This window comes from Entelurus aequoreus, linkage group LG17 (genome assembly GCF_033978785.1).
Source record: "Entelurus aequoreus isolate RoL-2023_Sb linkage group LG17, RoL_Eaeq_v1.1, whole genome shotgun sequence".
Classification (NCBI taxonomy): domain Eukaryota; kingdom Metazoa; phylum Chordata; class Actinopteri; order Syngnathiformes; family Syngnathidae; genus Entelurus; species Entelurus aequoreus.
The window spans coordinates 8905752-8977840 of NC_084747.1; the positions used below are offsets into that span (position 1 = coordinate 8905752).

Consider the following 72089-nt stretch of genomic DNA (forward strand, 5'->3'; position numbering starts at 1 on the left):
TGAGTGGTAAAGGTTGCCGACCCCTGTACTAGAGTAATAAAGTAAACAATAACATAGTGCTCCTTTAGTATAATAAATATTGGATTTTCCTGGGGAAAAAAGCGCTATTTTTCACATTTTGGCCATACCAGCATCACACTTGTACCAAAAGCTGACACAACAAGTGACATGTTTTATTGTAATAATCAAACTACAGCAGACATTTGCATTTTATGATTTTTTTAACATAAGTGATTTGGCCCACTGACAAAAAAATTGGAAAAAAAATCGTGAGCTGCATGTTAAATGTCTGGGTGGGGGTCCTGCTGTGGAAGAATTTGAGACCTGTACCCCTTTCAGAGAACACTTTTGGCGATGTGTGCCGTAGCACAAGCATGGGCTACAGTGTACAACCTTTTGTCTGTCAAAAATATCATTTATGTAATCTTGCAACCACATTTCATGAGAATGAGATAGTTTTAAGTGTTATTTTTTTAATCCATAGTCATGTTTAAAGCAGCTAGTAATTTCCCATGTAGCGTGTCTTCTCGTGACCTCCTTGCTTTTATCTTATGTCCGCTAGTAAACTCTTTGTTTTGGAATTAGACTTCGACAAACTTTAATGATCCACGAGGGAAATTGTTCCACACAGCAGCTCAGCTACAAAGGATGGAAAGGATAAGGACAGAAAGGATAACGCACACAAGGGCACAAAAAGAGGGTGAAAACAAAAGGTATGAAATAGACTAAAAATGTACCGTAATAGCAATATAAAATACAACATATATGTAATATTTACATATTATATATACAGTATATAATATATACTGATATGTTATATCATTTATATTATATTATTATATAATATATCAAATCCCAATTACCATGTACAATATTACAGTAGATGTAACAGCTGCAGCAAAAAAAGAAAAGAAAAGGGCAGCATAAAATAGCGAGTAGATCCAGCACAAAATAGACATAATAAACAAAGAGAGGTAGCTAACATAGAAGCGGCCTGGTAATAGACAGATATCCTCTATTGCTGTATGGCGAGTGATTATACAGCTGGATGGAGTGCGGAATGAAGGAGTTGTCTTATAAGCTCCTGTTTGTCGGCTCACTTAGCTGTTTTGGCCAGTTCCTTATCTGTTTTGAAGAAGCACCTACGCTCCTTTCTGGGCGAGAGGGGCTGTTTTCGCTCTTTTTGTTTGGATTTAGACCTTTTCTTGCTGATGCTATTGTCGCATTGTAAGGGCTGGTCTCCTGAGGCCTCAGTAAAACGTGCTATTGTGCCATTCTGTGTCTGTGGTCCTTTTTACTCAACATATATGTCATCTAAAAGAACTTGGGATTGACCAGTGTGTTTTATTCCCTGAGGGGAAGACTGGTCACGCGCATCAATATCCATGAATTAACATTCATTATTGGCAACACTAAATGGGCCCTCGCAATTACAGTGACGTGTGGCGTTGGAGTTGTCCGACTGTTTTTGTGACAGTGAACGCATCACCGGCTGAGCCGAGTCTGTGCGCCGTTTGGCGCAAATGAAAGATGTTTGCCGCAAATAAAAGATCGGCTGCCTATAGTTTGTTTGTTTTGGTGCATTTAGTGGTGAGGCCGGTTTTACTAGATATTAGCTTTGTTGCTAATGTTGTTTTGGTGTGGTTACGGCCGACAGTTGTCAGTTTTGCTCAGTAAAATGATTGTTGACCGCCTCTACAATATCCGTTATTAGCACTTCTGATTAGTTTTTGTAACCTGTCACTCACATAGTTAAGATGGCTTTATTTTGAAAAATCTGACGTACGGTTGTTTTTTTGTTGTTGTTTTTTTACATTTTAAGGAGGTTTTGTGTGAAAGAGGCAACACAGCTCTATAGACCTTGAGGCCGCAGTGTCACGTAAAATAGTAACTGGGACTTTTACGTTCCTATCAGACGGCGAGACAGCACCCTTCATAATAAAAGGTCAATAAATAGTCAGATCCGCAAACTCACTCTTAAAATAACGTGGCCCTGAAGGGGCCTTTATCAGCACTACTGGTTTGGATTGGTCCTCTTCGACATCATTTGATCTGGCCCGCAAACTAAATGTTTAATTATATGTTTCAATAAAGTACTAGTAGATTTTTTTTTCATTTTGACAGAAAAAATATATGTACTGCTTGAAATTGCATGCCTTTTAAACATTATTAATATCCAATATTGCAACAAATATTACAGTATATTATCATACTTTCCAAACATGTTTTTGTCTAAATAAAAATAAACGAAAATACTTTACAGCAAACTACCCATCAAAAGAATAAAAATGACAATAAATGTTACGTTGTTCTTTACAGTAAATGGGAAAAAAACTACTACTGTTTTTTTAGTTAAAATTATGTTGTCTGAGCTGCCAGTTAACTGTGAAATCTACGGTTGTTATTTTTAACGGTGTATTACTGTAAATGGAAAGACGGAACATTTGTTTTTACGGTTTGAAAAACTGGCAGCTGAGTTGCCAGAATAAAAAAAGAACTTGTACTGTTTTTTCCATGAACAATATCATGTTGTAAAAACCAATGTCAATTTAACACAAACATTCTGGCAACCAAGCTGCCAGCTTTCAGCTTTTTCCGCAAACCCCCCCCCCCCCCCCCGCAAAAATGTGGTACTGTTTTTCCATTTACCGTAAAATGTTTTTAAAAAATACAACACTAAATTTTACAGTAGAATTTTGTGAATGTAAAGTTTTTACTGTAAAATGGACAGTTTACTTAAAACTATTTATATAATTAATAATATAAGAAGCATTTGTAGAAATGTTAACAGATTTAACAGAAATTAATAAATTAGAGATGGTTTGACAAAAACAGACGAGCTTTGAACCTCAGTAAAATAATCAAAATAATGCAATTCGGTAATAGTAGAAGAGAAAGTAGAAACAATACAAATACACTGAATAAACATTACCGGGAAGAAATAAAGAACATTTCTGGGGTCTAATAATAAATGATAAAGTGAACTGATAGTGTCATATAAAATATACGTGGCAACAAACATGTCAAGCATAATATGATGTGGACCAAAAATCACTTCTCCACCATGTTTGAGTTATTGTGCAGAAATATGCGGAAATAAGTACAAAAGTGCATGTATTCACTTAGCATATTACACAACAGAAAGATGACTTACAACAATACTTCATGAGTGATTACAAATAATTGGAGGCAGACACCACAGTTGACATACTTTACACAAAAGTCACAAGATTGTCAGTCCAAAGCTAAATAACATTTTGGCAAATTGAGGCTAAGAAGTCATTTTTTTGGTCGTTGTGTGTATTTTTTTATTTTACTGTGCCGTCGGACCGCGAAGTTATATGTTGACAAAATAAAAGCATGTTTTATTGGGAGTTTAGGATTGATTGATTGACTGAAACTTGTATTAGTAGATTGCACAGTACAGTACATATTCCGTACAATTGACCACTAAATGGTAACACCCCAATAAGTTTTTCAACTTCTTTAAGTTTAAATCAATTCATGGTAGTTGGAGTATGTTTAGAACTATATGTAGATGTTTTATTTTTGGTTTATTTCATCAGGAAAATGAAGTCAGCACGAAATGCATGCATCCAGGCTGAGCCACACACGTCCTTGGTAGCAGTAATGGCGCCTGTTTACTCTCTTTCGACACGACTCTGACTGTGCACAAACTACAGTGACCCCTGCTGGCATAATTAAGGCACTGTCTACACAACCAATAGGCTTAGTGTTGAACGCACCAAAAAAATCGAAAAGTAATAGTTATTCCCTCCACATTTGATAAAAAATAATGATTTGATTTGATTTGTTGAATAAAGGGATTTAAAATATTTTAAATGACTGCCTGCTAATTAAGCAAGATAGAAAAATAAAAACATCTGTGACCTAATTTTTTTAGTTGTTCATAGAAAACTACAATAAATAAAATAAAAATAAAAAGTTCAGTCGATTAAAGTTTGTAACAATGACAAAATATCAAGAATAGAACCATTTTAACAATTCAACATATCAGAATCAGAATAATAATATATTTAATTTGTAAAAAGCAGTTTACATTGAGCAAACAACCTCAAAGTGCGACAGTGTATTAAAAAAAGAAAAAGAAAAAAGGAATACAAATAAATAAAAATAAAAAGTAGAGGACAAATTCCACCACACCTAGTGTGTGTGTGTGTGTGACAATCTTTGGTACTTTAACTTTAACTTAATAAACTCATTTGAACGATGTTGATGGATAAAAGTTGTTTTACGTATTTTAAAGTGCAGTGTTCGACTATTTCATGTTATCCGTAAATACTTCTTGCAAAACGGTTATATAAAATAAGAATGAGTAAGATGCCTTTATTGTGAAAATAAAAATAAAACGGCTTTTAAATGGCTGATTTTTGGCGCATGCGCAAACAGATCGAGCAGGTCAAAGTACTTTGCAGGCGACCAAGATGGCGGACTGAATGTGCTGTGGCTCGCTGAAGAAGTTCCACATATACGGTCTCACACTTTTATACATTCACAAAGATTCGTTGTTTCTAAAGTCTGCACGTTGAGTTTGGAGCGATGGAGTGTTACGTGAAGTGAAGACTGAAGACGTGATAGAAGATGGACGACTACTGCTATGCTAAGATGGCGACGTCCGCTAAAAGAGAACATGAAAGAGAATCAGCGCCACCAACTTCCAGCAAATCACCAACGGAGATAAAGACGAAAGATGAAGGTGAGTGACTTGACGTTTCTAATAACGTCATTTTGCAGACTGAAATAGGTGTGGATGAGAAATGAGCCGACCTTGTTGAAGAATGTAAAGCAAGAGCCGCCATGATTGTTAGCTTGAAGAAGGCAGTGGAGTTCACATCAGAGGAGATGAAAGAATGCAAAAGTCAAATCAAAAAACAAAATATATTTTGCACCAATCAATTATAGGCTCCGCCCAAATGCGCAACCCCCCCCCCCCCCCCAAAACCGCAACCCAGAATGAGACAAGGGGTAGAAAATTGATTTTCTACCGCTTGTCCCTTTCGGGGTGGTGGTGGTGGGGGGGGGGGGGGTCGCTTGAGTCTATCTCAGCTGCATTCGGGGGAATGAATTGACCGTGGCGGTGCACCACATTCAGTTCCATCAAAGGGAGACCTTGACCTATGTCAGGGGTGGGCAATTAATTTTTACCGGGGGCCGCATGAGCAACCCGAGCACTGCTGGAGGGCCACACTGACAATATTTCAATTCAATTTTGCTCAAATTATTTTTGATATACCGTAAGATAGATAATAATAATAATAATATTTTCATTTAACCTAACTTATCTTTATACAAAAGCAGATGGCTTTTGATGGTTTTATTTTTAACACTTTCTTACACAACACTTCCTGATGTATATTACAATACAAAAATTTCAATTTCTGTCACTTTATCCTGCATCCTCTTTGTTGTAAAACCTTTATTTAACCAGATAAGAAAACGTTGTGAACGTAGCACGCCTGTAAGGTGATTGGCGAAGAAGGAGTAAGCGTTGCTGTTGCGGAAATGAGGAGTGAGGATTGGTTTTCCTTTTGGAAAGAACGAGATAAGTTGAGCTGTGTTAGTATAGCATGCTCAATAAAAGTTTAAAAAGTGCATCAGATTTGGTGTGCACTTCTTCTGGACGCTACAATTGATGTCAGAAGTGGGATGAAATGCCTCCCAGTTCGCTTTGCCATCAAACCTGGGAGTCTTCATTGAGGGCGGAATTCCCCCCGTGGCAAGCAGCGTGGCTGCACCTGTAAACGCTCTCTCTCTCTCTCTCTTTGCGGCGAGCTCCTCACGTGGCACGTACCTCCCGATGACGTAGCACACAAACAGTGCAGTATGCGCAAAGTTTTACTTCTGCCACCAATTGTAGCGTCCAGAAGAAGTGCACATCAAGTCTGACGCTCTTTTTAAACTTTTATTGAGCAAGCTATACTAACACAGCTCAACATATCTCGTTCCTTCCACACGCACGTCTCCTCACTCCTCATTTACGCAACTCAAGAAGACAACATCTACTTCAGCAGGTCGTTACACTATATTCTTTAAACACAGCAACGTGTGTACCACAAATAAGCACACAGCTTTACCTTTACTTGTCTTGTTGAAAACACGCCATTCGTCATCAACTTTTCTCTTTTTAGTCGCTGTGCGCCTTCCCTCACAGGACATACGCACATATAACACTTTTCAAAATAAAAGCAGCACAGTTGTATTGCACGCACGACAAAGATGTTTTTTTAAATTTATTTTGTAATTTGAGATTGCCGCTGCGCGCACGAGCATACGTCCACACGGAAGTAATACAAATAACGCTTTTCAAAACAAAAGCAGCACCGTTGTATTGCACACTCGAAATAGATGCTTTTTAAAATTTATTTTGTAATTTATAATTGGCCTCACGCGGGCCGGACAGGGACGTACAAAGGGCCGGATGCGGCCCGCGGGCCGCACAATGCCCAGGTCTGACCTATGTTCTAGGCAGACCCTCTTTTTATTTAATCTTCTCATACATAGCAGGGCTCAGGTTTTTGCGATTCAATTCTTGCCATGTTTTATTTATGCGCAATGTGACTTGCAAACTGTTCCACGCTTTCATAGAATGGTTAATATGTAAATGACTTACAAACCCCGTTTCCATATGAGTTGGGAAATTGTGTTAGATGTAAATATAAACGGAATACATGCCTTGGGCACTAATACACCCCCATACCATCACACATGCTGGCTTTTCAACTTTGCGTCGATAACAATCTGGATGGTTCGCTTCCCCTTTGGTCCGGATGACACGATGTCGAATATTTCCAAAAACAATTTGAAATGTGGACTCGTCAGACCACAGAACACTTTTCCACTTTGCATGAGTCCATCTTAGATGATCTCGGGCCCAGAGGAGAAGCCGGCGGCGTTTCTGGGTGTTGTTGATAAATGGCTTTCGCTTTGCATAGTAGAGCTTTAACTTGCACTTACAGATGTAGCGACCAACTGTATTTAGTGACAGTGGTTTTCTGAAGTGTTCCTGAGCCCATGTGGTGATATCCTTTAGAGATTGATGTCGGTTTTTGATACAGTGCCGTCTGAGGGATCGAAGGTCACGGTCATCCAATGTTGGTTTAGTGGAGTGATTTCTCCAGATTCTCTGAACCTTTTGATGATATTATGGACCGTAGATGTTGAAATCCCTAAATTTCTTGCAATTGCACTTTGAGAAACGTTGTTCTTAAACTGTTTGACTATTTGCTCACGCAGTTGTGGACAAAGGGGTGTACCTCGCCCCATCCTTTCTTGTGAAAGACTGAGCATTTTTTGGGAAGCTGTTTTTATACACAATCATGGCACCCACCTGTTCCCAATTAGCCTGTTCACCTGTGGGATGTTCCAAATAAGTGTTTGATGAGCATTCCTCAACTTTATCAGTATTTATTGCCACCTTTCCCAACTTCTTTGTCACGTGTTGCTGGCATCAAATTCTTGTTATCAGTTTGAACATCAAATATGTTGTCTTTGTAGCATATTCAACTGAATATGGGTTGAAAATTATTTGCAAATCATTGTATTCCGTTTATATTTACATCCAACACAATTTCCCAACTCATATGGAAACAGGGTTTGTAGAATGTTCATTGACAATGTATTTAATGCCACCAATCTTGTCCATCAGTGTGTGAATGTGTGAATGTGTGTGTGTGAATGGGTGAATGTGGAAAATAGTGTCAAAGCGCTTTGAGTTCCTTGAAAAAAAAGGTAGAAAAGCGCTATACAAGTACGACCCATTCAATCAATCAATCAATGTTTATTTATATAGCCCTAAATCACAAGTGTCTCAAAGGGCTGTACAAGCCACAACGACATCCTCGGTACAGAGCCCACATACGGGCAAGGAAAAACTCACCCCAGTGGGACGTCGGTGAATGACTATGAGAAACCTTGGAGAGGACCGCATATGTGGGTAACCCCCCCCCTCTAGGGGAGACCGAAAGCAACGGATGTCGAGTGGGTCTGACATAACATTGTGAAAGTCCAGTCCACAGTGGATCCAACACATCAGCGGGAGTCCAGTCCACAGCGGGGCCAACAGGAAACCATCCCGAGCGGAGACGGGTCAGCAGCGCAGAGATGTCCCCAACCGATGCACAGGCTAGTGGTCCACCCGGGGTCCCGGCTCTGGACAGCCAGCACTTCATCCATGGCCACCGGACCTATGCAACTCCCCCTCGCAAGGGACAGGGGAGAAGAGGAGAGAAGAAAAGAAACGGCAGATCAACTGGTCTAAAAAAGGGGGGATCTATTTAAAGGCTAGATTATACAAATGAGTTTTAAGATGGGACTTAAATGCTTCTACTGAGGTAGCATCTCTAACTGTTACCGGGAGGGCATTCCAGAGTACTGGAGCCCGAATAGAAAACGCTCTATAGCCCGCAGACTTTTTTTTGGCTCTGGGAATCACTAATAAGCCGGAGTTCTTTGAACGCAGATTTCTTGTCGGGACATATGGTACAATACAATCGGCGAGATAGGCTGGAGCTAAACCGTGTAATATTTTATACGTAAGTAGTAAAACCTTAAAGTCGCATCTTAAGTGCACAGGAAGCCAGTGCAAGTGAGCCAGTATAGGCGTTATATGATCAAACTTTCTTGTTTTTGTCAAAAGTCTAGCAGCCGCATTTTGTACCAACTGTAATCTTTTAATGCTAGACATAGGGAGGCCCGAAAATAATACGTTACAGTAATCGAGACGAGACGTAACGAACGCATGAATAATGATCTCAGCGTCGCTAGTGGACAAGATGGAACGAATTTTAGCGATATTACGGAGATGAAAGAAGGCCGTTTTAGTAACACTCTTAATGTGTGACTCAAACGAGAGAGTTGGGTCGAAGATAATACCCAGATTCTTTACCGAGTCTCCTTGTTTAATTGTTTGGTTGTCAAATGTTAAGGTGGTATTATTAAATAGATGTTGGTGTCTAGCAGGACCGATAATCAGCATTTCCGTTTTCTTAGCGTTGAGTTGCAAAAAGTTAGCGGACATCCATTGTTTAATTTCATTAAGACACGCCTCCAGCTGACTACAGTCCGGCGTGTTGGTCAGCTTTAGGGGCATGTAGAGTTGAGTGTCATCAGCATAACAGTGAAAGCTAACACCGTACTTGCGTATGATGTCACCTAGCGGCAGCATGCAAATACTAAAGAGTGCAGGGCCAAGAACCGAACCCTGGGGAACTCCGCACGTTACCTTGACATAGTCCGAGGTCACATTGTTATGGGAGACACACTGCATCCTGTCAGTAAGATAAGAGTTAAACCAAGACAAGGCTAAGTCTGACATACCAATACGTGTTTTGATACGCTCTAATAAAATATTATGATCGACGGTATCGAAAGCGGCGCTAAGATCAAGAAGCAGCAACATAGATGACGCATCAGAATCCATCGTTAGCAATAGATCATTAGTCATTTTTGCGAGGGCTGTCTCCGTAGAGTGATTTGCCCTGAAACCGGATTGAAAAGGTTCACAGAGATTGTTAGTCACTAAGTGTTCATTTAGCTGCTGTGCAACAGTTTTTTCGAGAATTTTGGAAATAAACGGAAGGTGGGAGACCGGTCGGTAGTTTACCATGAGGTCAGGATCGAGGTTAGGTCTTTTGAGCAGAGGATGAATAACCGCTTTTTTGAATGCTAGGGGAACAGTGCCGGAGGAAAGTGATAAGTTTATAATATTTAACACTGATGGACCTAATAATACAAACAGTTCCTTGATAAGTTTCCCAGGAAGTGGGTCAAGTAAACATGTTGTTTGTTTTATCCCACTTACACGCTGTAATAATTCCTCTAATGTTATTTCATCAAAAATAGAGAGACTATTTTGGAGGGCAGTGTCCGTCGTATATACAGTCGTATTTGTGTTAATAGAGCCCAGTTGTAGCTGGGATGCGTTGTCTTTAATCTCCTTTCTAATGAGTTCAATTTTCTTATTAAAGAAATTCATAAAATCATCTGCCGAGTGGGTGGAGCTACTGGGAGGAGTCCCTTGTTGGGTTAGCGATGCTACTGTACTAAACAGAAATTTAGGATCGTTTTTGTTGAGGCGGATGAGATTTGAGTAGTATTTAGCTTTAGCTAAGGTAAGCATGCGTTTATAAGTTATTAAACTATCACTCCATGCTTGATGGAAAACCTCAAGTTTAGTCGCGCGCCATTTGCGTTCCAGTTTTCTACATGATAATTTATGAGCTCTAATTTCTTCTGTAAACCATGGGGTGCGCCTTTTAGGGGCCCTTTTTTGCTTTAGCGGTGCTATACTATCAATAATTTCGCGCAAGGCATCGTCAAAGTTGTTAGTGAGTTTATCAATAGAGCCGACATAATTTGGGAATGGTGCTATTACCGAAGGCAGTAGGTCAGCAAGAGTCATCGTTGTGGCAGCATTAATGTTGCGGCCGCTATAGCAGTTATTATTATTATTAGCTTGTTGACAAAGAGTCAAAACTTCAAATTTTATAAGGTAATGATCGGACATTACTTTAGTATATGGAAGTATCATAACTTTGGAGGTGGTGACACCCCTGACAAGCACTAGATCTATTGTATTACCGTTGCGATGCGTGGGTTCATGTATTATTTGTGTAAGACCACAGCTATCAATTATGGTTTGGAGCGCCACGCACTGAGGGTCCGATGGGGTATTCATATGGATATTAAAGTCCCCCATTATGATTATATTGTCGGCGTGCGTCACTAGATCAGCAACGAACTCTGAGAATTCACTGATAAAGTCCGAATAGGGCCCAGGGGGGCGGTAGATAACAGCCAGGTCGAGAGGTAGCGGTGTGACAGACCTCATAGTAAGCACCTCAAACGATTTATATTTATTATTTAGGTTAGGGGTAAGGTTGAAATTTTCATTGTATATTAGTGCGACACCCCCTCCCCTTTTAAGAGGGCGGGCAACATGCGCATTCGTATAGTTAGGAGGAGATGCCTCATTGAGCGCAAAAAATTCGTCCGGTTTGAGCCAGGTTTCGCTAAGACCAATGACGTTAAGATTGTTGTCTCTAATGACCTCATTAACCAATAACGCCTTGGGAGACAGTGATCTTATGTTTAAAAAGCCCATATTATAGGTATTGGGCTGTTTTGACGAGTTTTTGTTAAGATTATCCGTAGTGGCAATATTAACAATGTTGCGTTTATTATGCGTAGTGCACTTTAAATAGTTTCGACCATATCTAGGAATTGATATGACGGGAATTTTCCGATTGTTTGCTTGGTGCTGCAATAGACTGGACATATCATAATTTGCCACCTCAGTAGAATGCATGTCCACCTCTGACACAGACACAACAGAAAAAACATTATGTGAATTGTGTATTATTCTAAGAGAATTGCTATGCGTACATGGATTATCCAGCCTGGCGCTGGCTAGTTCTAGCTTAACTGACTCCTCACCCGGACTAACAGACATTGTAATTGCCTGTGACCGGGCTTGCTCTAGTGTAGTCAGTCAAGTGAGACTTAAATAGTAGTCTATGTTTCTAGACAGGATGATGGCGCCTTCCTGGTTAGGGTGAAGGCCGTCTCTCATCAGCAAGCCTGGTTTGCCCCAGAAAGAGGGCCAGTTATCAATAAACGTTAGTCCCTGCGTCCTACAGTAGCTAGCCAACCACTTGTTAAGCGAGACTAATCTGCTATATCTCTCATCATTGCCTCTCGCAGGCAGGGGGCCAGAGACAATTACTCGATGCCTGGACATCTTTCTGGCGAGATCACAAGTCCTGGCTATGTTTCTCTTTGTAATCTCTGACTGTCTCATTCTAGTGTCATTGGAGCCAACGTGTACAACTATATTCGCATAATTAGTGGTGTGATTAGCCTGTCGTACGTGTTTACTAGGCCTGTTGCGAGTTAGCTCCCTAAGATTAGCTTCAATGTCAGGTGCTCTGGCCCCGGGGATACACTTTATTGTGGCTGGTTTGCTAAGCTTTATGTTTCGGGTGATGGAGTCCCCTATAACTAAGGTGTGGTGCCCGGTAGACTGGGGTGTAGGACTAGCTAAAGAGCTAAATCTATTATGCGTCTCAACCGGTACACCGTAGCTTGTAGGCCGCTTAGGACTGCTACAAGCTGGGCTAGTTAGCTCGCTACAGCTAACGCTAGCAGATGTGTCCGCAACATCTAAAGTTACGACATTACTCTGCTCTAACTGGCGGACACGGCCCTCTAGCAGAGCCAACCTCTCCGTGAGTATGGTGCAAGACGCGCAGGAAGCCATTACTCACAGTGTTTTCTGTCACCGAGTGAAGTTCCTGCTGTCCTCAGGGAAGTGGTCGCGGTCTGTGGGAGTAGCTTCTTACTGACCGGCGCTGCCTTTCTCCGCGCTAGCTTAGCAGCTAGCTAGCTGAGGAAAGGGTGGTGGGACAGAGATCGGGTGATTTGCAAGTTAAATAGTACCACTAAAAATGTTTGAGAAGTGATAAAGAAAGCTGTAGAACAATTAAAAGCACACAGATAGAGCGCTACTTAGCTTTTTCGCAACAGCGAACAGACGGCGAGCATTTACCATTTACCATCTCTACTACAGGCTATAAATTCTTGAGACAATTCTTAAGTTTTTTTTATAACAATCTGACAGCCCTAAAAGTCTACCAGCATTTTCAACTGATCAAGATGTTTTCAGATATGTATAGTTGTGTTACAACTGTTATAAAGCCCTCCATTGTGGTCAACATGTGGTGGTTTTAATTGCATATATATGCAAATTAGATATCAGAACAGAAGGAACACCATAACAATTAGGTCATTGTGCGACAATTTTGCGGATTGTTTTCTCAAAACGTATATAATGTACATCTGGACCAGATATGTTCTAAAGATATGCTTGTGATAAATACATTTCACAAAATATCCATACACATTGACATACTGTTTTTTGTTATGGATATGTTTTGTTGATTTTCATGATTCGTCGTTCGTCGGCGGCCACTCGAACGAGTATGACGATCCTCCTGGTAGGGGTGTATCCCTTCATGGAGGATGCCTGTGCGTGACTTCGTTTTACGTGGGGAGACTGGTGCACAGACAGTCACCACACGATCCTTGACAGAATCGGGTCAGGGTCCTGGGTCATGGAGTCCAAGACGACTGGGGACCCTTTTCTGCTGCAGCCTTCTTCCGCCGTCGCAGCCGTTATGGTAGTTCGTAAAACTACAGTCTTCCGCCTGCTCCGCCGTTGAGGTCTTCACCGTATCCCTGGCTAGGGGACAGTCAGGTACTAGGCCTTTGCCAAGGGCCACCTGGGGTAACAGTAGTAAAGGGGTTAACCTTCTAGTGCCCCAAGACCCCATAGAGGAGCCTCCACTGCCGGATGCATTTTAACATCATGCCCAGGACACAATATTTCATGATTACAAACATAAAAGCAAATAAACAGTGAATAATTATGCATTGTGCATGGCAAAAATCAAGTAGAAAAATATATACATTGTATGTACACTGTATAATTGTATGTACACTTGTATGTACACTTGTATCCTTGTGCAATCATGTTCACACATCTGAAAACAGTTTAGCTCGTTACAGAAGCTACAAAATTGACCTTCCTTTGAGCAGATTGAGTTTCTGGAGCATCACATTTGTGGGGTCAATTAAACGCTCAAAATGGCCAGAAAAAGATAACTTTTATCTGAAACTCGACAGTCTATTCTTGTTCTTAGAAATGAAGGCTATTCCACAAAATTGTTTGGGTGACCCCAAACTTTTGAACGGTAGTGTAAATGACATTAGTAAAGTTACAAAAAACATTGTATTATTCGCAGACGATACAACGGTTTTGTTCAGGAGAGAACACAAAGAAGCTAACAGAAATAATAACAGAAGAAATAAATGAACTCAAGAGATGGTTTGACAAAATCAGACTATCCTTAGACGTCAGTAAAACAAAAATGTAGAAGAGAACTGTAGAAGTTGCTTCCTAGCAGTTCCACTGTACACACAGTGGAATCACCAAAAATGATTCCCGGGCGCAGCACCGCTGCTGCCCACTGCTCCCCTCACTTCCCAGGGGGTGAACAAGGGGATGGGTCAAATGCAGAGGACACATTTCACCACACCTAGTGTGTGTGTGACAATCATTGGTACTTTAACTTGAACTTTAACACGTCACCGAAGCCAGGCGTGCAGTTTTTATCAAAGTTTTAATGCTTAACAATGAATCAAAATGTCTTTTCAGAAGTCCCTGACTTTTCAGTCTCTCCCAGTCCTTCTGCCCTCCCCCGCTCTCGGCCGCATACTGTTAAAGACAACAGATGGTTAGATTAACACATACCACCTGTGAAATCTAATCACCTGTCAGCTGTGTCTCGCCGTCAGCACAGGCCCCATCCCCATCCGATGGTGCTCGTCCTCAGCACCATAGACGGAGGCGGTGACCTTTGCTCCTGCAGGCGCGCTGGCCACACCTCCCCCACAAGAACGTTCAACACAAAAAAATAGATGGAGTACGCATTGAAAGAGGAGATGAAATCACATTTCTGGGTGTAGTAATTAATGATAAAATGAACGGGAAATCTTACATAAAAGTACACAACATAAAGTGGCACAAAATACATAGATAATGAATAAAGCTAAATACGTATTGGACTAAAAAAATCAAGTCCTATTCTCTACTGTTCGCTAGTGTTACCGTATCTGAGTTATTGTGTATAAATATGGGGAGATAACTAAAAAAGCAGACTTCAGTTACTAACCGTGTTACAAAAAAGATCAGTTAGAATAATGTTGAATGTAGAGAACATTCAAACCCTTTATTTATTCAATCAAAAATATTGAAAATCCACTGTGAAGTTAAAATGCAAAATGCTAAAATGATGCACCTCGCAAACTATGACCTGTTAGGATCGTACGACAATTGTTCTCAACATAAGAGGAGAGAAAAAAATACTTAAAACATTTGTATTTGTATGGTGGGGCGGTATAGCTCGGTTGGTAGAGCGGCCATGCCAGCAACTTGAGGGTTGCAGGTTCGATCCCCGCTTCCGCCATCCTAGTCACTGCCGTTGTGTCCTTGGGCAAGACACTTTACCCACCTGCTCCCAGTGCCACCCACACTGCTTTAAATGTAACTTACTGTAGATATTGGCTTTCACAATGTAAAGCGCTTTGAGTCACTTGAGAAAAAGCGCTATATAAATGTAATTCACTTCACTTGTATGCACGTACAACAACATTTTATTATATCAGTATGTGGAGTTAAATGGATTAGATAAAGACATCCATGTACTAATATGATCTAGTTTAGTAAACTGTTCTAAAGCTAAATGTTTACAAAGTACAAAGAAGATGAACCATAATAAACATTTTGAACTCATTGGTCATCTTTTTCATCTCACTCTATGAAATACAAACTCACTTCACTATTTTTTTTCATTTATTTCATTGTATTATTTATGGAGGATGTTGTAAAAAAAAAAAAATTGTGAACAAAAGTGTACAGGTGATCAAACAAAACTAAACATTGTACAGGAAGACAGAACAGGAGCGCTGATGGGTCACCACTTACGGCGCCCTGTCAAAGGTCAGACAAATGTAGACGCCGGGGGTGGATGAGTTCAAAAAATAAATGAGTCGATCACAGACTGGGCCTCTAGGGCAGTGTTTTTCAACCTTTTTTGAGCCAGGGCACATTTTTTGCATTTAAAAATTCCGGAGGCACACCACCAGCAGAAATCATTAAAAAAACGAAACTCAGTTGACAGTAAAAAGTCGTTTTTGCAGTTGTTGGATATGACTTTAAAGCATAACCAAGCATGCATCAATGTAGCTCTTGTCTCAAAGTAGGTGTACTGTCACCACCTGTCACATCACACCCTGACTTATTTGAACTTTTTTGCTGTTTTACTGTGTGTAGTAATTTAGTTCTTGTCTTGGGCTCCTATTTTATTTTTTTGGTATTTTCCTGTAGCAGTTTCATGTCTTCCTTTTGAGCGATATTTCCTGCATCTACTTTAAGTTCAAGTTAAAGTACCAATGATAGTCACACACACACTAGGTGTGGTGAAATTTGTCCTCTGCATTCGACCCATCCCCTTGTTCACCCCCTGGGAGGTGAGGGTAGCAGTGGGTAGTTGCGGTGCCGCACCCGGGAATCATTTTTGGTGATTTAACCCCCAATTCCAACCCTTGATGCTGAGTGCCAAGCAGGGAGGTAATGGGTCCCATTTTTATAGTCTTTGGTATGACTCGGCCGGGTTTTGAACTCACAACCTACCCATCTCAGGGCGGACACTCTAACCACTAGGCCACTGAGTAGGTTTGTTTTAGCAATCAAGGATATTTCAGTTGTTTTTATCCTTCTTTGTGGGGACATTGTTGATTGTCATGTCATGTCCGGATGTACATTGTGGACGCCGTCTTTGCTCCACAGTAAGTCTTTGCTGTTGTCCAGCATTCTGTTTTTGTTTACTTTGTAGCCAGTTCAGTTTTAGTTTTGTTCTGCATAGCCTTCCCTAATCTTCAATGCCTTTTCTTAGGGGCACTCACCTTTTGTTTATCTTTGGTTTAAGCATTAGACACCTTTTTACCTGCACGCTGCCTCCCGCTGTTTCCGACATCTACAAAGCAAATAGCTACCGGCTGCCACCTACTGATATGGAAGAGTATTACACGGTTACTCTGCTGAGCTCTAGACAGCACAGACACTCAACAACAACACATCATTTGCAGACTATAATTACTGGTTTGCAAAAAATATTTTTTAACCCAAATAGGTGAAATTAGATAATCTCCCACGGCACACCAGACTGTATCCACAGCACAGTGGTTGAAAAACACTGCTCTGGGGGCACAGACTGGGGCTGAGGAAAAAAATTGATACCCGATAAGCACATATGCACACGTTAACTCAGAAACCACAAGACTTGCAACAGGAAGGGGAGAGGGCAGGCATCCGGCCCGAAGTTGCCAGCCACTAGGGGTGCTGCTCTGTTTTCCGTCATACTACGTGGGGTGAGGGGGGTGGGGATGGGTATATGTGTGCATATATAGCCATGGTACATGGTGTCTGTTAAGTCAGGTTCAAACACTGATGACATCTCTTAAACAGACAAGAAGCAAGGAATCATGCAGAGACAGAGTTCAATTTAGCTCATGAGGAGAACGCATGGAGCTGCACACTTAGTCACAGTCTCGCCCTACGCTGTAAGGTTCAGCTCCCGCGTCCCTCTATTTATTCAGGAGTTCCACAGTCAACATCACTGAGGCCGCCTCTTAAAGGAGTGGTCACATATATTATGCAAAGCAGGTCCAGGACGCACAATACGTGATGGAATGTGCTGGGGCATTGTGATTTCGCCTTGTCTCTGCTTCGTCTGCGTGCCGTCGTCTTATCTGCGTTGAGGTCCTTGAAGTCCTTGGCTGTTAGCGGCATTGTGATTTCGCCTTGTCTCTGCTTCGTCTGCGTGCTGTCGTCTTATCTTCGTTGAGGTCCTTGAAGTCCTTGGCTGTTAGTGGGCTAAAACAAAGATAACATCTGCGGCTGAGGCCACCCCTCAGGCAAGAAGTTTTTGTCCTTGCACAGATAGAAAAAGTACAGCTTAAGCAAAATAGCTAATTACTATAGCAACGGGTTTTAAGCATACTAAAGTTGTGTGATAATATATATACATGATTATTCTAACAGTCTGTAGGCCTGGAGTCGCTCTGCAGGCAGTGGCAAAGGAACAGAGTTAACTTTACAGGTGTTGTTGACAGAGAAGGAGTTTGTTTCGTCTTCGCTGCACTGTCCTCGAGGGGAATCTTGAAGGAATGACCTTGCCACGTCGCAGCCAGGGAATACTATCAAGATCGGAATGGTTGTGTTTGAACGAGCGAAAAGAAATGTAACCTTTTCACTGTAATTTTCAGTCTTCAAATTCATCCTGCAGGGCAGACGATCTGTCACTGATTCTGTTCATAACTTTTATGGACAGAATTTCTAAGGCGCAGTCAGGGCGTTGAGGGGATCCGGTTTGGGGGCGGCAGGATTAGGTCTCTGCTTTTTGCAGATGATGTGGTCCTGATGGCTTCACCTGGCCAGGACCTTCAGCTCTCACTGGATCGGTTCGCAGCCGAGTGTGAAGCGACTGGGATGGGAATCAGCACCTCCAAGTCCGAGTCCATGGTTCTCGCCCGGAAAAGGGTGGAGTGCCATCTCCGGGTTGGGGAAGAGGTCTTGCCCCAAGTAGAGGAGTTCAAGTACCTCGGAGTCTTGTTCACGAGTGAGGGAAGAGTGGATCGTGAGATCGAAAGGCGGATCGGTGCGGCGTCTTCAGTAATGCGGACACTGTATCGATCCGTTGTGGTGAAGAAGGAGCTAAGCCGGAAGGCAAAGCTCTCAATTTACCGGTCGATCTACGTTCCCATCCTCACCTATGGTCATGAGCTTTGGGTTATGACCGAAAGGACAAGATCACGGGTACAAGTGGCCGAAATTAGCTTCCTCCGCCGGGTGGCGGGTCTCTCCCTTAGAGATAGGGTGAGAAGCTCTGTCATCCGGGAGGAGCTCAAAGTAAAGCCTCCACATGGAGAGGAGCCAGATGAGGTGGTTTAGGCATCTGGCCAGGATGCCACCCGAACGCCTCCCTAGGGAGGTGTTTCGGGCACGTCCGACCGGTAGGAGGCCACAGGGAAGACCCAGGACATGTTGGGAATACTATGTCTCCCGGCTGGCCTGGGAACGCCTCGGGATCCCCTGGGAGGATCTAGATGAAATGGCTGGGGAGAGGGAAGTCTGGGCTTCCCTGCTTAGGCTGCTGCCCCTGCAACCCGACCTCGGATAAGCGGAAGAAGATGGATGGAAGGGCAGACGATCCGATGTTATCCAAAATGACATAAGCCTGAGTGTCCAGAGTTCTGCCCGCATCCTCCAATCATTTGTGGCAGCTTTAGGGGACTTTCAATGGCTGCCAGCATCGTCCAATTGGTCGATAGATCAGGGCAACGCTTACTCCAATCAGCATATGTCTTGTTATCATGGTTCCGAATAGGTAGATTACTGTCAACGTCCTCGACGTGGCACTCCTTCTCCTAGGAATCCATCGTGTGTCCAGTAACAACCGTTCCGAGAGAACGCATAGGTTGCCCTGAACCCGAGATCTTGTCGATTTTGTTGAGAGGCAACTTGATCAATTCCACTGTTTGGATTTTGGAAAGCAGTGCAAAAAGAGGCAATGAGAAAGTTCAACAAGACGGAACGAGGCAAAGATGCAAGCAGGGCAGACACGGAGAGAAAGTCATGGGAAAGGAGGTAGGAGTCAATCAGCTCTGCTTCTTTCTACTCCTATTCGAACATGTTGGATCAACTGGAAATTGTGATGTATTGTGTTATAATTGCTTGCATATTCGAAATAAAGTCAAACCATATGATGTCATAGTGACACCGCCGTGACCACACCCCCACTACACCTGTAGCCACACCCCCACCACCATTTTTTTGGCAATCTGGGGGAAATGCTAAAGGGTCATATAATCATATTTATTTATTTATTTATTTATTAATAAAACACTTTAATTTTGGTTTACATAACCTTTGGTGATGGTTCTTTGGTCAACATTTTGCATAGATTTTGCTGTAACGGCCTATCTTCAAGCTACTTTTTGGCTGCCTTCAAAAACGGTAGGTTTCGGGAGGGGGAGTTGTTGGATGCAAATGAAGCCCTCCTTATCACGCCCCCTCTTGCTCACTGGGCCTTCCTCCCCGCCACCCGGCAGCTTAGTTTAATAGTTGTTGTCGCCACCAGCCACCTCATTTTTATTTGACTTTCACCACAACACAACATCCCAGATGATATAGTGAGACCAGCGGTTCAGTGTGTTTTGTTGTCGGCTCAAAGAGGGAAGAGACGATGCGGGAGACAGAAAGGAAGGAAGCCCGGCTGCTAATCTGGTACTATACGCTGGCTAAGATTAAAATTATATCGAGTCTTTATCCCTCCAATGCTAATTCCTGGACATATTAATGTGTATATTAACATTAAAATGTGTTTCTATTCTGTATCATGTTAATACTTCTACCGCTACTGCTTTGGATCACTTGTAAACAATAGAGGCTCAAGCTGGCTAGCTATGAGCTACATCGCCAACGTAATAACTGATTATATTACTAACTGATCCATTTGCCTAACGCAGTAGGCACTGATCCAATTAAAAGTATTTGTTAGGAAAATCGTTATTTGGCCGCTATTGTCTTGCAGTAGAGGGCTAAACTAGCTACACAACAACTCGAGCTAACGTATCATTCACACATTTCTAACGTACTGTTGTTACTTCCCGTTTCATTGTCTCCTCCATTGCCATAAACAGTAGTCACAGATGCCGCCATTAAAAGTAGTTTTTCGGAAAATCCAGGGTTTGTGGGTGAAGCAGCACTATTCTTTGCCCACACTCAAAGCGACTTCTTCCCAGTTGAAGGCACATTACCACGAATCATAAAAGTTAAAGGTAAGGGACTTGTAGTGACTTGTGCTAGTTAAAGCAAACATCAACAGGGTATTTTCCTCCATTGGGTTTCATTGTGGACATGTTGCGGTAAAGTACATAGAAAATGTGTAGCGAGTTCAAGGAGAAACATCTCATAGATCATGTCTGAATTTAAAGTGTGTTTGTGTCCTGCAGACGTCCAGCAGATGATTGGTCATTCAGAACAACTTCCTCCTCGGGCAAATGATGAGGGCTACACTTTTAAGCAAGAGAGTCCAAGGTCCCCCCACATTAAAGAGGAAGAGGATGAATTCTGGATGACACAGGAAGCTGATCTCACCAAGTTGCCACTGACTATTGTCTCTGTGAAGACTGAAGATGATGAAGAGAAACCACAAGTAGACAATATCCTAGCTCCACTATCAGATAGTGAGGCTCAAGACAACGCTGAAAAACCTTTGAGCAGCGATACAGACTGTGAAGGTGATATGAGGACTCGCACTGACAACAAACATTCCAACTGCTCCAAAAAGACCGTTAAAAAACATTTTAACTGCTCAATTTGTGCTAAAAGCTTTACTAAAAAGAGCAGTTTTACTCAACACATGAGAACACACACAGGGGAAAAACCATTTCATTGTTCATTTTGTGGCAAAACATTTTCCCAAAAGATTAATTTGACAGCACACATGAGATCACACACGGGAGAAAAACCATATAATTGTTCAGTGTGTGGTAGAAATTTTTCCTATAATACCCATTTGACAAACCACATGAGAACACACACAGGAGAAAAACCATTCAACTGTTCAGTTTGTGGGAAAAGATATTCTCGGAAGAGTGAATTGATAATACACATTAGAACACACACAGAGGAGAAACCATTCACTTGTTCAGTCTGTGGCAGAAACTTCTCTCAAAAACAAACTTTGACTGCACATATGAGAACACACACAGGAGAAAAGCCATTCAAATGTTCCATTTGTGGTAAAAAATGTTCACAAAAGACCAATTTGACAGCACACATGAGAACACACACAGGAGAAAAACCATTTAACTGCTCAGTCTGTGATAAAGTTTTTTCCTATAAAATCCATTTGACAACTCACATGAGAACACACACAGGAGAAAAAACGTTTAATTGTTCTGTGTGTGGGAAAGGTTTTTATCGTAAAACAGATTTAACTAGACACATGAGAACACACACAGGTGAGAAGCCATTTAAATGTTTAGTTTGTGGTCAAAATATTTCTCAAAAGGCTTATTTGACAGCACATATGAGAACGCACTCAGGAGAGAAACCATTTAAATGTTCAGTTTGTGGGCAAAATTTTGCCCGCAATAGCCATTTGACTGTACACATGAGAACACACACAGGGGAAAAACCGTTTATTTGTTCAATTTGCGGTAAGAGATGTTCTCGCAAGAGTGATTTGACAGCACACATGAGAACACATACAGGAGAGAAACCATTTGATTGTTCGGTTTGTGGTCAAAACTTTGCCCGAAAACAATATTTGACTGGACACATGAAAACACACACAGGAGAAAAAACATTTAATTGTTCACTTTGTGGGAGAAGTTTTTCCCGCAAGGAAAATTTGGCTGGACACATGAGAACGCACACTGGAGAAAAACCTTTTAAATGTTCGGTTTGTGGGAAAAACTTTGCTCTAAAGACTCAACTCACAGGACACATGAGAACACACACCGGAGATAAACCCTTTAATTGTTCACCTTGTGGAAAAAGCTTTTATACCAGGCGAGGTATGAGGCGGCACACACTGAAACACACAATAGAACAAAACACCTAGGTGGTGTATACGTGGTATAAGAAAGATGCCAGACAATAAAATATGTTAGGCCACAACACACACGGGAGAAATAATGCCAGTTGTCCAGTTTGTGTTACAAGCTATACTTAAAAGAGCAATTTGTTTGATCATATGAGAGAAACCCTTTCGTTTCAGAGTTTTTCTGGAAAAATTTCCCAACATGTAATGTATTTCAGCTTGTGTCGAATCAAAATTGTCAGTGCTAAAACCTTTACCCCAAAATCGAGACGATTCTTTATTCTGTGTGCAATTTAACGTGTTAGCTTAGTAGTCTTCCAAGTTTATCGGTTACAGCAAACTAAGCATGGAATGTTTTTTTTTAAATTTGTGAGTTAGAGTGATGCTTAAAACATAGCAGCTACACAACTTTGATGTGTTGACAACAACTTGGATGGTGTTTTCCCCGTCTTCCTTTTGAATTACAGAAGTGTACAACAATGATCATGAAATATTGATTTTTGTTGTGACAATCTTGCGTAATAGTATTGTACATGCACACAGAGTGTAAATAAAAACTCACAAACAAGAGACCATGACAGTGTGGCGTCCTCTGATTGTCAGTTTATTTGTAAATATCTGTGCTTCAACCAATCAATTAATCAATCAATGTTTACTTATATAGCCCTAAATCACGAGTGTCTCAAAGGGCTGCACAAGCCACAACGACATCCTCGGCTCAGATCCCACATCAGGGCAAGGAAAAACTCGGGACAATGAGAAACCTAGAATCCATAGTGGATCTAACATAATAGTGAGAGTCTAGTCCATAGTGGATCTAACATAATAGTGAGAGTCCAGTCCATATTGGATCTAACATAATAGTGTGAGAGTCCAGTCCATAGTGGATCTAACATAATAGTGAGAGTCTAGTCCATAGTGGATCTAACATAATAGTGAGAGTCCAGTCCATAGTGGATCTAACATAATAGTGTGAGAGTCCAGTCCATAGTGGATCTAACATAATAGTGAGAGTCCAGTCCATAGTGGATCTAACATAATAGTGAGAGTCCAGTCCATAGTGGATCTAACATAATAGTGTGAGAGTCCAGTCCATAGTGGATCTAACATAATAGTGAGAGTCCAGTCCATAGTGGATCTAACATAATAGTGAGAGTCCAGTCCATAGTTGATCTAACATAATAGTGAGAGTCCAGTCCATAGTGGATCTAAAATAATAGTGAGAGTCCAGTCCATAGTGGATCTAACATAATAGTGTGAGAGTCCAGTCCATAGTGGATCTAACATAATAGTGAGAGTCCAGTCCATAGTGGATCTAACATAATAGTGTGAGAGTGCAGTCCATAGTGGATCTAACATAATAGTGAGAGTCCAGTCCATAGTGGATCTAACATAATAGTGAGAGTCCAGTCCATAGTGGATCTAACATAATAGTGTGAGAGTCCAGTCCATGGTGGATCTAACATAATAGTGAGAGTCCAGTCCATAGTGGATCTAACATAATAGTGTGAGAGTCCAGTCCATAGTGGATCTAACATAATAGTGAGAGTCCAGTCCATAGTGGATCTAACATAATAGTGTGAGAGTCCAGTCCATAGTGGATCTAACGTAATAGTGAGAGTCCAGTCCATAGTGGATCTAACATAATAGTGTGAGAGTCCAGTCCACAGTGGATCTAACATAATAGTGTGAGAGTCCAGTCCATAGTGGATCTAACATAATATTGTGAGAGTCCAGTCCATAGTGGATCTAACATAATAGTGAGAGTCCAGTCCATAGTGGATCTAACATAATAGTGTGAGAGTCCAGTCCATAGTGGATCTAACATAATTGTGTGAGAGTCCAGTCCATAGTGGATCTAACATAATAGTGAGAGTCCAGTCCATAGTGGATCTAACATAATAGTGTGAGAGTCCAGTCCATAGTGGATCTAACATAATAGTGTGAGAGTCCAGTCCATAGTGGATCTAACATAATAGTGAGAGTCCAGTCCATAGGGGATCTAACATAATAGTGTGAGAGTCCAGTCCATAGTGGATCTAACATAATAGTGAGAGTCCAGTCCATAGTGGATCTAACATAATAGTGTGAGAGTCCAGTCCACAGTGGATCTAACATAATATTGTGAGAGTCTAGTCCATAGTGGATCTAACATAATAGTGTGAGAGTCCAGTCCATAGTGGATCTAACATAATAGTGTGAGAGTCCAGTCCATAGTGGATCTAACATAATAGTGTGAGAGTCCAGTCCATAGTGGATCTAACATAATAGTGTGAGAGTCCAGTCCATAGTGGATCTAACATAATAGTGTGAGAGTCCAGTCCATAGTGGATCTAACATAATAGTGAGAGTCCAGTCCATAGTGGATCTAACATAATAGTGTGAGAGTCCAGTCCATAGTGGATCTAACGTAATAGTGAGAGTCCAGTCCATAGTGGATCTAACATAATAGTGTGAGAGTCCAGTCCATAGTGGATCTAACATAATATTGTGAGAGTCCAGTCCATAGTGGATCTAACATAATAGTGAGAGTCCAGTCCATAGTGGATCTAACATAATAGTGTGAGAGTCCAGTCCATAGTGGATCTAACATAATAGTGAGAGTCCAGTCCATAGTGGATCTAACATAATAGTGTGAGAGTCCAGTCCATAGTGGATCTAACATAATAGTGAGAGTCCAGTCCATAGGGGATCTAACATAATAGTGTGAGAGTCCAGTCCATAGTGGATCTAACATAATAGTGAGAGTCCAGTCCATAGTGGATCTAACATAATAGTGTGAGAGTCCAGTCCATAGTGGATCTAACATAATAGTGTGAGAGTCCAGTCCATAGTGGATCTAACATAATAGTGTGAGAGTCCAGTCCATAGTGGATCTAACATAATAGTGTGAGAGTCCAGTCCATAGTGGGGCCAGCAGGAGACCATCCCGAGCGGAGACAGGTCAGCAGCGCAGAGACATCCCCAACCGATGCACAGACGAGCGGTCCACCCCGGGTCCGGACTTTGGACAGCCAGCGCTTCATCCGTGGCCACCGAATCCTGCTGTAACCTTTCCCGTTAAAGCCCCTCTAAAATAGGCCTAACGATGCCCATGCTGGAAAAGTTCTGAATGTACAATCTTAACAGTTTTATTGATTCTCAAAGATTCGACTTGTCTAAAGTTTGGAGCGATGGAGTGTTATCTGAAGTGAAGATTGAAGACGTGATAGAAGATGGACGACTACTGCTATGCTAAGATGGCGACGTCCGCTAAAAGAGAACACGAAAGAGAATCAGCGCCACCCGTTTCTATTTCTATAGCTTGTTCGGTCGCTCTCACGGCCTAAGCTGTTAAATTCTGTTCTTGCCACCCCTCTTCATTTTAGACAGCCTTTAAAAAGCTGGGAAGAATCCTCATAATTGGATTCTTTGGCTGACTTGCGGATGCGAATGAGGGCAAAAACTTTTAACTTTTTTGAGTGATTGGTACATTTGGATTGATGGTGTTGTCAGGCACGGAAGTTCAGCTAAAGCTTGGGTAAAACATTTTAAAAATGTGAGTGCGAACAAGAGCGATACACCCAACACACACACGGAAGGTAAAATGAGTAAGTGTCCAAACTAGGTTAAATAGCGATTGATTTCAATAAAGACTCAAAGGGTAGGCCGGCGTGTCCAGCTGTCTTTTAGTAACAGGCGTCCCCAAAAGGATACTTTATAGAGGCTGAGAAACTAGCAGTTATAGTTACGGCCATAAGGCTATTGTTTGGTGGTGAGGCGTTTAGAGCCAAGAAACCGGCTGACTAAGGTTTTACTACTTACGTATAAAATACTACACGGTCTAGCTCCATCCTATCTTGCTGGTTGTATCAATCAATCAATGTTTATTTATATAGCCCTAAATCACAAGTGTCTCAAAGGGCTGTACAAGCCACAACGACATCCTCGGTACAGAGCCCACATACGGGCAAGGAAAAACTCACCCCAGTGGGACGTCGGTGAATGACTATGAGAAACCTTGGAGAGGACCGCATATGTGGGTAACCCCCCCCCTCTAGGGGAGACCGAAAGCAACGGATGTCGAGTGGGTCTGACATAACATTGTGAAAGTCCAGTCCACAGTGGATCCAACACATCAGCGGGAGTCCAGTCCACAGCGGGGCCAACAGGAAACCATCCCGAGCGGAGACGGGTCAGCAGCGCAGAGATGTCCCCAACCGATGCACAGGCTAGTGGTCCACCCGGGGTCCCGGCTCTGGACAGCCAGCACTTCATCCATGGCCACCGGACCTATGCGACTCCCCCTCGCAAGGGACAGGGGAGAAGAGGAGAGAAGAAAAGAAACGGCAGATCAACTGGTCTAAAAAAGGGGGGGTCTATTTAAAGGCTAGATTATACAAATGAGTTTTAAGATGGGACTTAAATGCTTCTACTGAGGTAGCATCTCTAACTGTTACCGGGAGGGCATTCCAGAGTACTGGAGCCCGAATAGAAAACGCTCTATAGCCCGCAGACTTTTTTTTGGCTCTGGGAATCACTAATAAGCCGGAGTTCTTTGAACGCAGATTTCTTGTCGGGACATATGGTACAATACAATCGGCGAGATAGGCTGGAGCTAAACCGTGTAATATTTTATACGTAAGTAGTAAAACCTTAAAGTCGCATCTTAAGTGCACAGGAAGCCAGTGCAAGTGAGCCAGTATAGGCGTAATATGATCAAACTTTCTTGTTTTTGTCAAAAGCCTTGCAGCCGCATTTTGTACCAACTGTAATCTTTTAATGCTAGACATAGGGAGGCCCGAAAATAATACGTTACAGTAATCGAGACGAGACGTAACGAACGCATGAATAATGATCTCAGCGTCGCTAGTGGACAAGATGGAACGAATTTTAGCGATATTACGGAGATGAAAGAAGGCCGTTTTAGTAACACTCTTAATGTGTGACTCAAACGAGAGAGTTGGGTCGAAGATAATACCCAGATTCTTTACCGAGTCTCCTTGTTTAATTGTTTGGTTGTCAAATGTTAAGGTGGTATTATTAAATAGATGTTGGTGTCTAGCAGGACCGATAATCAGCATTTCCGTTTTCTTAGCGTTGAGTTGCAAAAAGTTAGCGGACATCCATTGTTTAATTTCATTAAGACACGCCTCCAGCTGACTACAGTCCGGCGTGTTGGTCAGCTTTAGGGGCATGTAGAGTTGAGTGTCATCAGCATAACAGTGAAAGCTAACACCGTACTTGCGTATGATGTCACCCAGCGGCAGCATGTAAATACTAAAGAGTGCAGGGCCAAGAACCGAACCCTGGGGAACTCCGCACGTTACCTTGACATAGTCCGAGGTCACATTGTTATGGGAGACGCACTGCATCCTGTCAGTAAGATAAGAGTTAAACCAAGACAAGGCTAAGTCTGACATACCAATACGTGTTTTGATACGCTCTAATAAAATATTATGATCGACGGTATCGAAAGCGGCGCTAAGATCAAGAAGCAGCAACATAGATGACGCATCAGAATCCATCGTTAGCAATAGATCATTAGTCATTTTTGCGAGGGCTGTCTCCGTAGAGTGATTTGCCCTGAAACCGGATTGAAAAGGTTCACAGAGATTGTTAGTCACTAAGTGTTCATTTAGCTGCTGTGCAACAGTTTTTTCGAGAATTTTGGAAATAAACGGAAGGTGGGAGACCGGTCGGTAGTTTACCATGAGGTCAGGATCGAGGTTAGGTCTTTTGAGCAGAGGATGAATAACCGCTTTTTTGAATGCTAGGGGAACAGTGCCGGAGGAAAGTGATAAGTTTATAATATTTAACACTGATGGACCTAATAATACAAACAGTTCCTTGATAAGTTTCCCAGGAAGTGGGTCAAGTAAACATGTTGTTTGTTTTATCCCACTTACACGCTGTAATAATTCCTCTAATGTTATTTCATCAAAAATAGAGAGACTATTTTGGAGGGCAGTGTCCGTCGTATATACAGTCGTATTTGTGTTAATAGAACCCAGTTGTAGCTGGGATGCGTTGTCTTTAATCTCCTTTCTAATGAGTTCAATTTTCTTATTAAAGAAATTCATAAAATCATCTGCCGAGTGGGTGGAGCTACTGGGAGGAGTCCCTTGTTGGGTTAGCGATGCTACTGTACTAAACAGAAATTTAGGATCGTTTTTGTTGAGGCGGATGAGATTTGAGTAGTATTTAGCTTTAGCTAAGGTAAGCATGCGTTTATAAGTTATTAAACTATCACTCCATGCTTGATGGAAAACCTCAAGTTTAGTCGCGCGCCATTTGCGTTCCAGTTTTCTACATGATAATTTATGAGCTCTAATTTCTTCTGTAAACCATGGGGTGCGCCTTTTAGGGGCCCTTTTTTGCTTTAGCGGTGCTATACTATCAATAATTTCGCGCAAGGCATCGTCAAAGTTGTTAGTGAGTTTATCAATAGAGCCGACATAATTTGGGAATGGTGCTATTACCGAAGGCAGTAGGTCAGCAAGAGTCATCGTTGTGGCAGCATTAATGTTGCGGCCGCTATAGCAGTTATTATTATTATTAGCTTGTTGACAAAGAGTCAAAACTTCAAATTTTATAAGGTAATGATCGGACATTACTTTAGTATATGGAAGTATCATAACTTTGGAGGTGGTGACACCCCTGACAAGCACTAGATCTATTGTATTACCGTTGCGATGCGTGGGTTCATGTATTATTTGTGTAAGACCACAGCTATCAATTATGGTTTGGAGCGCCACGCACTGAGGGTCCGATGGGGTATTCATATGGATATTAAAGTCCCCCATTATGATTATATTGTCGGCGTGCGTCACTAGATCAGCAACGAACTCTGAGAATTCACTGATAAAGTCCGAATAGGGCCCAGGGGGGCGGTAGATAACAGCCAGGTCGAGAGGTAGCGGTGTGACGGACCTCATAGTAAGCACCTCAAACGATTTATATTTATTATTTAGGTTAGGGGTAAGGTTGAAATTTTCATTGTATATTAGTGCGACACCCCCTCCCCTTTTAAGAGGGCGGGCAACATGCGCATTCGTATAGTTAGGAGGAGATGCCTCATTGAGCGCAAAAAATTCGTCCGGTTTGAGCCAGGTTTCGCTAAGACCAATGACGTTAAGATTGTTGTCTCTAATGACCTCATTAACCAATAACGCCTTGGGAGACAGTGATCTTATGTTTAAAAAGCCCATATTATAGGTATTGGGCTGTTTTGACGAGTTTTTGTTAAGATTATCCGTAGTGGCAATATTAACAATGTTGCGTTTATTATGCGTAGTGCACTTTAAATAGTTTCGACCATATCTAGGAATTGATATGACGGGAATTTTCCGATTGTTTGCTTGGTGCTGCAATAGACTGGACATATCATAATTTGCCACCTCAGTAGAATGCATGTCCACCTCTGACACAGACACAACAGAAAAAACATTATGTGAATTGTGTATTATTCTAAGAGAATTGCTATGCGTACATGGATTATCCAGCCTGGCGCTGGCTAGTTCTAGCTTAACTGACTCCTCACCCGGACTAACAGACATTGTAATTGCCTGTGACCGGGCTTGCTCTAGTGTAGTCAGTCAAGTGAGACTTAAATAGTAGTCTATGTTTCTAGACAGGATGATGGCGCCTTCCTGGTTAGGGTGAAGGCCGTCTCTCATCAGCAAGCCTGGTTTGCCCCAGAAAGAGGGCCAGTTATCAATAAACGTTAGTCCCTGCGTCCTACAGTAGCTAGCCAACCACTTGTTAAGCGAGACTAATCTGCTATATCTCTCATCATTGCCTCTCGCAGGCAGGGGGCCAGAGACAATTACTCGATGCCTGGACATCTTTCTGGCGAGATCACAAGTCCTGGCTATGTTTCTCTTTGTAATCTCTGACTGTCTCATTCTAGTGTCATTGGAGCCAACGTGTACAACTATATTCGCATAATTAGTGGTGCGATTAGCCTGTCGTACGTGTTTACTAGGCCTGTTGCGAGTTAGCTCCCTAAGATTAGCTTCAATGTCAGGTGCTCTGGCCCCGGGGATACACTTTATTGTGGCTGGTTTGCTAAGCTTTATGTTTCGGGTGATGGAGTCCCCTATAACTAAGGTGTGGTGCCCGGTAGACTGGGGTGTAGGACTAGCTAAAGAGCTAAATCTGTTATGCGTCTCAACCGGTACACCGTAGCTTGTAGGCCGCTTAGGACTGCTACAAGCTGGGCTAGTTAGCTCGCTACAGCTAACGCTAGCAGATGTGTCCGCAACATCTAAAGTTACGACATTACTCTGCTCTAACTGGCGGACACGGCCCTCTAGCAGAGCCAACCTCTCCGTGAGTATGGTGCAAGACGCACAGGAAGCCATTACTCACAGTGTTTTCTGTCACCGAGTGAAGTTCCTGCTGTCCTCAGGGAAGTGGTCGCGGTCTGTAGGAGTAGCTTCTTACTGACCGGCGCTGCCTTTCTCCGCGCTAGCTTAGCAGCTGGCTAGCTGAGGAAAGGGTGGTGGGACAGAGATCGGGTGATTTGCAAGTTAAATAGTACCACTAAAAATGTTTGAGAAGTGATAAAGAAAGCTGTAGAACAATTAAAAGCACACAGATAGAGCGCTACTTAGCTTTTTCGCAACAGCGAACAGACGGCGAGCAGTCACGCACGGTGAACCGGAACCGGAAGTCAGTATCAATCCAATTCAGAAAACCAAACCCGACCCAGTATTGTACCATATGTCCCGGGAAGAAATCTGCCTTCAAAGAACTCCGGCTTATTAGTGATTCCCAGAGCCCAAAAAAATTCTGCGGTCTATAGAGCGTTTTCTATTGGGGCTCCAATACTATGGAATGCCCTCCCGGTAACAGTTAGAGATGCTACCTCAGTAGAAGCATTTAAGTCCCATCTTAAAACTCATTTGTATACTCTAGCCTTTAAATAGACCCCCCTTTTAGACCAGTTGATCTGCCGTTTCTTTTCTTTTCTCCTCTGCCGCCCTCTCCTTCGTGGAGGGGGGGGGGGGGGGGGTCACAGGTTTGGTGGCCACGGATGAAGCGCTGGCTGTCCAGGGTCGGGACCCCGGGTGGACCACTCGTCTGTGCATCGGTTGGGGACATCTCTGCGCTGCTGACCTGTCTCCGCTCGTGATGGTCTCCTGCTGGCCCCACTACGGACTGGACTCTCACTATTATGTTGGATCCACTATGGACTGGACTCTCACTATTATGTTGGATCCACTATGGACTGGACTCTCACTATTATGTTACATCCACTGTGGACTAGACACTCACAATATTATGCTAGATCCACTATGGACTAGACTCTCACAATATTATGCTAGATCCACTATGGACTGGACTCTAACTATTATGTTAGATCCACTATGGACTGGACTCTCACACTATTATGTTAGATCCACTATGGACTAGACTCTCACAATATTATGCTAGATCCACCATGGATTGGACTCTCACTATTATGTTAGATCCACTATGGACTGGACTCTCACACTATTATGTTAGATCCACTATGGACTAGACCAGGGGTCACCAACCTTTTTGAAACCAAGGGCTACTTCTTGGGTACTGATTACTGCGAAGGGCTACCAGTTAGATACACACTTAAATAAATTGCCAGAAGTAGCCAATTTGCTCAATTTACCATTAACTCTGTTATTATTAATAATTAATGATATTTATCTTTGTGGAAACACTGATCATCTAAATGATTTATCACAATAAATATATATAGAAACAGATAAATATCAATATGCAACACTTTATTTTTATATTTTCTCTAAGTGCACATTTTTCAAATTGAACATTTTCAAATGATCACTTCTAAGACAGTCTTGTGAAATCACAATATCCCATTTTAACTAGCTAGCCACTAACATTTTTTAACAAATCATGAATTACTTTGCACCATGTTTGTACAAATAATAACTCATGTAAAATACAAAAGTAAACTCTCAAATTTTTAAATCATGTCACACTTTGAACTGTTATCTGTTTCTTTATCAGTTAGTGGGAAGCCTGGCATTGCATGCTGTTAACTAGTGTGTTGTACTCTGGTGTGTAACTTGACACTGCAACTCTGAGTGAGTCTTGCAGATGTGCATCAGTGAGGCGTGTTCTGTGTTTGTTCTTGATGAAGTTCATGTCAGAAAAGGCTGATTCACAAAGATAAGATTTTTCCTCATTGTTTGCGGAACCTTCTTAATCTTTTGGACATATTTTCACAGCAATCTGGCCTTAAGCTTAATTATGATAAATGTAAAATGTTAAGGATCGGAAATCTAAAGGGAACGTCCTTTCGAATGGAATGCAAAGTGCCTGTTTTGTGGACAGATGGACCAGTTAACATACTTGGTGTTGTTGTCCCAGAAAATCTGGAAGATCTAGGCTCAGTAAATTATGATAATCGACTAAGAAAGCTGGACAAAATTATGCAATTATGGAAAGGGAAATCCCTAACCTTGTATGTTAAAATGTCTATTGCCAACTCGTTAATTATTCCTCAATTTATTTATTTGTTTTTGTCATTACCAGCTCCATCACAAATTTTTTTTAAGATTTATGAGCGGAGGGTCTTCGATTTTGTCTGGAACGGCAAACCAGAAAAGATTAAAAGAAAGGTTTTGTACAAAGAGTATGAATATGGGGGCCTGAAACTTCTCAACCTTGAAGCTATCTGTCTGTCTTTAAAAGCATCAATTGTTCCAAAGATGTATTTAAACATTGAGTGGTACACAAATGTCCTGTTGGACAAAAAACATGTACTGTATCAAAAGAAATTGTATCCTTTTTTTACAAGTGATCCCCTCCCAGAGAGTCTGCTGGGAAACATGGCGGGGTTCATAAAGGAAACAATCCACTCATAGTGGTGTTTTCAATTTTATGTGCCAGAAAAAAGAGACGATATTTTGCAGCAGTTAATATGGATGAACTCTAATATTGTAATAGATGGAAAGCCTTTCTTTTGGAAAAATATGTTTGAAAGAGGAATCATTTTTGTCAATGATATCATCAATGAGAATGGTAAAATTATGAAGTATGATGAATTTAGAGCTATGTATGGTGATGCTTGCTCAAGCTTTGCATTTTATCAACTAACTGGAGTAATTTGGAAAAGATGGAAACAAATAATTAATTATGGAACTACTAAATTATTAGTTTGTAAACCTCTAATAAGAAATTCTAGTTGGCAAAAAGGAACTAAAATAAATAGACAAATATATCATTTTTATTTAATAAATAAATCTTTGAAGGCTGCCTCATACAACACAAATGGAAAATGGGAGGACTTTTTTGACTGCCCGTTGCCATGGGATGCCATATTCAAACTAATCTATAAAACCACTATCGATGTGCAAAATTGTTATTTTCAAATTAAAATTATTTATAACTTCTTACCCACAGGGAAAATGTTAAAATTATGGAATATGACAGAGTCAGATGATTGCCGATTTTGTTGTAAGGAGCCTGAATCCACCCTGCATTTGTTTTGGTATTGTCATATTGTGTCTTTGTTTTGGGTGGAAGTTGAAAAAATGTGTTTAAGGATTGGTTTGTTTATGAAGCTTAATGTGGTTTCTGTTATTTTAGGAGAGTTCATTGACAATCATGATTTAGTCAATTTAATTATAGTACTCGGTAAAATGTTTATTTTTAAGGCCAAAAACAGATATTCACTTAGTATTACTTTCTTTAAAACATTTATTCAGTATTTTCTAACTTTAGAAAGTTACATGGTTGAAAACGATAATGATGCCAAAAAACATTTAAAAAAAAGATGAGAAGTCCTCAAAGGCTTATTTTGAAAGTATAATTATGTTTATAGATTATTTGATATCTGTTGTTGTGTTCCCTAATTTGAGTGACCTGGACATAATCTGGACTGTACATAAATGCTTATTTTGAAAATGTAATTTTGTTTATAAATTATATGCAATCTGTTGTGTTCCCTAATTTTTTTCTGTGTACATGAATGAAGGTGTGTGTTGCTGAGTCCGACTTGGACATTATCTGGACTGGGCCTGGTTTAAAAAACCCTTTAAACAAATCTAATTTCATTGACAACCTGGTCTGTTGAAGATAAGGCCCTTTTTTAAAAAATAAAATAAAATAAGATAAATAAATAAAAAACATTTTCTTGGATAAAAAAGAAAGTAAAACAATATAAAAATAATTACATAAAAAATAGTAATTAATGAAAATGTTAGTGGACCAGCAGCCTATACAATCATGTGTGCTTCAGGGACTGTGTCCCTTGCAGATGTGTTGTCTATGTTGTGGGAACCAGAATATTGGTAGCAGAAAGAAATAACCCCTTTTGTGTGAGTGGGTGTGGATGAGTGTGCATGGGGGAGGTTGTTTGGGTTGATGCACTGATTGAAAGTGTATCTTGTGTTTTTTCTATGTAGATTTAATTTAAAAAAAAAAAAAAAAAACATTTTTTTTTTTACATTTTTTATTTTTTTTTATTTTTTTATTTTTTAGAACAGGCCCGCGGGCGACTCATCTGGTCCTTACGGGCGACCTGGTGCCCGCGGGCACCGCGTTGGTGACCCCTGGACTAGACCCTCTCAATATTATGCTAGATCCACTATGGATTGGACTCTCACTATTATGTTAGATCCACTATGGATTGGACTCTCACAATATTATGCTAGATCCACTATGGACAACTCTGGACGACGGCGTGAGGTAGGAGATTATTTATTTATCAAAAATCATCCAACTACAAAATAACAGGCAAACAACAAAGGCAAGCGTGCCTATCGCATGCGGAAGCTAAGGCGAAAACTTAGCGCAGGAAACATGGAACTATGGACAAGGCAAAACTCTCTAACTGTGGCATGAAATAAACAAGACTTACGTAGAGGGTTGCATGACAATAGCGTGAAGCAAACAGCATAAACTTTGGAATTGCATGAAACAATGACGCCAGAACGACCAACTGAAAATGACAGGCTTAAATAGTCTCTTCATGATTAAAAACAGGTGCGTGAGTCCAAACAAATGAGGCAGGTGAAACTAATGAGCTGACATGGTACCTGAAACAATGGAGCGTAAACAGGAACTATAAGAGTCCAAAAAACAACAGAACATAACCAAACAAAACATGACCACAGAACATGACAGGATCTAAGCCGAGGATGTCGTTGTGGCTTGTGCAGCCCTTTGAGACACTTGAGATTTAGGGCTGTATAAATAAACATTGATTGATTGATTGACTTCAAATTTGCTTTGTCTAGGTCAGTGCTTCTCAAATATCTTCTGTTACGCCCCACCAGGAAGAAGAAAACACCCCTTTGACTCTGTAAATGTGGAGCTCGGAGCCAAGCTATGCCAACAGAATTGCAGTGCTTACCCAAAATAAACCGGAAAAAAACTTCCCCGGCCCGCTGGACCAAACAAACGCACAACTGTTCATCGGGCGAGTCGCAATAATATCGATTATGATATACAAGCTAGCTATGTACAATCTAAACATGAAATGTGGGCTAATACTTTACAGGTACTGTAATATTCATGTTGTTCAGTCAGTACAGATCATACTTGCCAACCCTCCCGTTTTTAGCGGGAGAATCCCGATATTCAGCGCCTCTCCCGACAACCTCCCGGCAGAGATTTTCTCCCGACAAACTCCCGGTATTCAGCCGGAGCTGGAGGCCACGCCCCCTCCAGCTCAATGCGGACCTGAGACTGAGTGGGGACAGCCTGTTCTCACGTCCGCTTTCCCACAAAATAAACAGCTTGCCTGCCCAAAGACGTCATAACATCTAGGGCTTTTATAGAGTGCACAACTGCGCACACAACAAGGAGATGAAGCAGAAGAACGAGGAAATTACAGACATGGCGGCCGAAATGATATACTCATCATGAACGGAGAAGTTCAACAGGACAATACTGCCATCTAATGGATAGCCACTGGAACACTGAAATTCAAGTATCTTATTTTTTTTTTCTATGTAAATAAAATAAAATAAAATAAAAAAAAATATATATATATAGCTAGAATTCACTGAAAGTCAAGTATTTCATATAAATATATATATATATATATATATATATATATATATATATATATATATATATATATATATATATATATATATATATATGAAATATATATGAAATACTCGAGTTGGTGAATTCTAGCTGTAAATAACCACGCCCCCAACCACGCCCCCCGCCCCCCTACTCTTGGACTGCTATGATTTTTTTCATGTTTTATATTGTATACATTTATATTCGGTTTTATGATGTGTTTTTATTGTATATTTAAATAGGCTTTTTTATTGTGCGTAATTTATGTGATTTTAACTATGTTGTGAGGCACTTTGTGGCTTTTTGTCCGTGAAAGGTGCTAAACAAATACATGTTACTTACATTTACTTAAATAATGATATATATACATGACATTTGATGATTTAAGTGTTTGAAAACATTATTAAAGTATTTAAAATAGCCGATTGCTAATTACTCCAGATAGAAAATGCAAACATCTCATTTAAAAAAAAAAAGTTTTTAACAACCATGTTTTGTTAAAAAATACATGTATTTCATGAATTCAACATAATAATGAACAATATTATTAAAGTATATTCAAGGTATAAGCATATAATTTTGCAAAACGGTTGTTTAAAGGCCTACTGAAATGAATTTTTTTTATTTAAACGGGGATAGCAGATCTATTCTATGTGTCATACTTGATCATTTCGCGATATTGCCATATTTTTGCTGAAAGGATTTAGTATAGAACAACGACGATAAAGATTGCAACTTTTGGTATCTGATAAAAAAAAGGCTTGCACCTACCGGAAGTAGCGTGACGTAGTCAGTTGAACATATACGCAAAGTTCCCTATTGTTTACAATGATGGCCGCATGAAGTGAGAGAGATTCGGACCGAGAAAGCGACAATTTCCCCATTAATTTGAGCGAGGATGAAAGATTTGTGGATGAGTAAAGTGCAAGTGAAGGACTAGTGGGGAGTTGAAGCTATTCAGATAGGGAAGATGCTGTGAGAGCCGGGGGTGACCTGATATTCAGCTGGGAATGACTACAACAGTAAATAAACACAAGACATATATATACTCTATTAGCCACAACACAACCAGGCTTATATTTAATATGCCACAAATTAATCCTGCATAATAACACCTGCGTGTTTGTTATGCTAGCTCCTAGCTCCTCTGCTAGCTCCTAGCTCCATAGAACACGCCAATACAATTCAAACACCTGATCAACACACACAATCACTCAGCCCAAAAGACCGTTCACCTAACCCAAGGTTCATAAAGCTTATATATTTTTAAAAAGTTACGTACGTTACGCGCACGTACGGTACGGTACGTGTTATGCTAACTCCTAGCTCCTCTGCTAGCTCCTAGCTCCATAGAACACGCCAATACAATTCAAGCACCTGATCAACACACACAATCACTCAGCCCAAAAGACCGTTCACCTAACCCAAGGTTCATAAAGCTTATATATTTTTTAAAAGTTACGTACGTGACGCGCACGTACGGTACGGTACGTGTTATGCTAACTCCTAGCTCCTCTGCTAGCTCCTAGCTCCATAGAACACGCCAATACAATTCAAACACATGATCAACACACACAATCACTCAGCCCAAAAGACCGTTCACCTAACCCAAGGTTCATAAAGCTTATATATTTTAAAAAAGTTACGTACATACGCAAAAAAAAGCCAAAGCTGCATACTCACAGTAGCACGTCTGCGTCTTTGTCATCCAAATCAAAGTAATCCTGGTAAGAGTCTGTGTTGTCCCAGTTCTCTACAGGCGTCTGTGTATCCAAGTCAAAAGTCCTCCTGGTTAGAGTCTCTGTTATCCGAGTTCTTCCATCTTGACTGCATCTTTCGGGAATTAAACAAAGAAGCGCCGGCTGTGTACTGTTGTGGCTGACTACGTTCGAAAAATACGTCCATTTCGCACCGACAACTTTCTTCTTTGCTTGCTCGGCTTCCTTCTCCATAATGCAATGAACATGATTGAAACAGATTCACGAACACAGATGTCCAGAATACTGTGGAATTATGAAATGAAAACAGAGCTTTTTCGTATTGGCTTCAATGTGGAAGGCATACCCGTGTTCGCCGGTCTACGTCACGCGCATACATCATCCTCAGAGGCGTTTCGAACCGGAAGTTTAGCGGCAAATTTAAAATGTCACTTTATAAGTTAACCCGGCCGTATTGGCATGTGTTATAATGTTAAGATTTCATCATTGATATATAAACTATCAGACTGCGTGGTCGGTAGTAGTGGCTTTCAGTAGGCCTTTAAGAAATAAACAGTAAAATGCTTTTATATTGAAAACCACGGCTGTAAAATAAAAAAACCCGGAAGTGGTTGCCATTTGACGCATGCGCAAACAGACCAAGCAGCTCAAAGACTTTTGCAGGCGAACACGATGGCGGACTGAAGGGTTGTGGCTTCCTGAAGAACTTTCAAATGAACGATCTAACAGTTTTATAGATTCTTATATAATCGTCTTATTTAAAACCCTAGAAACAGAAGTTGATTTTGGAGTGTTACGTGAAGTGAAGATTGAAGACGTGATAGAAGATGGACGACTACTGCTATGCTAAGATGGCGACGTCCGCTAAAAGAGAACATGAAAGAGAATCTTCCAGCAAATCACCAACGGAAAAAAAGATAAAAACCGAGGATGAAGGTGAGTGTGTTGAATTTTCGTCATTTTAAAGTTACTTCAAGCCCTGGAATGAGTGTTGATGAGAAATTAGCTGTTGAAGAATGTAAAGAAAGAGCCGCCATGATTGTTAGCTTGAAGAAGGCAGTGGAGTTCACATCAGAGGAGACGAAAGAATGCAAAAGTAAAATGAAGAAAGTGGAAGAGCAAAACAAGCGCTTGTGTAAAGAAAATGATGATGTGAAAGAAGAGATGTTGGGGAAGAGTAAGAGATGTGAAGAGAAGACTGGACCACATGTCTACATCAACGTGCAGAGGATTGGAGGTCATAAAGAACAAGAATCATTTCATTACTGTCAACCTTTGATTGGGAAGTTCTCCACAAGTGTCACAGCTCATAACGTCAAAAAAAGTTACCAAAGCAAATGTAAATAGTTGGAATTTTTGTTTAATATGTTACAAAAAGAAACATGTTTTGCATCCATAAACGTTATGCAGTTAAAATATGTATTGTTAAATTGCAAAAAGTCAAAATGTCATTGTATATTTCTACAAGAAACTCATTTTTCAACGTGGACACTTCTTTCTTAATAACTTAAAACTAGAGATGTCCAATAATGGCTTTTTTTGCCGATATCCGATATTGTCCAACTCTTCAAGATTCAAGATGCTTTATTATTGTCCATTCTTTAACATGTACAAGACACATAAGAACTGAAATTTCATTTTGGGCACAGTCCCACTAAGAGCAGACATACGTTACAGGGGAACAAGACGGGACCGCCAACGGATCGCCACTTACAGCGTTCCTTAAAAAAGGTGGGAAAAAGGTGATATTGGGAAAGGGGGAAGAGTAAAAAAAGTATCAGTCTAAGGCTGGACCCTCAGGAGGGGTCCAGACTGAGTCCTAGGAAAAAACCTCACATAGCATAGCACACATAAACATGATACATGTAATCACAACAACTCGCAACAGAGGGGGGGGGGGATTTGGGGCCCTGGAGGCCGGCTGCCGCTATAAAGCGCTACTCAGCCGTCCACAACCCGAAGAGGAATTAAGCAGTGGTAAAGGCGTTGATTGGGGGAGGGGCGGGTGCGTGCATGTATGCCCAATTAACTTGGGTGAGATGTTGAAATGTTTTTGTGGACTGGGGCCGGTCTCAAAGTTCGACACCAGGTGTTATTGGAAAAAAAAGGAAGGTCAAAAGTGTCCATCGTTGAGGAGTCCTCGGGGGAGTTTTTCAGAACAGCCTGTTCCTGATATTGTCAAGGCCATTCGAGGGAGTCAAATTGTAGATTAAGATGTTGTTTTCTTCGAGCAGTCAAAACAATAAAATGTCTGCTGGTTCTCTCAAATTCAATTTAATTCTTCCTTCTCAGCAAGCTTCTCCATGATGACATAATTTTGCAATTCAAATCAGAAATCGCCACAGTCTGTGTTCCCACAGCCCGACCCAATCCTTCCATTGCGATGAACAGCCGATTCCGATATCAACCTATACCGATATATACATTCGTGGAATTAACACATTATTATGCCTAATTTTGTTGTGCTGCCCCGCTGGATGCATTAAACAATGTAACTTTACCATGAATTGATTAACGTGGACCCCCGACTTAAACAAGTTGAAAAACTTATTGGGGTGTTACCATTTAGTGGTCAGTTGTACGGAATATGTACTGTGCTGTGCAATCTACTAATAAAAGTTTCAATCAATCAATCAAAAACAAGGTTTTCCCAAAATAAGAGAACAACTTCAACTCCAGTTATGGAAAAAAGTGCCAACATGGCACTGCCATATTTATTATTGAAGTCACAAAGTGCATTATTTTTTTTAACATGCCTCAAAACAGCAGCTTGGAATTTGGGACATGCTCTCCCTGAGATAATCCTGATAGCCACTACAACTATGGGAAATACTATACTTTGACTTTCACAAAGTGCGTTATTTAATTTTTTTTTTAAACATGCCTCAAAACAACAGCTCCAAAAACAATGAAGGCACACAGCTTCAGTCCAGAGTATACTAAAGCATACTTGCCAACCTTGACACCTCCCAATTCGGGAGATGGGAGGTGGGGTTTGGTTGTAGCGGGGGAGTATATTGTAGCGTCCCGGAAGAGTTAGTCCTGCAAGGGGTTCTGGGTATTTGTTCTGTTGTGTTTATGTTGTGTTACAGTGCAGATGTTCTCCCGAAATGTGTTTGTCATTCTTGTTTGGTGTGGGTTCACAGTGTGGCGCATATTTGTAACAGTGTTAAAGTTGTTTATACAGGCACCCTCAGTGTGACCTGTATGGCTGTTGACCAAGTATGGCTTGCATTCACTTAAGCGTGTGTAAAAGCCGCATATATTATGTGACTGGGCCGGCACGCTGTTTGTATGGAGGAAAAGCGGACGTGACGACAGGTTGTAGAGGACGCTAAAGGCAGTGCCTTTAAGGCACGCCCCCAATAATGTTGTCTGGGTGGAAATTGGGAGAAATTCGGGAGAATGGTTGCCCCGGGAGATTTTCGGGAGGGGCACTAAAATTCGGGAGTCTCCCGGGAAAATCGGGAGGTTGAAACCGATACCGATAATTTACGATATTACATTTTAAAGCATTTATCGGCCGATAATATCGGACTGCTCTACTTACAACTAAGCAGAATTGGTTTTCATATGCTAAGACATGCACCTGGGGATAGGCCCCTCCCACCTCCAAAGACATGTACCTGGGGATAGGCCCCTCCCACCTCCAAAGACATGCACCTGGGGATAGGTTGATTGGCAACACTAAATGGTCCCTAGTGTGTGAATGTGAGTGTGAATGTTGTCTGTCTATCTGTGTTGGTCCTGCGATGAGGTGGCGACTTGTCCAGGGTGTACCCGGTCTACCGCCCGTGTACAGCTGGGATAGGCTCCAGTGGCCCGCGCTACCCCGGAAGGCAGTGTTTTTCAACCTTTTTTGAGCCAAGGCACGTTTTTTTTCATTTAAAAAATCCAGGGGCACACCACCAGCAGAACATGTTGAAAACGAAACTCAATAATCTATATCAGGGATCCCCAAACTTTTTGACCCATGGGCTGCGTTGGGTTACAAGAATAATAATAATTAAAAAAAAAAATACAAAAAAAAAAATAATATATATATATATATATATATATATACATATATATATATATATATATATATATATATATATATATATATGTATATATATATATATATATATATATATATATATATATATATATATTATATATATATTTTTAACTTGGGACTTCCCGCGGGCCGGATTTTGGACGTTGACCGGCCGGATCCAACCATAGTTTGGGGACCCACGGTCTATATTGACAATATAAAGTTGTCATCAAATACCTGACGCACTTGTTAGACATGAATTCAAACCATAACCATCCATGCATCATTAATTATCTTGTCTCAAAGTAGGCTTACAAAGCATTTAGCTACCTGCTGCCACCTACTGATATGGAAGAGTGTTACATGGTTACTCTGCTGACCTCTAGACCAGTGTTTTTCAACCACTGTGCCGCGGCACATTAGTGTGCCGTGAGATACCGTCTGGTGTGCCGTGGGAGATTATCTAATTTCACCTATTTGGGTTAAAAATATTGTTTGCAAACCAGTAATTATAGTCAGCAAATGATGTGTTGTTGTTGAGTGTCTGTGCTGTCTAGAGCTCGGCAGAGTAACCGTGTAATACTCTTCCATATCAGTAGGTGGCAGCAGGTAGCTAATTGCTTTGTAGACGTCGGAAACAGCGGGAGGCAGTGTGCAGGTAAAAAGGTATCTAATGCTTAAACCAAAAATGAACAAAAGGTGAGTGCCCCCAAGAAAAGGCATTGAAGCTTAGGGAAGGCTACGCAGAACTAGACTAAAACTGAACTGGCTACAAAGTCAACAAAAACAGAATGCTAATAGCCAAGATGGCGGCGCTTCAAGGCAGCAGCTTCTTGCGAGCGCTCCTGGAAGTGTAGACCGATTTGGCAAAAACACCCGTCAATTCAGTCAATTTCATGGTTGGCTCACAGCGTGTTCACTCCGTGATCACTTACGACCGACTTACGATTCTGGATGTGGAGAGATCGGGCCATTTTGGGCTGAAAGATGCGTGTACGGTGGACCTACTCGCTAACTTGGGAATTCTTCGCGAGCTACATCCAGCAGTGGCCTTTGAAGCAGCGGCGTCCACTACCAGCGGAGACCGTCAACGAAAGAGACGTAAGCGATGCGCTCGGAAGCAGAAGTGGGGGTGTAGGGCGGGGCTAACAACAAAGCTAAATGCGTTGTTGTTAGTGGGGCTAACGAAAAAGCTAAATGCTAATCCACAAAGAAGCGCTAATAAGGAGTCTGTTAAGCCAGAACTAGCCAGCGCCAGGCTGGATAATCCCTGCACACATAGCAATTCTCTTAGAATAATATACAACTCACATAATGTTTTTTCTGCGTCAGAGGTGGACATGCATTTTACTGAGGTGGCAAACAATCTAAAAATTCCTGTCATATCAATTCCTAGATATGGTCGAAATTATTTAAAGTGCACTATGCATAATAAACGTAACATTATTAATATTGCTACTACGGATACTTTCAACAAAAACTCCTCAAAACAGCCCACTACCTATAATATGGGCTTTTTAAACATAAGGTAATTGTCTTCCAAAACGTTATTAGTTAATGAAGTCATTAGAGACAACTATCTTGATGTCGTTGGTCTAGCCGAGACCTGGCTCAAACCAGACAAATTTTTTGCGCTGGGTGAGGCGTCTCCTCCTGGCTATACGGGAACGCATATTGCCCGTCCCATTAAAAGGGGTGGGGGTGTTGCACTAATATACAACAAAAACTTTAGCCTTACCTCGGACCTAAATAATAAATATAACTCGTTTGAGGTGCTTACTGTGAGGTTTGTCACACCGCTGCCTCTCCACCTGGCTGTCATCTACCGCCCCCCAGGGCCCTATTCGGACTTTATCAATGAATTTTCAGAGTTCGTTGCTGATCTAGTGACGCACGCCGACAATATAATCATAATGGGAGACTTTAACATCCATATGAATACCCCATCGGACCCTCCATGCGTGGCGCTCCAGACTATAATTGATAGCTGTGGTCTTACACAAATAATAAATGAACCCACGCATCGCAACGGTAATACGATAGATCTAGTGCTTGTCAGGGGTGTCACCACCTCTAAAGTTAAGATACTCCCGTACACTAAAGTAATGTCCGATCATTACCTTATAAAATTCGAAGTTCTGACTCATTGTCAACAAACTAATAATAATAATAATAACTACTATAGCAGCCGCAACATTAATGCTGCCACAACGACGACTCTTACTGACCTACTGCCTTCGGTAATGGCACCATTCCCAAATTATGTGGGCTCTATTGATAACCTCACTAACAGCTTTAACGACGCCCTGCGCGACACCATTGATAGTGTAGCACCGCTAAAGCTAAAAAGGGCCCCTAAAAGGCGTACCCCATGGTTTACGGAAGAAACTAAAGCCCAGAAATTATCATGTAGAAAGCTGGAACGCAAATGGCGTGCGACTAAACTTGAGGTTTTCCATCAAGCATGGAGTGATAGTTTAATAACTTATAAACGCATGCTTACCTCAGCTAAAGCTAAATATTACTCAAATGTCATCCACCTCAACAATAATGATCCTAAATTTTTGTTTAGTACAGTAGCATCGCTAACCCAACAAGGGACTCCTCCCAGTAGCTCCACCCACTCAGCAGATGACTTTATGAATTTCTTTAATAAGAAAATTGAAGTCATTAGAAAAGAGATTAAAGACAATGCATCCCAGCCACAACTGGGTTCTATTAACACAGATACGACTGTATATATGACGGACATTGCCCTCCAAAATAGTTTCTCCCTCTTTGATGAAATAACATTGGAGGAATTGTTAAAATGTGTAAATGGGACAAAACAAACAACATGTTTACTTGACCCAATTCCTGGGAAACTTATCAAGGAGCTTTTTGTATTATTAGGTCCATCAGTGCTAAATATTATTAACTTATCACTTTCCTCTGGCACTGTTCCCCTAGCATTCAAAAAAGCGGTTATTCATCCTCTACTCAAAAGACTTAACCTCGATCCTGACCTCATGGTGAACTACCGGCCGGTGTCCCACCTTCCGTTTATCTCGAAAATTCTCGAAAAAATTGTAGCACAGCAGCTAAATGAACACTTAGCGTCTAACAATCACTGTGAACCTTTTCAATCTGGTTTCAGGGCAAATCACTCTACGGAGACAGCCCTCGCAAAAATGACTAATGATCTATTGCTAACGATGGATTCTGATGCGTCATCTATGTTGCTGCTTCTTGATCTTAGCGCCGCTTTCGATACCGTTGATCATAATATTTTATTAGAGCGTATCAAAACGCGTATTGGGATGTCAGACTTAGCCTTGTCTTAGTTTAACTCTTATCTTACTGACAGGATGCAGTGCGTCTCCCATAACAATGTGACCTCGGACTATGTCAAGGTAACGTGCGGAGTTCCCCAGGGTTCGGTTCTTGGCCCTGCACTCTTTAGTATTTACATGCTGCCGCCAGGTGACATCATACGCAAATACGGTGTTAGCTTTCACTGTTATGCTGATGACACCCAACTCTACATGCCCCTAAAGCTGACCAACACGCCGGATTGTAGTCAGCTGGAGGCGTGTCTTAATGAAATTAAACAATGGATGTCCGCTAACTTTTTGCAACTCAACGCTAAGAAAACGGAAATGCTGATTATCGGTCCTGCTCAACACCGACATATATTTAATAATACCACCTTAACATTTGACAACCAAACAATTAAACAAGGCGACTCGGTAAAGAATCTGGGTATTATCTTCGACCCAACTCTCTCGTTTGAGTCACACATTAAGAGTGTTACTAAAACGGCCTTCTTTCATCTCCGTAATATCGCTAAAATTAGTTCCATCTTGTCCACAAGCGACGCTGAGATCATTATCCATGCGTTCGTTACATCTCGTCTCGATTACTGTAACGTTTTATTTTCGGGTCTCCCTATGTCTAGCATTAAAAGATTACAGATGGTACAAAATGCGGCTGCTAGACTTTTGACAAAAACAAGAAAGTTTGATCATATTACGCCTATACTGGCTCACTTGCACTGGCTTCCTGTGCACCCAAGATGCGACTTTAAGGTTTTACTACTTACGTATAAAATACTACACGGTCAAGCTCCTGCCTATCTTGCCGATTGTATTGTACCATATGTCCCGGCAAGAAATCTGCGTTCAAAGAACTCCGGCTTATTAGTGATTCCCAGAGCCCAAAAATAGTCTGCGGGCTATAGAGCGTTTTCTATTCGGGCTCCAATACTCTGGAATGCCCTCCCGGTAAAAGTTAGAGATGCTACCTCAGTAGAAGCATTTAAGTCTCATCTTAAAACTCATTTGTATACTCTAGCCTTTAAATAGACTCCCTTTTTAGACCAGTTGATCTGCTGTTTCTTTTCTTTTCTACTCTGCTCCGGGGTGGACCGCTAGCCTGTTCATCGGATGGGGACATCTCTATGCTTTTGACCCGTCTCCGCTCGGGATGGTTCCTGCTGGCCCCACCATGGACTGGACTTTCGCTGATGTGTTGGACTTTCACAATATTATGTCAGACCCACTCGACATCCATTGCTTTCGGTCTCCCCTAGAGGGGGGGGGGGGGGGTTACCCACATATGCGGTCCTCTCCAAGGTTTCTCATAGTCATTCACATTGACGTCCCACTGGGGTGAGTTTTCCTCGCCCGTATGTGGGCTCTGTACCGAGGATGTCGTTGTGGCTTGTACAGCCCTTTGAGACACTTGTGATTTAGGGCTATATAAATAAACATTGATTGATTGATTGATTGAATGCTGGACGACAGCAAAGACTTACTGTGGAGCAAAGACGGCGTCCGCAAAGTACATCCGAACATGACATGACAATCAACAATGTCCCCACAAAGAAGGATAAAAACAACTGAAATATTCTTGGTTGCTAAAACAAAGTAGATGCGGGAAATATCGCTCAAAGGAAGACATGAAACTGCTACAGGAAGATACCAAAAAAAGAGAAAAAGCCACCAAAATATGAGCGCAAGACAAGAAGTAAAACACTACACACAGGAAAACAGCAATAAAACTCCAAATAAGTCAGGGTGTGATGTGACAGGTGGTGACAGTACATCTACTTTGAGACAAGAGCTATATTGATGCATGCTTGGTTATGCTTTAAAGTCATATCCAACAATTGCGACAACGACTTTTTACTGTCAACTGAGTTTTGTTTTTTAATGATTTCTGCTGGTGGTGTGCCTCTGCATTTTTTCAATAGAAAAAATGTGCCTTGGCTCAAAAAAGGTTGAAAAACACTGATGTAGACCACATCACATGTTAGGTAGACCACATCACATGTTAGGTAGACCACATCACATGTTAGGTAGACCACATCACATGTTATGTAGACCACATCACATGTTATGTAGACCACATCACATGTTATGTAGACCACATCACATGTTATGTAGACCACATCACATGTTAGGTAGACCACATCACATGTTAGGTAGACCACATCACATGTTAGGTAGACCACATCACATGTTATGTAGACCACATCACATGTTAGGTAGACCACATCACATGTTATGTAGACCACATCACATGTTAGGTAGACCACATCACATGTTAGGTAGACCACATCACATGTTATGTAGACCACATCACATGTTATGTAGACCACATCACATGTTATGTAGACCACATCACATGTTAGGTAGACCACATCACATGTTAGGTAGACCACATCACATGTTATGTAGACATCACATGTTAGGTGGACTACATCACATGTTAGGTAGACCACATCACATGTTAGGTAGACCACATCACATGTTAGGTAGACCACATCACATGTTAGGTAGACCACATCACATGTTAGGTAGACCACATCACATGTTATGTAGACCACATCACATGTTAGGTAGACCACATCACATGTTATGTAGACCACATCACATGTTAGGTAGACCACATCACATGTTAGGTAGACCACATCACATGTTATGTAGACCACATCACATGTTATGTAGACCACATCACATGTTATGTAGACCACATCACATGTTAGGTAGACCACATCACATGTTAGGTAGACCACATCACATGTTATGTAGACATCACATGTTAGGTGGACTACATCACATGTTAGGTAGACCACATCACATGTTAGGTAGACCACATCACATGTTAGGTGGACCACATCACATGTTAGGTGGACCACATCACATGTTAGGTAGACCACATCACATGTTATGTAGACCACATCACATGTTAGGTGGACCACATCACATGTTAGGTAGACCACATCACATGTTAGGTGGACCACATCACATGTTATGTAGACCACATCACATGTTATGTAGACCACATCACATGTTATGTGGACCACATCACATGTTATGTGGACCACATCACATGTTAGGTAGACCACATCACATGTTAGGTAGACCACATCACATGTTAGGTGGACCACATCACATGTTAGGTAGACCACATCACATGTTAGGTGGACCACATCACATGTTATGTAGACCACATCACATGTTATGTAGACCACATCACATGTTAGGTAGACCACATCACATGTTAGGTAGACCACATCACATGTTATGTAGACCACATCACATGTTAGGTAGACCACATCACATGTTATGTAGACCACATCACATGTTAGGTAGACCACATCACATATTAGGTAGACCACATCACATGTTAGGTAGACCACTTAACATGTTATGTAGACCACATCACATGTTAGGTAGACCACAAAGAAATCTTTCAGACCCCTTTAGGCTCAAGGCATTAGAGCCGACCTTCATCCGGTATAATTGTATTGTTGTTGTTTTTTTCATTTTATACCAAACTGTAATGTTGCTTGAAGATGATTCCTCCATGTGTATAAACATAATGTACCTGCCTTTATGTGCTTAGTTGTACCACCAACATCATTTAAAGTAAATAATATTATGATATTTTTCTACATGTAAAAGACTTCCTTGTGGTCTACATAGCATGTGATGGTGGTTGTTTGCTCAAGATGTTGCATAGATGATGTTTTACAGACCGTCTTCAAGCCGCTTTCTGACCGTCTCTTCAGGATGCGCCGTTTTGTGGGCGGTCTTATTTACGTGCCTCCACTTTGACCACAAGGAAGTGTTTTACATTTAGAAAAAAATAATAATAAAATGACCCCTTTATTGCACCCTATAATCCGGTGCACCTTTTGTATGAAAATAAACCTGACTAGACCCACTCATCGGCAGTGCGCCTAATAATCCGGTGCGCCCTATGGTCCGAAAAATACGGTATAGCCTTTCAAATGCAATAAACGTGTGTTTCCCTCATATTTTAACATTGTAATTAGAATGTAAACTTTTAAATCTCCAAGTTAAATACAACAAATAATACCAATGAACAACAATTTATCTGTTGGAAAAATGTTTCACTTGAATAAAAATCACAACCAAAAGCAATAAAATAAGATCTGTCTCTGTTAAGAAGAGGGTTGAGGGGGCCCTAAAATATACACCAACCAAACAAACAATACATTTTATGGCTACAAAAGTATTGACAAACAAAGTTGCACTTCAATATTAAACATGTAGGGGGAGGTAGGAAGTGTGGAACAAGTTGAAGGAGAAACATCTCATGGATCATGTCTGAGCTAAAGTGTGTTTGTGTCCTGCAGACGTGCAGCAGCTGATTGGTCATCCAGAAGAACTTCTCCCCCAGCCGCAGGGTGATGGCTCCACTTTGAAGCAAGAGCGTCCATGGCCCTCCCAGGTTAAAGAGGAAGAGGAGGAATTATGGATAACGCAGGAGACTGATCTCACCAAGTTGCCGCTGACTGTTGTCTCTGTGAAGACTGAAGATGATGAAGAGAAACCACAAGTAGACAACCTCTTAGCTCCACTATCAGATAGTGAGGCTGAAGACGAGGTTGACGAACCTTTGAGCAGCGATACAGACTGTGAAGGTGATATGAATTCTAATACTGACAACAAACATTCTGGTTGCTCTAAAAAAAAGAGAAGTAAAACATGTTTGAGCTGCTCAGTTTGTGCTAAAAGCTTTACTCAGAAGAGCAATTTGACTAAACACGTGAGAACACACACGGGAGAAAAACCATTTGTTTGTCCAGTTTGTGGTAAAACATTTTCTCAAAAGACCAATTTGACCAGGCACATGAAAACGCACACAAGAGAAAAACCGTTTAATTGTTCAGTTTGCGTTCAAGTTTTTTCCTATGAGGCACATTTGAAAGCGCACATGAGAACACACAGGGGAAAGAAACGATTCATTTGTTCAGTTTGTGGTAAGAAAAGTTCTCTCAAGACCCATTTGACAGCACACATGAGAACACACACAGGAGAGAAACCGTTTATATGTTCAGTCTGCGGGCAAAAATTTTCTCAAAATGCCCATTTGACTGCACACACGAGAACGCACACAGGAGAGAAACCATTTTCTTGTTCAGTTTGCGGCAAAAGTTTTTCTCAAAAGGCCTATTTGGCGTCACACATGAGAACACACACGGGAGAGAAACCGTTTTATTGTTCAGTTTGCGGCAAAAGTTTTTCTCTAAAGCAATCTTTGACTCGACACATGAGAGTTCACGCAGGAGAAATGCCTGGCAAGTACACTTACATTAAACTTTGTTAGTGCTAACATTTTGATGCCAAACTATCTAAAAGGATCTTTACATAGTGTGCATTTTAACTCGTTACATTCTGAGATAATCTGTTGAAGCAAACTGAGCATGAACTCGATTTTTTTCTGACAGCAGCTACACAACTTGCATTGTTAAGAGATCAACATGGATGGGGTTTCCCTCACCTTTCTTATGGATTACAGAAGTGTACGTCAATGATCATGAAATGGTGTTTGTGTTGTGAGAATGAGAATGTGAGAATACGCTGCAGGCCAAAGTGGCCCAAATCGGATTTATTTTTTATTTTTCACTGCAAGTGAAATGTGATTTTTATCAGGCTCCAGTGTAAACGCCAATATGGCTTCAACTTCACTTGCATGCACAGTGCAACAAAGTGAAAACAAAAGAAGTTAACCGGGAGGAAGTTGCCACTACTACAAAATAAAATAAAAGACGAACACCTTAAAAATTAGTGTTTCTTTAGGTAAAAATAAATTAAAGTGATATAATATATGAATGGATGTATATAGTGTGATATGTTTGATAGAGTTCTAATCTTTTAATGGTTGTTAGAGGAGACATCCGCGTGGATCTACAGGAGCTTTATTTTTCAACTCACTGCATCAATTCCGGTCCTTCAACAATCGCTATTTCTTTGGAATGAAAATATATATTAATATATTACATATAGCCTATTATTTGCTCACTATTGACTAATAATGCATCAAAAATGTGGTCGTCTTAACCCTTGTGTGGTGTTGGGGTCTGTGGGACCCGTTTTAATTTTTTATTAAAAGAAAAATGATACAATTAATTAATTTTTCAAACTGAGACTCACTGACTTTGGCTCATTTTCTGTGAAGAACATATATCAGAATACATATTTAATGACCACACACCATACACCCCCCATACACATTTCTATTACATATAAGATGTCCGGGTCCACTGGACCCGGGGCTAATAGAAGTGTGGAAATTGATGTTCTGTGTACCACACGCATACACCCACACACACACACACACACACAGCAGGCCTCGACAGGAGGAGGACAGGGTGTAGGTACACAGAACATCAGAGGGTCAAATGTGCGAGAAAATGAGAGCAGACAGGTTTGACAAACAATGTTGCAACCTTGTGTGGGAACCGCAGGTGTAGAAGCACAAAAGAAGAATCCCTGTGGGATGCAGAAACTGGCAGAGAAATGTTCCGTGCAACGTTCATATTGTTGTTACTCAGCCAGCGTTTGTGGGTCTGATGGACCCGTTGCATTTTGTGGCTTTTAGTGCCTCACAATCAAACACTTTTATGTTCAAATACTGAACAGATGTTTATTGGGATAAGGTAAACATCTGTTCAGTATTTTAACATAAAAGTGTTTGATTGTGAGGCGTTAAAAGCCACAAAATGCAACGGGTCCATCAGACCCACAAATGCTGGCTGAGTAACAACAATATGAACATTACACAAGGGTTAAATAGACATTGCTCACCGAAACCGGATGTGGTGGTGAAATATCCACTTCCGCTGGCGACTGCGTCTTTCCTTGCGCACGCGAGTGACGTAGCTGACGAAACAGTCACCTTCGAGTCGCATTGCGTTTAGACTGAAGTCACATTTGAAAACATTAGATTTGAAGCATTTTGGAGTGTTTAAACTGGCAAAAAGACTCAGGTCTGCGTCACTTAAGGGCAAAATAAATCAGGTTTGGTGTGCAGTTTTAATGTAGTTGTATAATATAGTCGTGTTGTACATGCACACAGAGTGTAAGTTACAAAGTATCCTTTATCTTCAACAACACTTATATTTGTTTTAATACAGAAATAAGAACTGTCACGTGACACAAACATAATATTAGGGAGACCATAACAATGTGATATCCTCTTTTGGGACATAATGTAACGACCTGGTCGCATCGTGGTGCGAGGTGTTCTCCCAAGGATGCAGACGGGCTCGGACACAGCTTGCAGGTAGGAAAATGATTTATTCAGGAACTAAATCAGACAGGAAAAAACAAAAACGACTAGCGTGGGAGCTAGCAAGCAAAATAATATAGCATGAGAGCTAGCAGGAAACAAAGTGGTCGTTAGCTGTTGCGTGAAAGCAAATTAGGAAGCCAGGCAGAGTGCTGCCCGGGCGAAGACTAAATAGCCCTCTGATTAGCGCTCGGGCAACAGGTGCGCGTCCCGACGCTAACCAGAGGCAGGTGAGCAAAATCTGCCGTCATGGCAACAGAAACAAACATGCGTGACACTAAAATGTAAACAAGCTGTGATCCGAGCAGCGGATCCTAACAGTACCCCCCCCCCCCTAAAAGGACAGATTCCAGATGTCCCTTGAAAACAAAAAAAACAACTGGAACCCAAAAAAAAAAACAAGCAAAAAGTTCACGAGTCAAGGGCGGGCGGGGGGAGGACTTGGTGGTGGGTCGCCAGGCCACGTGTCCCCGAATCCACCGGGGAAGGGTCAGGTGGCGGCGGAGAATGGAACGCCGCCGCCGCTGGCGAGGCGGGCGAGGCGGGCGAGGCGGGCGACCACGGTAAGGCCACATTCGTGGCCGCCGAGAAGGTGGGCGTGAGTGGCGCCAGAATTTCAGCAGCCTCTGAGTCCTGCAACAAAGTCTTGAATGTCGCTGCTGTTTGCGCCACTGGCGTCCCTTCACTGACCTCGAGGGCTGCATGCGGGGACCTGCTTTCCGCTTGCGCCGCCGGACCACTCGAGGTCGCTGAGATGTCGCCGTGGAAGCGGTAGGAGTCGACGTCGCCGTGGAAGCCGGAGGAGTCGACGTCGCCGTGGAAGCCGGAGGAGTCGACGTCGCCGTGGCAGCCGGAGGAGTCGACGTCGCCGTGGCAGCCGGAGTCGCTGTCGTGGCAGCCGGAGTCGCTGTCGTGGCAGCCGGAGTCGCTGTCGTGGCCGCAGGAGTCGCTGTCGTGGCAGCAGGAGTCGCTGTCGTGGCAGCAGGAGTCGCTGTCGTGGCAGCCGGAGTCGCTGTCGTGGCAGCCGGAGTCGCTGTCGTGGCAGCCGGAGTCGCTGTCGTGGCAGCCGGTGCTGGTGCGAGAACCAGTCGTGGTACAGGTGCTGGTGCGAGAACCAGCCGTGGTGCAGGTACTGGTGCGAGAACCAGTCATGGTGCACGTACTGGTGCGAGAACCAGTCGTGGTGCAGGTACTGGTGCGAGAACCAGTCGTGGTGCAGGTACTGGTGCGAGAACCAGTCGTGGTGCAGGTACTGGTGTGGGAACCAGCCGAGGTGCAGGTACTGGAACCTGTGGTGGAGCTGGTGCTAGCCTTAGCCTTGGCGCTAGCTTAGGTGCAGGTGGCCTAGCTGGCGGTTGCGGCTTAGCAGGCCGAAAAACCGGTGGTGGCGGCCGGGCAGGAGGTTGTGGCTTAGCCCGCCGAAGGACAGGTGGCGGTGGCCGAGCAGGAGGTTGCGGCTTAGCACGCCGTCGGACTGGTGGCGGTGGCCGAGCAGGAGGTTGCGGCTTAGCACGCCGTTGTGCCACCCCACTCGCACAGCTCCCAGTACTAGCCCCCCCCCCCCTCAAAAAGCGGATCCCAGACGCGCTCCTTGCGGATTGGAACCGTCTTCAAGGGTGGGTGGAGGGAGGTCAGGGGGAGGGCAGAATCCTCTCCTCTAAATTGTCCAAAATGTCTCTTCTTACTCCCCACTTGAGACTGGGTGGGAGCACAGGGGGAAAAAATATGTGCAGTGGGCGGAGCAGTAGTCACTGGGGGTGGAGCTAGAAAGTCAGGTGACCGGGACTGACTAGATTTACATTTCACAAAAATGTCCAGATAATGTTTTATCTTAGAATTAAAGTCCTTAGGAGGTGGCTGACAAAAAGGAGCAGAAGAATTAAAAAAAAATCTTCGTCTCTGACGTCATCCACAGTGGGCGGGATGACGTCATCCGTGTGGGTCTCCAGCTGACTGACAGCCCAATCGGTGAAATGTTTCGCGAAATGGTCAATTGGGTTGCCAAACATCTGAGGAGGGGAATCTTGGGCTGGATGTTGCTTACTGTGTACCGGTGGAGGAGTTTGAGGGAGTGGCGCGTCTTGGCAGCGAAGTGAAGACCTCTTGGGTGGCTTCCGTCTTCGCTGACGCGTCCGGTGGTGCGGAGGTGTGGCGATGTCCTCGGGCCAAACGGAGTGGATTGGGACCAACTTTCCGTTAGGACCCCAGATCAGGTCCTGGCGCTCCGAGGGGGAATAGCGGAGAGTCTCCGCCTCCATTGCTCGCAACACCATCCACGCACCTTCGTCCATCTCCTCCGACGTGCTCATTGCCGGAGAACTTCTTCTTGCTGGCTTCCTACTGTAACGACCTGGTCGCATCGTGGTGCGAGGTGTTCTCCCAAGGATGCAGACGGGCTCGGACACAGCTTGCAGGTAGGAAAATGATTTATTCAGGAACTAAATCAGACAGGAAAAAACAAAAACGACTAGCGTGGGAGCTAGCAAGCAAAATAGTATAGCATGAGAGCTAGCAGGAAACAAAGTGGTCGTTAGCTGTTGCGTGAAAGCAAATTAGGAAGCCAGGCAGAGTGCTGCCCGGGCGTAGACTAAATAGCCCTCTGATTAGCGCTCGGGCAACAGGTGCGCGTCCCGACGCTAACCAGAGGCAGGTGAGCAAAATCTGCCGTCATGGCAACAGAAACAAACACGCGTGACACTAAAATGTAAACAAGTTGTGATCCGAGCAGCGGATCCTAACACATAAGACTTTTTTCTATTTGTTTTGTTTTCTTTGTTGTGAGACTCCTGCTGTAACCCTTTTTATAAAATGTACCTCAAATATACCTGACCACAGCTGACCCAAACATTGAATAACAATCTTATGTAAAGATAAGCGAAATTAATAATTATTTTTGAGGCCCCTGTATATCATATGTTTGATCAGTCAGTACTAGTGTAAATTTGTAGCAGAGCAATGACGTAATGCTGACTATATATGGACATGATGAATATGTGTTGAAGCAACGTGACACCAGTGTAATTATATTAACTAAATAACTAAAGAAGAAGGTCACATACTAATTTGGGTGGCTCCTTGCGGTGCAGAAAAAGGAAACACTTTGACAGTAAGCACAGGGAAAGGTATGCAACATGGGGGTACAAAGAACAAAAAGCAAAACAATGGCAACCAGGGACAGGTGTGTCCTGATTGCCAATCGGGGACAGGTAAGGGAGCCATTTCTCAGACAGTAGAAGTTGTGGCAGAAAGGAAGCAAACGGGACATGGAAACAAAAATAAGAGTGTTGGTCAGGAGATAAAACAAAATACCAGAAACTAATAAAAATGTTCATGAGATACAAAATAGACTGGAAGGATTTTCAGAAAATGTGCTTGTTAAAAGTGATGGAGGCACTTTTTGTTCAATGCTGGTAAATATGTGATCTAGGGGTCAAAAAGTATCCCAAATTTAAATAAAGTGTTCATGCATCAAAAATCCTAGATGGTCATCTCAAAGATATGAATATCTATTTTTTGATATACATAACTTGGGTTCTAATAAAGATAAACATAAAGAAAATGTATTTTTATATTTCTTCCAGGGTGAGGAACCTATTGGACCTATTATTTTTAATCAATAACAACATATTTCCAAGAAATGGGCATTTTATTGCGACATGACACAGCAAAATAATATGATTTAGCATCAAATCTAGTTCACCGTATCCGTCTCATATAAATGCAAAATATATTTACTGGTAAAACATGTTTAAATGTAACTTATAATGGTATCTGATGGCAAAATGTATGTGGAGTTGATGTTGTTGTGGGTGAAAATTTATCGTAACAAATAAAATTAACTCCACCCATCATCCAATAGTAGTAGGAGGGACACTTAATGTTAAATACCTGTTGTTATACAGTAGGGACATATTGAGTCATCTGAGAAGCAAGCGCTATGTATATATATATATATATATATATATATGTATATATATATATATATATATATATATATATATATATATATATATATATATATATATATACATATATATATATATATATATATATATATATATATATATATATATATATATATATATATATATATATATATATATATATATATATATATATATATATATAATCGATATATATACACTACCGTTCAAAAGTTTGGGGTCACATTGAAATGTCCTTATTTTTGAAGGAAAAGCACTGTACTTTTCAATGAAGATAACTTTAAACTAGTCTTAACTTGAAAGAAATACACTCTATACATTGCTAATGTGGTAAATGACTATTCTAGCTGCAAATGTCTGGTTTTTGGTGCAATATCTACATAGGTGTATAGAGGCCCATTTCCAGCAACTATCACTCCAGTGTTCTAATGGTACAATGTGTTTGCTCATTGGCTCAGAAGGCTAATTGATGATTAGAAAACCCTTGTGCAATCATGTTCACACATCTGAAAACACTTTAGCTTGTTACAGAAGCTACAAAACTGACCTTCCTTTGAGCAGATTGAGTTTCTGGAGCATCACATTTGTGGGGTTAATTAAACGCTCAAAATGGCCAGAAAAAGAGAACTTTCATCTGAAACTCGACAGTCTATTCTTGTTCTTAGAAATGAAGGCTCAAACACAAAATTGTTTGGGTGATCCCAAACTTTTGAACGGTAGTGTATATACAAACCCCGTTTCCATATGAGTTGGGAAATTGTGTTAGATGTAAATATAAACGGAATACAATGATTTGCAAATCCTTTTCAACCCATATTCAATTGAATGCACTACAAAGACAACATATTTGATGTTCAAACTTTTTTGCAAATAATAATTAACTTAGAATTTCATGGCTGCAACACGTGCCAAAGTAGTTGGGAAAGGGCATGTTCACCACTGTGTTACATGGCCTTTCCTTTTAACAACACTCAGTAAAGGTTTGGGAACTGAGGAGACACATTTTTGAAGCTTCTCAGGTGGAATTCTTTCCCATTCTTGCTTGATGTACAGCTTAAGTTGTTCAACAGTCCGGGGGTCTCCCTTCTGCTATTTTAGGCTTCATAATGTGCCACACATTTTCAATGGGAGACAGGTCTGGACTACAGGTAGGCCAGTCTAGTACCCGCACTCTTTTACTATGAAGCCACGTTGATGTAACACGTGGCTTGGCATTGTCTTGCTGAAATAAGCAGGGGCGTCCATGGTAACGTTGCTTGGATGGCAACATATGTTGCTCCAAAACCTGTATGTACCTTTCAGCATTAATAGTGCCTTCACAGATGTGTAAGTTACCCATGTCTTGGGCACTAATACACCCCCATACCATCACACATGCTGGCTTTTCAACTTTGCGCCTATAACAATCCGGATGGTTCTTTTCCTCTTTGGTCCGGAGGACACGACGTCTACAGTTTCCAAAAACAATTTGAAATGTGGACTCGTCAGACCACAGAACACTTTTCCACTTTGTATCAGTCCATCTTAGATGAGCTCAGGCCCAGCGAAGCCGACGGCGTTTCTGGGTGTTGTTGATAAACGGTTTCTGCCTTGCATAGGAGAGTTTTAACTTGCACTTACAGATGTAGCGACCGACTGTAGTTACTGATAGTGGGTTTCTGAAGTGTTCCTGAGCCCATGTGGTGATATCCTTTACACACTGATGTCGCTTGTTGATGTAGTACAGCCTGAGGGATGGAAAGTCACGGGCTTAGCTGCTTACGTGCAGTGATTTCTCCAGATTCTCTGAACTCTTTGATGATATTACAGAGCGTGTGTTCAACAATTTGCTCACGCATTTGTTGACAAAGTGGGGATCCTCGCCCCATCCTTGTTTGTGAATGACTGAGCATTTCATGGAATCTACTTTTATTCCCAATCATGGCACCCACCTGTTCCCAATTAGCCTGCACACCTGTGGGATGTTCCAAATAAGTGTTTGATGAGCATTCCTCAACTTTATCAGTATTTATTGCCACCTTTCCCAACTTCTTTGTCACGTGTTGCTGGCATCAAATTCTAAAGTTAATGATTATTTGCAAAAAAAAAAATGTTTATCAGTTTGAACAACAAATATGTTGTCTTTGTAGCATATTCAACTGAATATGGGTTGAAAATGATTTGCAAATCATTGTATTCCGTTTATATTTACATCTAACACAATTTCCCAACTCATATGGAAACGGGATTTGTACATATATATATATATATATATATATTATATATATATATATATATATATATATATATATATATATATATATATATATATATATATATATATATATATATATATTAGGGCTGGGAATCTTTGGGTGTCCCACGATTCGATTCAAAATCGATTCTAGGGGTCACGATTCGATTCAAAATCGATTTTTTTTTTCAATTCAAAACGATTCTCGATTCAAAAACTTTTTTTTTGGTTTTTTTTTTTTTTTTTTAAACAATACACAACAATACCATAATAATGCAATACAATTTAATTTTGGAGTTCTAAACTTGTGATTTCTTGCAGTGTTTATTAAGTGGTAATTTGTCACATTTGTCCCAATTAACTTTATACCCTGATAAACAGCCATATTCAGTGATGACATTATTCATATAAAGAAGACAGGAGTTAACATGTGACAGGTAAAAAAATATATATGTGTGTGTATATATATATATGGATATATATATAGGTATATATAGTCAGTCTACCCCAGGGCAGCTGTGGCTACGAAAGTAGCTTACCACCACCAGGTGTGAATGAATGATGGGTTTTTAACATGCAAAACAACTTTGGGTACTTAGAAAAGCGCTATATAAATCCCAGGTATTATTATTATATATATATATATATATATATATATATATATATATATATATATATATATATATATATATATATATATATATATATATATATATATATATATATATATATATATATATATATATATATATATTGATCTACATGTCATATGATGTATCAAGTGATTGACCACATTATTATTATTATTATTAGTAGTAGTAGTAGTATTAATAAAGCATTTAAAATGAATGACTGCTAATTGAGCTATATAGTAAATAGAAATACTTGTGACCTGTATTTTTTATTTGTTTAAACAAAACCCCACACAATGTGTTTTGATAAGGTTTGGGGGAAATAAACATGTTTGGTAAATATATATATATATATATATATATATATATATATATATATATATATATATATATATATATATATATATATATATATATATATATATATATATATATATATATATATATAATCAATTCAACAGAAAAACATGTTTGAATAATTTTGATGGATAAAAGTTGTTTAAAAACAAAATAAATGTAGTGTTTGATTATTTTTGGTTATCAGTTGATACGTTCGCGAATTGGTTGTTAAAAGAAGAAATATTAACATGACTTTATATTGAAAAATCTGCCGTAAAGTCGGAAACGGAAGTTGCCGACTTTTGACGCATGGGCAAACGGGTCGAGCAGCGCAAAGACATTGACGGCAACAAGATGGCGGACGAACGGCGGTGGCTTCCCGAAAAGGTTTCAAGTCTACCTTTAACATTTTTATAGACCCTCCAATATTTTTTTCTTAAGCTCACGAAACGAAAATTGACTTTGGAGCGATGTTGTTTTACCTGAAGTGAAGATTGAAGACGTGATAGAAGATGGACGACTACTGCTATGCTAAGATGGCGACGTCATGTAAAAGAGAAAGTGAAAGAGAATCAGCGCCACCAACTTCCAGCAAATCACCAACGGAGGAAACTGCAGATAAAGGTGAGTGAGTTGAAGTTTCCAACAACATCATTTTGGAAGCTATCGTGAGCCCTCAAAAAAGCGTCAATGAGAAATTAGCCGACGTTGTTGAAGAATGTAAACAAAGCGCCGCCATGATTGTTAGCTTGAAGAAGGCAGTGGAGTTCACATTAGAGGAGATGAAAGAATGCAAAAGTCAAATAAAAAAATATATATATATATTTTGCACCAATCAATTATAAGCTCCGCCCGAATGCAAAACAAGCGCTTGTGTAAAGAAAATAATGATGTGGAAGAAGAGATGTTGGGGAAGAGTAAGAGATGTGAAGAGAAGACTGGACCACATGTCTAGTTCAACGTGCAGAGGATTGGAGGTCATAAAGAACAAGAATAATATGATTACTGTTAACTTTGGATTATTGGGAAGTTCTCCACAAGTGTCACAGCTCATAAAGTCAAAGAAAGTTACCAAAGCAAATATAAATACAAGGTAATCAAAAAGGTTAACCAACGAACGAGATTTCTCTACAGAATTTCCTCTCTGGTCAACAAAAGCACCTTGAGGATTCTGGCGGGAACTCTCGTTCAACCCTTTTTCCATTACGCATGCACCTCCTGGTACCCTAGCACCTCCAAAACCCTCAAATCTAAACTCCAAACATCTCAGAACAAGCTAGTCAGGTTACTTCTAGACCTCCACCCCAGATCCCACCTCACTCCTACCCACTTCTCCAAAGTGGGCTGGCTCAGGGTGGAGGACAGAGTAAAACAACTTGCACTGAGCCTAGTCTATAAAATCCGCTACACCTCCCTGATACCGAAGTACATGTCAAACTACTTCCTTAACGTAAATGACCGCCATAACCACAACACCAGGGGGAGCTCCACTAACCACGTTAAACCCAGATTCCGAACTAACAAAGGTCTTAACTCAGTCTCTTTCTATGCCACATCAATGTGGAATGCGCTCCCAACAGGTATAAAAGAAAGTGCATCTCTATCCTCCTTCAAAACCGCAATAAAAGTTCACCTCCAGGCAGCTACAACCCTAAACTAACACCCTCCCCGGATTGCTAATAATCAAATGTAAACAATCAAATGCAGATACTTTTTCTTTTTCTTATGCCTTCTGATCTCTCTCTCTCTCTCTCTCTCTCTCTCTCTCTCTCTCTCTCTCTCTCTCTCTCTCTCTCTCTCTCTCTCTCTCTCTCTCTCTCTCTCTCTCTATGTCCACTACTTGATGTCCATAATCCCCCCCCACCCGCCCCCCCCCCCCCTCCCTCCACACCCCTGATTGTAAATAATGTAAATAATTCAATGTGATTATCTTGTGTGATGACTGTATTATGATGATAGTATATATGATAGTATATATCTGTATCATGAATCAATTTAAGTGGACCCCGACTTAAACAAGTTGAAAAACTTATTGGGGTGTTACCATTTAGTGGTCAATTGTACGGAATATGTACTTCACTGTGCAACCTACTAATAAAAGTCTCAATCAATCAATCAATCAATCAATCATTTGAATTGTTGCTTTCTCGATTACGCTTGCACCTCTTGGTACCCTAACACCTCCAAAATACTCAAATCTAGACTCCAAACATCCCAGAACAAGCTAGTCAGATCTCACCTCACTCCTACCCACTTCTCCAAAGTGGGCTGGCTCAGGGTGGAGGACAGAGTTAAACAACTTGCACTGAGCCTAGTCTATAAAATCCGCTACACCTCCCTGATACCGAAGTACATGTCAAACTACTTCCTTAACGTAAATGACAGCCATAACCACAACACCAGGGGGTGCTCCACTAACCACGTTAAACCCAGATTCCGAACTAACAAAGGTCTTAACTCATTCTCTTTCTATGCCACATCAATGTGGAATGCACTCCCAACAGGTATAAAAGAAAGTGCATCTCTATCCTCCTTCAAAACCGCACTAAAAGAACACCTCCAGGCAACTACAACCCTAAACTAACACCCTCCCCGGATTGTTAATAATCAAATGTAAACAATCAAATGTAGATACTTATTCTTATGCTTTCTGAACTCACTATGTCCAATACTTGCTGTACATATCCCACCAAGTCAGACCTACACTGTTTCAATGTCCATTTCTCTGATGATGCAATTGTTGATGACCGAAGTGCTGATATCAACCAAACCCCCCCCCCCCCCCCCCCACATCCCACACCCCGGATTGTAAATAATTCAATGTATATACTCTGATGATTAACTTGTGTGATGACTGTATTATGATGATAGTATATATTTGTACCATGAATTGATTAACGTGGACCCCGACTTAAACAAGTTGAAAAACTTATGGGGTGTTACCATTTAGTGGTCAATTGTACGGAATATGTACTGTACTGTGCAATCTACTAATAAAAGTCTCAATCAATCAATCAAATTCTGTTATAATTTTAATTACATCTTGGATGTTATAATGTTAGGCACTTAAGAATGTTTGTAAACTAAAAAACTCATCTTAAATTACAAAACACACAAATGTAATTATCTTAGTCATCAGACGTGGACATTTCTTTCTTAATAAATTAGGACTAATTACAGGCTATCCCCCAGAGTGCCAAAATACATGTGGTCATCATGATGTCATCACCTAATTTGCATAATCTGCGATGATACATATATTTTCTTTAAAAAGGTGAAACATTTACATTTTAAAAACAAATCTGCATCATCATTAATTATATATATATATATATGTTTTTTTAACCATCCATTTTCTACCGCTTGTCCCTTTCGGGGTCGCGGGGGATGCTGGATTCGGGCGGAAGGAGGGGTACACCCTGGACAAGTCGCCAACTCATCTATTATATCGTTATTGTACAATGTACTTTGTTTAGAATTTCTCTTTTAGGGACTTTTTCTTGATTAAAAATCATCTATTTCTGGTGTCATTGTAAACTGTACTCGCTGTTAGAGACTCTCCTATCGCTCCATGTCTGCGAGCTGCCGCCCGCCTCTACTGTCTCGAAACAATCACAAATTATTAGTAGTCAAGGAGGCCGATATTTGGAGCCAATATTCATTTGCAGTAAAAGTTATTTAAACATGAATAGTGTACGCCATTAAATCGGAAGACAAGGCTTTAAGTTGTTTTTAACATAATGTTTTGGTATGGTCACTATCAATATTTGTATCGATTCGCCCACTTTTGTTTACATTCAAGAGTTTTATCTTGGAGTTTAGCACGTGTAGTGTAGCATGTTTAGCTATGTCGTGTCCTCCAGTGATAATGCTAAAGGAAGAAACATAGTTTATATGCCGCCATGTGGGGTGAGGATTGCTTACTTTGATGCAGATTTGCACTATGAAGTGACATTAGCGCTAACGAGTGCTTGTTCTTTTCTCGCTGCCAAAATTTGCGGTATGCAGGTAAAATGTGTCATCAATTTGCATGATCAAAATATTACCATAGTATTAACAGCTTTATGGTCGAACAGAGGGTTGTCTATGTCGCGCAACCCCATTTTCAACCAGTGGAAACCAAAGCTTTCTGAACAGTATTTCTTATCTAAAAGTTTTTTTGTTTTGTTTTACAACTCGTGTTGCATGTTAAAATAGTACCGTTTTTAGGGCCATGTCCGGATTGAATTAATTTCAATTAAATTTAAAGGGTAACTGCACATTTTTGTAGAGTTTTGCCAGTGATTCACACAGCTTATTGTGTGTGCATTCTAAACAGAAAACCCCATTGCAGCGAACAGGATTCACCTGTATTGTACTCCATCAAGGTTTTATATGCATGCTGTAAGAATATATGCAATATAGTAATTAGAGTTGTCCAGATACCAATATTTTGGTACCGGTACGGGTAAAATCTTAGGGTACATTAAACGTATGTTTATTATTGCAATTTAGTCATTAAATAAAATAGTCAACATACTAGACAACTTGTCTTTTAAAGGCCTACTGAAATGTTTTTTTTTTATTTAAAGGCCTACTGAAAGCCACTACTACCGACCACGCAGTCTGATAGTTTATATATCAATGATGAAATCTTAACATTATAACACATGCCAATACGGCCGGGTTAACTTATAAAGTGACATTTTAAATTTGCCGCTAAACTTCCGGTTCGAAACGCCTCTGAAGATGACGTATGCGCGTGACGTAGCCCGGGGAACAGAGGTATGCCTTCCCCATTGAAGCCAATACGAAATAGCTCTGTTTTCATTTCATAATTCCACAGTATTCTGGACATCTGTGTTCGTGAATCTGTTGCAATTATGTTCATTGCATTATGGAGAAAGAAGCTGAGCAAGCAAAGAAGAAAGTTGTCGGTGCGAAACGGACGTATTTTTCGAACGAAGTCAGCAACAACAGTACACAGCCGGCGCGTCTTTGTTTACATTCCCGAAAGATGCAGTCAAGATGGAAGAACTCGGATAACAGAGACTCTAACCAGGAGGACTTTTGACTTCGATACACAGACGCCTGCAGAGAACTGGGACGACACAGACTCTTACCAGGATTACTTTGATTTGGATGACAAAGACGCAGACGTGCTACCGTGAGTATGCAGCTTTGGCTTCTAAACATTTGATCGCTTGACCGTATGTGCGCAACTTTTTTTTTGCGTATGTACGTAACTTTTTAAAAATATATAAGCTTTATGAACCTTGGGTTAGGTGAACTGTCTTTTGGGCTGAGTGATTGTGTGTGTTGATCAGGTGTTTGAATTGTATTGGCGTGTTCTATGGAGCTAGGAGCTAGCAGAGGAGCTAGGAGCTAGCATAACAAACACGTAGGTGTTTTTATGCAGAATTAATTTGTGGCATATTAAATATAAGCCTGGTTGTGTTGTGGCTATATATATGTCTTGTGTTTATTTACTGTTGTACCGTTTAAATAAAAAAAAATCATTTCAGTAGGCCTTTAAACGGGAATAGCAGATCCATTCTATGTGTCATACATGATCATTTCGCGATATTGCCATATTTTTGCTGAAAGGATTTAGTAGAGAAAATCGACGATAAAGTTCGCAACTTTTGCTCGCTGATAAAAAAAAGCCTTGCCTGTACCGGAAGTAGCGTGAGGTCACAGGAGCTAGTATTCCTCACAATTCCCCGTTGTTTACAAAGGAGCGAGAGAGATTCGGACCGAGAAAGTGATGATTACCCCATTAATTTGAGCGAGGATGAAAGATTCGTAGATGAGGAACGTTACAGTGAAGGACTTGAGAGGCAGTGATGGACGTATCTTTTTTCGCTCTGACCGTAACTTAGGTACAAGCTGGCTCATTGGATTCCACACTCTCCTTTTTCTATTGTGGATCACGGATTTGTATTTTAAACCACCTCGGATACTATATCCTCTTGAAAATGAGAGTCGAGCACGCGAAATGGACATTTAAAGTGACTTTTATCTCCACGACAATACATCGGTGACACACTTAGCTACTGAGCTAACGTGGTACCATCGTTCTCAAATGAAGATAGAAACAAAATAAATAAACCCCTGACTGGAAGGATAGACAGAAGACCAACAATAATATTAAACCATGTACATGTAACTACACGGTTAAAAATTCTCAGCCTGGTAAGGCTTAACAATGCTGTTGCTAACGACGCTAAGGCTAATTTAGCAACTTAGCAACCGGACCTCACAGAACTATGTACTCTCTCCTTTTTCCATTGTGGATCACGGATTTGTATTTTAAACCACCTCGGATACTATATCCTCTTGAAAATGAGAGTCGAGAACGCGAAATGGACATTTAAAGTGACTTTTATCTCCAAGACAATACATCGGTGACACACTTAGCTACTGAGCTAACGTGCTAGCGTCGTTCTCAAATGAAGATAGAAACAAAATAAATAAACCCCTGACTGGGAGGATAGACAGAAGACCAACAATAATATTAAACCATGTACATGTAACTACACGGTTAAAAATTCTCAGCCTGGTAAGGCTTAACAATGCTGTTGCTAACGACGCTAAGGCTAATTTAGCAACTTAGCAACCGGACCTCACAGAACTATGTACTCTCTCCTTTTTCCATTGTGGATCACGGATTTGTATTTTAAACCACCTCGGATACTATATCCTTATGAAAATGAGAGTCGAGAACGCGAAATGGACATTTAAAGTGACTTTTATCTCCACGACAATACATCGGTGACACACTTAGCTACTGAGCTAACGTGCTAGCGTCGTTCTCAAATGAAGATAGAAACAAAATAAATAAATCCCTGACTGGAAGGATAGACAGAAGACCAACAATAATATTAAACCATGTACATGTAACTACACGGTTAAAAATTCTCAGCCTGGTTGCTAACGACACTAAGGCTAATTTAGCAACCGGACCTCACAGAACTATGATAAAAACATTAGCGCTCCACCTACGCCAGCCAGCCCTCATCTTCCCATCAACAGCCGTGCTCACCTGCGTTCCAGCGATCGACGGCGCGACGAAGGACTTCATCCGTGGGTTTGGCGGCAAGCATCGGTTAGGCGTCTGCTTTCAGGGTAAGTAGTCCTTGTTGTGTTGCTGTAAGTATTGTAATGCCCCGCCGTGGAGAAGGAGTCACACAGACCAGGATGCACTGCTCAATCGCTTTATTAACAAGCGGTAACTGGTTGTAGTTCAAAAAGTAACGCACACACATACACGAGCTGCTGTTAGCCACAACTCACGCTCACACACACTCAAGTTCTCCGCCAACTCACTCGCGCATGCGCGTTCCCCAAACCCTTAAAGACACAGTACACTAATGCAAATATCACAGATATTACAGTATTGTACTTAGCCGCTAAGACACCGATCGATCCCACCTACAACTTTCTTCTTTGCAGTCTCCATTGTTCATTAAACAAATTGCAAAAGATTCACCAACACAGATGTCCAGAATAATGTGGAATTTTGTCGAAGAAAACAAGAGGCTTTTCTATCGGGTCCGATGGGGTCCAACCACTTCCGTTGCTTTTGTGACGTCACGCGCAAAAATCATATCCAAAGGAGTTTTTCAACCGGAAGTGTGGCGGGAAATTTAAAATGTCACTTTATAAGTTAACCCGGCCGTATTGGCATGTGTTGCAATGTTAAGATTTCATCATTGATATATAAACTATCAGACTGCGTGGTCGGTAGTAGTGGCTTTCAGTAGGCCTTTAATAGTAAGTAAACAAACAAAGACTCCGAATTAGTCTGCTGACGTATGCAGTAACATATTGTGTCATTTATACACCTATTATTTTGTCTACATTATGAGGGACAAGCAGTAAAAATCTACTTGTTCATTTACTGTTAATATCTGCTTATTATCTGTTTCAACATGTTCTAGCTACACTTCTGTTCAAATGTAATAATCACTTATTCTTCTATTCTTTGATACTTTACATTAGTTTTGGATGATACCACAAATTTAGGTATCGATTTGATACCAAGTAGTTACAGGATCATACATTGGCCATATTCAAAGTCCTCATGTGTCCAGGGACATATTTACTGAGTTTATAAACTATGAATTCTTTTAAAAGGAAAAAATATTTTGTGAGGCTAAAAAGTATTGCAAAGATCGGCTGCCCCCCAAAACTCCTCGCCGTCATAAGATCATTCCACAAATACACACAGGGTTCCGTCTGTTGGGAAGGAGGAATCTGCAGCGGCGTAAAACCGGGCTGCGTTCTTGCGCCAACCCTCCTTGGAATGTTCTTCTCCCTCGTTCTGTCTACTGCTTTCGGCACATGTTCTGAAGGTGTCTCCCTACACACGAGAGCTGATGTGGAACTTTTCAACCTTGCCCGTTTGCGCTCTAAGACCAAGGTGACCAGTGTCAGTGTCTAGGAAATGCTTTTTGCTGATGATGCAGCTTTAGCATCCCACACCAAGTCCGGCCATAAACGCATCACCAAAACATAAGTGAAAAAAATTAGATCCAGCAAAAGTGGTCATTTTCTGCAGTACAAACCAGACCAAAAGCAACTTTGTTATATCAACAGCAGCAGCTCGCTCTTTCTCACTTGCGCCAACACATGCACATATGGCACTTGGCCAGTGATGCGTTTACAGCCACACAAAAAGTCGGACAACTCCAACACCACACATAAAGTGTCATTCCAGGTCGTTACACTATGATTTACCAATGAAATGTGTGCTTATTCTAGTGTCATTTATTAGGAATCTTAATTTATAAATATTAATCATGAAATGCTGTTAGTATATACATAAATACTAATAAAAATATATTTTTTACAAACAGGAAGTTGCAGGAATGTACACATGATCCCCTGCTTACATCTCATTGTGCAACATGTGGATGTTTTAATGGGAACTAAATGCAATGTCTGAAAGGGGTACAAATTATTTCCAAAGCAGGACATTCGACCCAGACAAACAACACAAGTACACAGTTCATGAAAAACAATATTTGTTGTTATTGTCATTGTAAGTGGGCCTAAACACTTATATTAGAAATGGAAATGACTGCTGTCATTTGATTATAATAATAAGAGAATGTTGTCTGTCTATCTGTGTTGGCCCTGCGATGAGGTGGGGACTTGTCCAGGGTGTACCCCACCTTCTGCCTGAATGCAGCTGAGATAGGCTCCAGCGACCCCGAAAGGGACAAGCGGTAAAAAATGGATGGATGGATGGAGATTGAAGTTGTTATTTAGTCAGGTTTGGGACAGGTGTGCTGCTGGTGTAGCCACAGTGTGCACGTCTGATGTTGCTCACATGGCCTCCACTCAATGCTCAGGGAGTTTTTGCGTTTGCTCACACATGAAAAATTAGAGGGAACATTGAACGAGACCATTTTATATGTTAGAAGGCGGGAAAAACATTTTTATTTTCTTGTCTCTCATAATGAGAGACAGTGATCCATCATAAAAGAATGTCCATGAAACACTACACACACATGCAGTACATAGAAGAAAGTGTGGAGTGAGTTCAAGGAAAAAACATCTCATGGATCATGTCTGAACTAAAGTGTGTTTGTGTCCTGCAGACGTCCAGCAGCTGATTGGTCATTCAGAAGAACTTCCACCTCGTGTGCAGAAGCAAGCGTGTCCATGGCCTTCCCACATTAAAGAGGAAGAGAAGGAATTCTGGATAACGCAGGGAAGTGATCTCGCCAAGTTGCCACTGACTGTTGTCTCTGTGAAAACTGAAGATGATGAAGAGAAACCACTGATTTGTCATCCAGAAGAACTTCCACCTCCGCCGCAGGGCGAGGGCTCCACTTTGAGGCAAGAGCGTCCATGGCCCCCCCACATTAAAGAGGAAGAGGAAGAACTCTGGATAACGGAGGAAGATGATCTCACTAAGCTACCACTGACTATTGTCTCTGTGAAGACTGAAGATGATGAAGAGAAACCACAATTTGACAACCTTTTAGCTCCACTATCAGATAGTGAGGCCGAAGACGACGATGAAGAACCTTTGAGCAGCGATACAGACTGTGAAGGTGAAATGAGGACTCGCACTGACAACAAACATTTCAGCTGCTCAGTTTGTGCTAAAAGCTTTAGTCATAAGAACACTTTGACTGGACACATGAGAACACACACGGGAGAAAAACCATTTAACTGTACAGTTTGCGGCAGAAATTTTTCTCAAAAGACCAATTTGACAGCGCACATAAGGACGCACACGGGAGAGAAACCATTTAGTTGTTTAGTTTGCGGGAAATTATTTTCTCAAAAGACCCATTTGAAAGAACACATGAAAACACACACTGACAACAAACACTCTGGATGTTCGAAAAAGACGAGAGATAAACAACGTTTGAGCTGCTCAGTTTGTGCTAGAAGCTTTGGTAATAACAGAAATTTGACTCAACACATGAGAACGCACACAGGAGAAAAACCATTCGTCTGTCTTGTTTGCAGTAAAAAGTTTTCTCAAAAGCCCAATTTGACGCGACACATGAGAACACACACAGGAGATAAACCATTTAATTGTTCAGTTTGTGGGAAAGTTTTCTCTTATAAGATCTACTTTACAGCACATATGAGAACGCACACAGGCGAGAAGCCGTTTAATTGTTCGGTTTGTGGTCAAAACTTTTCTCAAAAGGCCAATTTGACAGCACACCAGAGAACGCACACGGGAGAGAAACCATTTAATTGTTCGGTTTGCGGCAAAACATTTTCCCGCAAAACCTTTTTGACTGCGCACACGAGAACGCACACAGGGGAGAAACCATTTAATTGTTCGGTTTGCGGTCAACAGTTTTCTCTTAAGGCCCATTTGCCAGCACACATGAGAACACACACCGGGGAAAAGCCGTTTAATTGTTCAGTCTGTGGCAAAAACTATTCCACCAGGCAAAATTTAAATCGACACATAATGAAACACACTGGAGAAAAACACGTTTAGTTTATCATTATGTGGAACAAGATGGCAGACAAATACACTTATGTTCCGACAGAAGAACACACACACGGGGATTAATATTCAGTTGTTCAGTATAACTAGTCGAAGTAGCATCTAGTGTGATCACATGATCACACTTTTTAGGTGACTTATCACATGTGATGTTACATTTTTATGATTTGACATTTTTTGGAGCACAAACCGAACAACTCAAGTGATGGTGAAGAACAGCAGCTACACGAATTTGATTGGTTGAGAACAAGATGGATGATGTTTTCCTCGCCTTCCTTTTGAATCACAGAAGTGTTCCGTATTGTTCGGACTACAAGGCGCACCTAAAATCCTTTCATTTTCTCCAATATCGACAGTGTGCCTTATAACCCGGTGTGCCTAATGCAATTTTATTTTGTACATGGTGAAATCATAAGTGTCACCAGTAGATGGCAGTCACACATAAGAGCGACTGCAATATGACACCAGTAAACAACATCAAAAAATGTAAATGTTCCATTGAGAATAAAGAACATAACACACGGCACTCAAAAATCTGTCAAAATGTTTTAGCATGACTTTGAAGCCGCATTGCTTGAGTGATTGTCGCCCCATTACGGCTACCGTAGTCAGAGATACAAGTATTACTATGGGGTGTGTACAAGGAACGCAAAATGGCACCCGTTAGCAGACATATTATCCAGCAGTTTGTTTCACACTATTATGCAAAAGCAAGTTTTCTTACCTTCTGGCACCTGCTGATCTGTATTTGAGATCTGCATAAGTCCTGAAAATTTGCGCACGTCCGCCACTGTAGTCCGTGGCGATGCCATAGTCGATAAGCTTCTTCTTTGTTTGTGTTTAGTATATTTCTACACTGATACCATGTAGTAAACAGATAATATTAAGGTAACAGTTTTTTTTACTACAAAGTAAGTAAATGAAGTATAAGAGGATAACATACAAAATGACACGATTTGAAAATAAAGTGTATTGAATTGTATATAAAAAGTCTGACTTTTGTCCGCAATGTCCAACAATCAGAAAGTTGTCCTCTCTGTAAAATGATGAATTCATGAGTCAGGCAATTGTTTTTGCTCCATTTCAGCTGTAAATAAACTATAAAAATGATAAATGTCAGCGTTTATCTCAACACGACTACATCGGCTTAAGCGTTAGCTTGTTAACATTAGCATTCTGTTCATTCAGGTTAGGCTAATTACTACACAAATGGAGTGTCACTGACGACTTTTACAACATTTATAAAGTTAGGTGTTATTTACCTTCGTTTTGGCCTCCTTTATTTCACATTTATCTCACCGAGTCAGAGTAGTAAGCAGCTGAGGTTGTTGCTTCGAGTCTGGCTTCATACTCCAC

The 72089-nt window shown here is 41.1% G+C and overlaps 3 protein-coding genes across 4 annotated transcripts; all 3 read left to right on the forward strand.

Moving 5' to 3' along the window:
* The first annotated feature begins 4415 nt into the window (after nucleotides 1-4415).
* On the forward strand, nucleotides 4416-22820 carry LOC133632237 (gastrula zinc finger protein XlCGF57.1-like). Its single transcript, XM_062024556.1, has 2 exons — nucleotides 4416-4717; nucleotides 20653-22820. Exons 1-2 carry the CDS (start codon nucleotides 4603-4605, stop codon nucleotides 22269-22271), a joined length of 1734 nt encoding a protein of 577 aa, XP_061880540.1. The 5' UTR covers nucleotides 4416-4602; the 3' UTR covers nucleotides 22272-22820.
* Nucleotides 22821-38631: 15811 nt separating this feature from the next.
* On the forward strand, nucleotides 38632-51499 carry LOC133632272 (gastrula zinc finger protein XlCGF8.2DB-like). Its single transcript, XM_062024616.1, has 2 exons — nucleotides 38632-38929; nucleotides 49678-51499. Exons 1-2 carry the CDS (start codon nucleotides 38821-38823, stop codon nucleotides 50649-50651), a joined length of 1083 nt encoding a protein of 360 aa, XP_061880600.1. The 5' UTR covers nucleotides 38632-38820; the 3' UTR covers nucleotides 50652-51499.
* An 8579-nt stretch (nucleotides 51500-60078) lies between these two features.
* Nucleotides 60079-71674, forward strand: LOC133632248 (zinc finger protein OZF-like). 2 transcript variants are annotated; one of them, XM_062024582.1, is made up of 3 exons: nucleotides 60079-60151; nucleotides 60253-60388; nucleotides 69352-71674. In XM_062024582.1, the coding sequence occupies exons 2-3, from the start codon at nucleotides 60277-60279 to the stop codon at nucleotides 70722-70724; spliced, it is 1485 nt and encodes a 494-aa protein (XP_061880566.1). In that variant the 5' UTR covers nucleotides 60079-60151; nucleotides 60253-60276; the 3' UTR covers nucleotides 70725-71674. The 2 variants fall into 2 exon arrangements, with proteins under 2 accessions (XP_061880566.1, XP_061880565.1); XM_062024581.1 differs by having other exon boundaries at nucleotides 60083-60388.
* Nucleotides 71675-72089: the final 415 nt, after the last annotated feature.

Bases quoted from the DNA above. Each gene is read 5' to 3' on its own strand.
- LOC133632237 (XM_062024556.1), top strand. From the start codon at position 4,603: ATGGACGACTACTGCTATGCTAAGATGGCGACGTCCGCTAAAAGAGAA. The intron at 4,718-20,652 runs GTGAGTGACTTG...TGTGTCCTGCAG, and splicing joins GATAAAGACGAAAGATGAAG to ACGTCCAGCAGATGATTGGT.
- LOC133632272 (XM_062024616.1), top strand. From the start codon at position 38,821: ATGGACGACTACTGCTATGCTAAGATGGCGACGTCCGCTAAAAGAGAA. The intron at 38,930-49,677 runs GTGAGTGTGTTG...TGTGTCCTGCAG, and splicing joins GATAAAAACCGAGGATGAAG to ACGTGCAGCAGCTGATTGGT.
- LOC133632248 (XM_062024582.1), top strand. From the start codon at position 60,277: ATGGACGACTACTGCTATGCTAAGATGGCGACGTCATGTAAAAGAGAA. The intron at 60,389-69,351 runs GTGAGTGAGTTG...TGTGTCCTGCAG, and splicing joins GGAGGAAACTGCAGATAAAG to ACGTCCAGCAGCTGATTGGT.